The 72,089-nt window shown below is 34.6% G+C and overlaps 2 pseudogenes; one reads left to right on the forward strand and one right to left on the reverse strand.

Annotated features, from left to right (window-relative positions):
* The first annotated feature begins 8,395 nt into the window (after positions 1–8,395).
* Positions 8,396–33,493, forward strand: LOC109373365 (brachyury protein pseudogene; annotated as a pseudogene).
* Positions 33,494–33,583: 90 nt separating this feature from the next.
* LOC109373366 (proteasome subunit beta type-1 pseudogene) lies at positions 33,584–40,352 on the reverse strand (annotated as a pseudogene).
* Positions 40,353–72,089: the final 31,737 nt, after the last annotated feature.

Genomic DNA, 72,089 nt, shown 5'->3' on the forward strand with positions numbered 1-72,089 from the left:
GAATACTGTAGTGAAGTAAAAAACATTCTTGATTTTCTGCTTACATTACCATCTTCCCAATAACATTTATTGATATGGGATTGCATTTTTTTTAAGTTCAAGGACTAAAATAACTGAAAATATAAAAGAGCATGCCTTAATTTTTTTGTTGTTAGACAGCCTCTGCTATAGAATTATTGTTTTTGAATGATAGTCACAAAATATCATAAAAGTCAGGTATGTAAACATTATATGCATCAGAATATGTTAGCTCGAATTTAACTTCATTCTAATTTTAGGAAAGATACAGAATAGAACAGAATGTGAAAGAAGGTCAAATGAAAATTTTTCTACAGGGTATAATTTGAGATAAAAGATCCAACATTCCTACCATTCTATAGTTCATAATATTGGGTTGTCTGAAAAGTCATGACGCATTTTTGCCAAAAAACATAGAAAAAATACGTCATCACTTTTCCCAATATACAGGGCCTAGAATTTTCAACATACTATATATCTTTAGCTTAATTAATCACATACAATTAACATTAAAAAGTACAATTTTTTTCAGAAGAATTAACAATTTACAACAAAATAAAATATCAATATATGATCCAGGATTTACTAAATTAAAGCTAAATTCACTTTAGGAAGCTTAGTGATTATTGATTTGCTCAGTCAAAATATAATAAACATTTTGGGACAACAAGGCATAGTTCAGTCAAATGAATTCAATTTTTTTTTATTTTCTCTATTAAATGTAAGACAAGGACCATTCAAATATAAACTATACTGTCTTCTGCCTGTGATAATGTTTCAGACACAATCATGTTCACTGACATAATCTAAGTAGCACCATTATATTCCTAGTTTTTTGTTTGTTTGTTTTTGTTTTTATCTAGGGCTAGCAATGCAACATGGCTCCAACAATGAGGTATAAAAAAGTCAATGAGTTGAGTTTTTAGGAATATTTTTAAAAATGGCCAAACTTCATGGGCTTTTGCACATAGATACTTGATGTTTTTTTCCTATCTCTTCCCCTTCTTTATGCTTGGAGCTTGGAATATTAAAAGGTTACCAGAAGTTTATCAACTCTTTTATGAACAGGAGAATGGAATTTGCATGCTAAAGGTTGCAGAGCAGGAAGACAGAATGCACCTGGGCCTTTGATGTTGTCAACCAAAAAAGAAAAAAAAAAAGGTTTAAGCTGTAATTAAGAATAAAAAGCATTTATTTATTTGAGCAGAGGATTAATTGCAATATGGGAGGCACAGATACAGGCAGCAATCTAAAAACATGCTCCAGGGAAAGAAAGCAGAGGCAGGAATTTATAAAGGTAAAGGACAGAAACATTCCAGCGAGGTTACATAGATTTTTTTTGTTGTTGGTGCTGTTGGTTTCTGTTTTAGTTTTAGTTTTAGTTTTTTTAAGATTTGTGATTTGTGCTGAAATTGTCACAGTTACACTAATTTATACCTGATTGTTTGCTAAGGCTAGTGCTTGGGCTAGTGCCGAGCAGCAAGTCCATGTATGTCCATTTTGGTGTGTAGCAGACCTCCATCCAAGATGTTCATAGCTTTGCAAACAGGTCAGCAGCTGAACCGCAGCTCTGAGAGCTGAGACAATGACACGTGCATAGGTCTCTCTTCTTCAGTGTCCTCCTGACTCCATTATGAGCCACTTTCTTAATTCTTACTCCACTTTATTTTCTCTCTTATCAGTGGTATTAGTCAGGAGCTGTATTTTAAATAAAAAATTACAACAACACCACCAACAAAATACCGAAGAGATCGGGGGAATGACAGAAAGGGACTCATAATTATGTCCATTTTTCTTTTCTTCCTTTACACTCTTGCTTTGAGAGCGAGCACCATTGTATGATAATGTGCTCAAAAATGCTCAATATTTATAACTAATTTATCTGATGTGCTTCCCATAACAAGAAAAAACAATGTGTGATGTGGTTGACAGAATCATAGAAATGTCTCCCTGAGATTTTCTGTTCCCTGGTTATTCAAGAAAGCACTAATAAGATTCTGCAAAGATGGATTATCTGAGAGGCTCCTTTATAATTATATGAGTGCTTAAAAATCAAAGAGGAAGACTACACGGTCAGTCAGAAATATGTCTCACGGACACCAGAGAGATTTGAGAGATGAAAAGGCCTCGATCTACTCTCACTGGTCTGAAGATGGACAAGTGGGGCCAGGAGCCAGGGAGTGCTAGCAGCCTCTAGAAGGATCCTGATTGGCCAGGAGCCAACAAGAAAATGGGTCTTGCTTTGCTTTACAACTACAAGAAACTGAATTGTACCAACTTGCATAAACTTGAAAATGGATCTCCCCTAGAGCCTTCCAAAAGGACATCCCTGCTGACAGTCACCTGGATTCTGTCCTGAGACCCAGGCAAGCTAGACTTCAGACCTGCTGAATGGTGAATTAATGTCTGAGTTGTTCTAAGCCTCCAAATTTGTGGTCACTTGTTATGGCAACATTATAAAACTAATAATCATGGTATATAAGAGCGCCTGTTTGGGGAATTTGCAGAAAATATCCCAACATATTGGTCCTTCAAAAATTATTTTCATCAAATGATAATGCAGAGGTCAGAGATCAGCCCTCTGAAAAATTACTGCTAATGACTCTTTTAATGGAAGAAGGAAAAGTAAGGGTCATATGATACAATCAGAGTGGACAGTGTGTGGCACCGTCTATAGTTCTTGGTGAGGTGGTGCCTCATCTGAAGTATGAAATAAATCCATAAATCTCTACTATTTCAGTTTTCACTAGTGTCAGTTTCTCAAAAAACCTTATATAAATTAATATAATTTTGACAAAACCTTAATATTATTAACATTTAGTTTGTTGTAACTCTCATTTGAACTATAATAATATGGTTTGCTGGGAAATATAGAAAATTTATGATTATGTATTTTTAAGCTTTTTTTCATATAAAAAACGTGGATCCAGACTATGTAATCCAATCTAGTCACTGTTTTTACTGTTGTAGTGCCATTCTTTAAAAAAAAAAGTGCAGTGCAATGTGAAATGAAAGGATTAAGTATTATACATTATTCATTCATATTAATAAGGTGCTCAATACAAAAGTATAAGTATTATGTTCACTGACTTTTATACATAAATTTACCTACATTGCCACAACACGATAGATATTTGAATGTATTCAAATTATTTTACAAACACACACACACACACACACAGACTCACACACAAAATAAGACTAAGACATGGTTACTAAATTTTACTTCCAATTTTATTAGGTGATTCAAAAGTAAGTAGTGCAGAGTATAGCTAATAGTACCAACTACTATTTCATCATCCACTCATAATATAAAAATATATTAAATAGTCAGTGTTTTATTCTCCAAGTTCCCTAAGAAACTAACCTAATATATAGGCACATAAAAATTCTGTTTCAGTGACTTGTATATTAATGCTTACGGAATTTAAGCAAGAACATGATTGAGGATAATTGTTTAACTGGATAATTATGTTCTGTCATTTTGATGAAAATTTTCAAAATAACACTGAAAACTCCTAATTAAGTCTTATTCTTAATCATTTGACATATTTCATTCTCTAAACATATAATACATTAGCACTTGCCATGTAGCAAGTGTTGTTCATGACACTTAGGGTATGGAAATTAACAAATAGAGTGTCTGACTTTAAGAATCTCCAGGACACATTAGAACATCTTCCAAGACAATATCTGAAGATGCCCATTAGAGATTTATTCAAAGGGCAGAGGAGGAAGTCCTTAATTCAAGGTAAGCACTTCATTTTTAGCTTCAAGCTTGCTGGGGAAAAATCAGTGAAATTGGCTGAGAGCAAGAGTCATGCGATAATATTGTTTAATTATTCTGAAATTGGAAATGAAAGAGAATTTAATATGGATACATTAAATTATTTTATGTGAACAAATTAAATGTTTTTGCATTGAGGTTTTTTTTTAATGAGGATGTAATTGTGTTAATTATGAACTGTAGAAAACACTATAAGTGGAAAAAGAAGAATTAGTGGTATTTTTTGGTATTGAGTTGGGGAAACTATGTTTCTGGCAATGGCAACAGATGCCGCTTGAAAGGCTGTGAAAATTCATGGAATCTTTGCACAACGACAATAGTTCAATACAGCTTGAGCAGTGCATTTTTGTTGAGAGTAGTGACAAGGGCTGAGTCTAAGAAACAAGCAGGGGGCAAGATCACAGAAGGCCTCAAATATATTACCAGGAAGTATTTTACTTCAAAATATGCTAAGGGAAGACCATGACAGAGGTAAACTGCAGAGGCAGGACCGTATTTACATTTCAGAACAACCGCACTGGCAGCAATATGGAGGATGGTCACAAAGGTGGTCAGAATGGGGGAACCCAAACGCAGAGATAATGCACACAAACATTAGCCCAGTGCCCGTAGAGACAGGGTGCAGGAGGGGGGCTTGAAGGAGGATTTAAGACAAAGTCAGCAAGGTTTTCTGATTGACTTGAAACAAAGGGGAGGGACAACCAAAGGGAGATTCAGAAACCACCCCAATTTACTGGCTATTGAAACAAGTCATCACACATACGTACAATAACTATGACTTAAAATGAAGGAAATCTTATTTACAGTTAGATTTTCAAAATTAACCTAAACATTTCCTAATACAGTTTGCCTATAAATTATGGTTATTTCTTTCTTATTTTCCTAGTACTCAAAAAACAGTAATTTGACTTTTCATGTAATCATGATATATATAAGTACCTAAGAAGTATTAATTGCAGAATATTTCCTTCATTAAGCCTTTCTCACATATGTTGGGATATTTCAAAGCATAATTTGTGATATTAAATAAAAAATAAAAAAGATATAGTTAATTCTAAAAGACACTGAAATGTAAATATGCAATCAATACAATCTAATTAAGAAAGCATAAAAAGTAGTATTTGTCCACATACATTACCCATTGATTTGTATGAGTACTCATGAGAAAGAAAATTTTCTTAGGAGGTAATAACAAAGGAAATAATACCATTAGAAGACAGGAAGTCAAATTCGAAACACTCTTGCAAGATCAACATTCATGATAGTTTAGTACCGTTTTCTCAATATATTTTAAAATGAATATGAGTTTAGGACACACCTAAATGTTGTTATTTTTAGAAAATTATGATATATTTCACCATGTTCTCAGGAGCAACTGAAATTCAAAGTGAACATGGGACCATTCCCTCAATTGTAATAGTGAGTTCTAGTAATGTGTGTATTTTGAGCCTTTATTTTATCTACTTCATGGAACAATTAGCAATATTTGCCTTATTTGTGAAGCTGGTTTAAACCTTTGCTGAGGAAGAGCAAATCTGTGATCTTGAGTCACAATCAGAATCAAGTAACTTTGAGGAGAGTGACTTAAAATCCCTGACTTATCGGTGACTAGGAAGAGTCGCAATAAGTGAATGAAAAGAACATGCTTCAAGTGACTGCTAAAGAAATATACATTCTCTTTCCTCTTCCATTGCATCTGTTAGGCTCAATTCATGCTTGGGTCCTGTATATTAAAGTGTTTATTTGTCACATAATGTTATTTGTTTAGAAACTTCTCATCATTATTCAATTAAATCCAGTGAACGTTAATTGAGCTCTTTCTAAGTGACAAGCAACATGCTGGGTGTGGAATATAACAAAGATAAAGAAACCTTTTATATCTTCAATAAAACGAGAGTTAAGTGATGAATACTTATACAAAAACAAATGGTTTTGTGTAAGAAAAGATAAATGCTAAGATATAAATTTTCACTAAGGTATGCATTAGGAATTTAAAATGAATGTATTTGTCACCCCTTTGAGGTTCAATTAGTGTACACCTAAACTATATTGTGAATGTAAATAAAAATTAATAAGATAAACAAATACCTGAAGTCAAAATATGAAGCATCAGTCCACAGATATAGAAGGCAATGTGTATATGGCAATGATTCTATAGAATTATATTGATGTGCAAGAAAAAAAAATAATAATAAGGTAAGACATGGAGCTGTAGCTGGGGGATAATCCCATCCATTCCTGCACAGAGGTTCTGAGACTGGATGCAGACTCTGGGGTTAACCTGCCTGCTTGGAAACTTGACTTTACTAAATTACCTGGGTGCTCTTGGCCAAAGTGTGCCTGACATGTGATACAGGCTCAAATGAGATGAGGTATGCCAGCACTGGTCCTCTCTGGACCCCCCAAAAAATAATCTGCTATTATTTCACTGAATCAATTATTCATAGATATTTTTATTATTCAACTAATGTTTACTTGTTCATGCTATGCTTCAATTAATATTTAAAACAAGTGCCCTTTGGCAGCAACTCAAGTGGCCATTTTTGCCCCTTGTTATTATCAATGTTTACCTTTTTATATCATGGTAAATTAAACACCCTCTTAAGAGTTTCCAACTCTAAAGTTCATTTGGGTCTAATGAACTATGTATGGTTCAACACTTATAAACTAGATTATATATTTTTAATGAACTTTGTTTCAACGCTTACAGACTTGCTACAATATATATTTATAATTTATAATTTTTTAATCACTTAACGTTCAGCGTTACTGGAATATTCCAAGACAAAACTCATTAATGAGACTAGGTTTAACGTGTATTATTTCTCAAGGTTTAGAGAAGTACAGGCAGTTAGAGAACACTAACAAATTTTAGTCTTTAGCATAAAAAGTCCTTAGGGTACACCATTGTCAGGAGGGAACAATTTTCCCCTCTAGCCTTTTTGAGTTGTCATGACTGCACTAATAGGAAAATTGGACACAAACCAGAATAACAGGAGAAAACTAATTGAATATCTGCATGCAGGAGATCATAAAGGATGCTTTAAGAAATGATGAACCATCCAGCTTTTCATAATTTTAAACAAAGAAGCAATACATTTGTGAAGAATTGACAGGACATGGACACATAGGTTGGGTGCTCATCAGTGAGGAATCTAAACCAAGCTTGAGCTTGGGTGGTAAATGACTAAAGGGGTAACAACATTTGTTTAGGCAAGCTTTTCAGCCCTGAATTTCTTAACTCTAGTGATAAGAATGTCTGTTCCTTAGCCCCCCTAAAGCAAAAAGGGTACCTTTCCCAGGGGAGATTTATCTTCTGGGAGACAAGGCAGGTCTATGTGCCCTTCTTGCACCAGCTGCTTGACAAGCAACTTTATTCAAGGTAATCAATATTTGGGGTAGGCCACTCTGGACCCTGCTGACATGATTGCGATTTTCTTGGCTGAGAATAAAAGATGGAGGGAGACAGATCATTTCTAATCTAAAGAGCTCCTCAGAGCAGAAAGACATTGCATGGGGACAGAGGCATGTTTGGGAGGCTGAAATCCCTCCCACACTCTGTGGTTGAGTAACAAAGTTTGCTATAATCCATGGTAAGGATACCTTTACCATTCAGTCACCCACTGGGTGAGGGTATACACATGGAAGTGGCTGCCATGAACAAAGAGAAGGAAAGGTTTACTGAGCAACTGGAAAGGACTCTCTCATAGAGGCATGATTTCTGGGGCTCCATGCATCCACAATACAGGAGATTTAACAAATCACACAGTTGGTTCACTCGCAATGCTACCATAATTAACAATATCACAAAATATAAAATGCCTAGCTTCTCCAAACCAAGCCTTAGCATGAATCGGGAGCAGAACAAGTAACAAGTCTCAACTAAGATAGAAAGGGGCACTCAAAGCAAATTAAAGGTAATGTGATAACAAATGGAAGATGTTTAGCCAAGGAGAAAAGAAATCACCTCCCAACCATAGAAAATCCTTATTTAAGTTTTTCTTTTGAGAACACTAGAGTGAAAAACACAGAAAAGAACCAAATTTTAGAGAAAATTGAATTCATGGTATAGAAGACATTTTCCCATTGAGATTTAATGATAAAATAAATTCCATAAACAGGAACTCAAAATTGAGAAGGGAAATTATAGAAGCACATGGAGAATAAAGCAAACTTCACACAGAACTAATAAATGATTAGGCCTGGCAAGGAAGAGAATGGATGCCTCTGAAAATGGAATCACTGACAAAAAGAAAAGCAAAAACTTACAAAATGTTACAGTTTGAGGAAATTAGGAAGAGGGTAACAGATAATGAGGACCAAAAAAAAAATCATCCAATTTAAATATAATTGGTATTTGTAGACACTTTAACAGTGAAAAGAAAAAGGTTTTGAAATTGCATGTTTTTCTAAAGAGAAATTTATAAAAGTAATAACTGAATTTGAAGCCTCAAGAGCACACTGGGAAGTGATGATACAGATAATTGACACCGAGACATAGGTTTTTTAAATTTCTGAACTTCAAGAGTAAAAAAAAAAGAATTTATGCAACCAGGCAGAAAGAAGCAATTCTGTCTCATGGGGTGGAATATGATAGAAGCTGGCCCCAGATCTCCTGAGAGTGCCAATCAGTGCCAGCAGGTAAAGAAGCCATCAGCACATTTCTCAAGTAAATAAAATGGGATCCTATGCTATGCCTAACTAAGATGTTGTTCAACTATAAAAACAACATACACAATGTCAAACCTGAAAGGTGAAAAAAAAGTCAAAACTCTAACACCCATTGGTCTTCCCTGAAGACAAAATCCAGCCAAACAAAACACTCATAGAGAAGCAAGCAGAGGACCACGGTGATATTTCTTCACAGAAGACACAGGAGCCATATCTGAAAAGTTCCGAGGGAAGGTGTGTGTGAACTTAAAATTTTGTACCCAGCCTTTCTTGTTTTTCTTTTTTCTTTTTTTCCCTCTAACTGAATAAAGGCAACACTCAGGCAATTCACAAACATGCAGACCCCCAGACACCAGCAAATTGCTTTCACATTTATTAAAAACAAAGCAAAACACCAAACTATACAATTAAATTAAATTAAAACAATAAATGTGACAAAGTAACTCGTGACTGGAGAAGCTTTAGCAAAGAAACTGGTGGCCATGCTGAACTACTGAGAGGATTCAAACTATCAGGGAAAACTAAGAAACATGAAGACTTGGATACATTTGAATCGCTGTCGAGGTAGGAATGGGAAATATCAGGACAATTCTGACATTTTTTATACTTATTATAAATGTTGAAATAATTTTTAAATCAGGTATGGATGAAATGCTAATGTAAATCCTGCGGCAATCTCATTCTGGCCTTATATGGTGAAAGGACTTTAATCTATTTTAAAATATAATTTACATTAAACAACTGTAAAATGTAAGGCTATAGCAGAAAAATTTAAGTAACAGAAATGATGAAAATTGGGAGATAATAGGTGGAGATGTGGTAGGAAATTTAAATGAACTAATTCCCTGATCTTTCAAAGAAAGTTTCAATCCCAATTCAAATTATGTATCATTTTATATTAAAACAAGATAATGCTCCAAACGCTTACTTTTTTTCATAATCTACTTTCTTCTAACTTTAGAAGAATATTTCAGGAGCATTTCAACTGAATAATATAAATTTGTATCTGCAACTCACCATGCCTTTCAGTATTATTTTCACTTGTTTTAGTACTTCAAATCCAAGTATAAGTATATTTTATTAATATAAAATGCATTTGATAACAACCTAAATAAAGGCATATTTACTTGGGGGGATGATCTCAGGGAACAGTTGTGAAGAATAATGGGAGAGAAACAGAACTAGACGGAGGGCCAAAGCGAAAAGATAGGAGTGATATTCCCACCACTGTGGGCTATTGGGTACGTGATTCCAAGGGACTGCTGAGAAGCAGTGTGAAGTGTACGTCAGGACCAGGGAGCACAAGAAGAATGCATTGATCCATCAGCTCCCATTCTATAGTTTCCAAAGATTCACTTCATAAACCACTAATTTCTGTTCACTTGGGTTGCATGTGTGAGGCAGCCAGGTTGTATTTATTGTGATTAACTGTCCTGATTTTTCTGGGGTTCCTGAGATACTTTTGGGGCTAAAAACAGGAAAGGCCTGGGAATACTAAAATGAGTTGGTCTGGTGACCTTAGTTATATTCTAGCCCATTCCTAGTGTCAATAAAGAAGAGGCATGGTAAAGGCAAGATTTATTGATATGAACTTGAGGTGAGATTGTGTTATCTTGAATAACTGGTCATTCATTGGTGGTGGAATAAGAGAGTAGAACAGAGAACATCTGAAGTGGTGAACAGAAACAGTGGTGTATGGTAACATTAAGATATTGTATTTCTCCATTAGTTCTAGCTCTCATGTTCCAAAATAGGTATTATGAACTTCAAAGCTGCTAAAGGACTAGATATTATTTGTTCTCACCACAAAAAAGGAAATAATAATTATGTGATATGATGGAGTTGCTAGCTAACACTAGGGTAGCAATCATTTTGCTGTGTATAAATGCAACAAATCAACTCATTGTACACCTTAAACTTATACAATGTTGCATGTCAACTGTATCTCGATTAAAAAAATAGCAGTGGCTGGTTATCAGAATGGGTGCATGTGTCATTTCACAGGCTTAACATTAAGCTCTGGCCTCCTTCTAATGTAAACTCCAGAATTCAACTGTACAGCAGTAAATTGGGAAACAGTGTTTTGAAAAGTCCTGCACATAAAACCCACGTAGATACATATAGCACATATACATGTACACACACACACACACACACACACACACACGTTGTCGTCATCATCATCATCATCCTCTGTACATATATTTTAATTAGAAAATGGAATAAGCAGATGAATACAGTTGACCCTTGAACCACACAGGATGGAACTGCATGGGTCCCCTTATACGCAGATTTTTAAAAAAACAAATCTGCAGTGATTTGGGAATCCACAGGTTTGGAGGGCCAATTGCATGCATTGTTCTATGCCATTTCATATAAGGGACTTGAGCATCCTTGGATTTTGGTACCCACAGGAGATCCTGAAACCAAAGCCCTGTGAATATCAAGGGATGACTACAGTTAAGTTTTTGGGGAGTCAAAGATTATATATGGATTTTCGACTGCAAGGGAGGTCAGCACCCCAACCTCCACATTGTCCAAGGGTCAATTGTAGTTTCAAAGGTGATGATTTATTAATTGTTGGAAATTTTGAGGTAATCTTAGTCAATTTGATATGAAAATCTGTATGCTATATGTTAGTTGCTATTGACCTAAAATTTGACCATACCTACCAGTTCTGTGCTACTACTAATATCAAGTATGGTTGTGGGCTAAATTGTGACCCCTTTCCTCCCAAAAAAGATATATGAAGTCCTAAACCCTGCTGTCCGTGAATGTGAGCTTATTTGAAAATGGGGTCTCTGCAGACTTAATCAAGTTAAAGTGAGATCGCATTAGCTTAGAGTGGGTCCTAAATTCAGCAACTGGTATTGTTATAAGGAGAGAGACACACAGAGACAGACATCAGGGGAAAGGGCCATGTGACAATGAAGACAGAGATTGGAGTGATGCAACTACAAGTCAAGGTATGCCAAGCATTTGTCAGGAACCATCAGAGCTGGGAAGAAACAAAGAAGGGCTCCTCCCAAGAGTCTCCAAAGGGTGTAAGGGCTTACTGATACCTCATTTTCAGACCTCTAGCCCCCAGACTTTGAGAGAATAAATTTCTGTTGCTTTAAGCCATATGCTTGTAATACTTTCTTATAGCAGCCCTAGGATATTAATAGAAATACTATCATTAGTACATTGGCAAGTGATATGAAGCCTGGCAATTAAGTTCTCAAACTCATCCTAGAAAACGTGCTACATACCTCATTGCTGAATATCACTATGGTCACCTTTGAAGTACTCCCCTTGGGAAGCTATGCACTGATGCCAGTGCCTAGTCCACCCTTCAAAGCGATTTTGGAACTCCTCATCTAGAATGACCATCAGAGCTGTCATTGTACTACCCTTGATGTCCTGAATGTCATTAAAATGTCTTTCTTTCAATATTTCCTTTATCTTTGAGTAAAGAAAGAAGTCATTGGGAGCCAGATCAAATGAGTAGGGAGGGTGTTCCAATACAGTTATTTGTTTACTAGCTACAAACTCCCTCACAGACAACAGTGCCATGTGAGCTGGTGCATTGTCATGATATAAGAGGCATGAATTGTTGGAGAAAAGCTCAGGCCATCTAACTTTTTCACTCAGCCTTTTTAGTACTTCCAAATAGTAAACTTGGTTAACTGTTTGTCCAATTGGTACAAATTCATAGTGAATAATCCCTCTGATATCAAAAAAGTTTAGCAATATCCTTGTAACAAGTTCGCGAACTTAATTGTCAGACCTCATATTTCATTTGGACACACTATGTTTTGACATGTTCTTATATGTATGGGCCTTTGCCATACCTTTAGGATTTGTGATGTATGGTTTGCTTCTGTGACCAGATGCATGACATGAGCTTCACAACAGCAAGAACAAAAGTGGTGGATAAACTAACAGTGTTGTTCCTCATGAGAGACCATTAGAAACTGGTCTTAGACATGGCTAGAACTAAATAATACAAAGCTTCTATAAAAAAAAAAGTAGTGGACTAAAAGCATTTTACTTCAATCTCATCTTTTTCAACTCATGGTTAATGCCCACCCCCCAAAAAATATAGAGTAGAAAATTTGAGCTTTAATAAAATATTTTAAAATTCATAATTTCAAGTACAAACTGAAGCATATTATCCAAAATTGTGAAATATTAATCTAAACAAGACTGTACAATGTTTAGCTCCACAAACTTCCTCAGTCCCCAAGATTTATATACATTTCCATGAAATTGTCTTATCCTATATAATCTCTACAAATTAAATCTAAAATATCAAGAATTATATAGAAAGGCAGCTGGTACAGTGGAAGATTCCTGTTTGGACCCAGATGTTTGCAAGAGAAAAACAGATAACTAAAATAAAAACAAGCTAATGAACCATTTCTATCTTTTTTTTATCATAGACTGATATTTGCTCCAATGAAAGCAGAATAAATTAGAGAAGGAGAGGTATTGCCAGAGATTGAATGTGTCTTTTCCAGATTCTAATGTTAAAACCTAATTCCCAGTCTGATAATATTTGGAGGTGGGGCCTTTGGGAAATAACTAAGTCATCAGGGCAGAGCCCTTGTGAATGCGATTAACTCCCTTATAAAAGAGACCCAGAAAAATCCCTCCTCCCTCTGCCATGTGAAGACAAAGCGAAAAGACACCTGCCTATGAACCAGAAAGTAGGATTTCCCCAGACACCAAATCTGTGGGCACCTTGATATTGAACTTCCCAGTCTTCTGAATGGTGAGAAATAAGTTTCTGACATTTATGTGTCACCCAGTCTATGTATTTTGTTACAGCAACCAGGACAGACTAAGACAAGAATAAAAAGAGACAATCTTGACTTTATGAATTGAGGGTACGCTGAAGAGTGTCTACGAGATCTCAATACTACTCTTTTTTTGCCCCTGTATTTTCTTTTGACCTCTGGGTTGCAAACCTGCAAATCACATTTTTCAGACACCCTTGCTAGCTGGATTTCTCTTGGTTTTTGCCAGCAAAATATACAAAAGATACTGGATAGAATTTGGAAGGAAGAAAGAAGAAAAATAGTATTAATTTGCTGTTTCTTTCAGCTTCTGTAAGTATCTGAGTCTGTGACGGTAGCAGGACCATAAGGGCAAGAGAACGTGTCTTGCCCATGGTCTTCTTGGCCTGGAACCTCCACCCAAAGGAAAGGTATTCAGGGGTGGTAGGCAGAGGAAGGAAGACCAGCTCTGCAAATATAAAATTAATTGAATCAAATGCTTAAAATGGGTAAATTTTATAACAAATAACCTGTATTTCACAAAACTCTTTTTTTTTTTTTAAGTGATTTCAAGCAGCAATCCATGTCAGTTACTTTGAAAGTAGTTTAGCAGCAGTGGGAGGGTGGTCTCCTGGCTTTTGCCTAACCAAAAAAAACCAAAAAAAAAAAACCACAAAAAACATTTCTAACAGTAGCAGATGCAGAGAGAGTGCAAGCACCTCAAACTGACAGCATCTCTGGGACCAAAATGGTCTTGTGAGTTGCAGCCTAAAGGCAGTGACCATTTCTTGATCTATGAGGAACAATTCTCCTATTTCCTTACCACCTTCAGCCATCCATCATTCTTCTAACCAGTGGTTGACGATACATTTCTCCATTCATAATGCTGAACCATTTCTGTTTATTGGAATGGACAGTGGCTGAATCATGCAAGGGACTTGGGTGATGAATCACATAGACTATAGGTATGCCGAATACCAAAAGATTTTTCTGTTGACTAATTTATTGAGGAACACTTTGGAAGCATCTTAGAATGCAAGCCCCAGAGAGCGGTAGTTACCAGTTGCCAAAATCTCTCACAAATAGAGAAAGAAATAAAAAAATGGGTCATAATTATAAAGAAAATGATATGGATTTTATGCTGTGGTATTGTGATTTATAGTAAGAAATGTATATTCAGTCTTCATCCACAGTTCTTGGCTCACAGTTCCCCAAACCCTTGAAAGCTTCTAAGTGTTGAGAGCGATAAGGGTGTCTTTTGCTATGTTAATGAGGTGACTTTTAGGAAGCCCGGGTGGGGGTGGGGGGAGGTCAGTTGCAGTGGAGCCAAGCATATGATTAGAAGATTGGAACATTCAGTTCTAACCCTGTCTTGGGGAGGGGGGTGGATTTGGTGGTTGACTCAATCCTTAATGACTATTGATTTAATCAATCGTGCTTATGTGATGAAGGCTCCATCAAAACACAAAAAGAAAAGGATCAGAGAAATTTCAGGAGAATTGGCGAACATTCGAGATTCGGAGAGAGGGACAAACCTGTAGAGAGCATAGAAGCTTTGCACGCTTTCCTCATACCCTGCCCTATGCATCTCTTCCATCTGTTCCTGAGTTACATCCTTTTAAATAAACCAGTGATCTAGTAAGTGAAATGTTTCTCTGAGTTCTGTGAGCCACTCTAGCAAATTAATCAAACCAAAGAGGAGATTGTGGGAACCTCTGATTTATGGTCACCTGGTCAGATATACAGGTAACAGCCCAGACTTGTGATTGGCACCCTAAATTGGAGGGTGTCTTTGGAACCTCCAACCTATTAGCTGGTCTGTTAGAAGTACAGGTGATAACTTGGGCTTCCAACTGGGGTCTGAACCTGGGGGAGCTGTTTTGTAGGACTGAATCCTTCACCTGTGGAATACAGGTGGGTAGTGTCAGAATTGAAGTAAATTACAGGACACCCAGCTGGTGTTGCAGAATTGTTTTTTGAATGTGTGGGAAACCTCTTCCCCCACAAATTTTGGAATTGGGTCTAGAACCCTTAATATATGCATAACTTTTTCTTTAAATCAGTAAATGGATATTTCTGATGAAAGTATGGTCACAGAAAAACAAAGGAAAAATAAAGAAAATGGTTCTCCATATTTTTATAGAATTTATAGATAACATCATCTTTATAAAAAATAAATGAAATGAACAATGAGAAACAAGTGGTCCAAGAAGAGTTTATATGATGCCCAATGACTAAGAAAGTGAGTTGGAAATTGTCAGAACATGACAAAAAATAAAGAGCCACTGCAGAAAATAAATGTCCATTATAGGTGGAAAAAGTTAGGTGTTCATAAGTAGTTATAAGGGTGCTTATCACAGTGAAAGAGAAAGAGGGAGAAGGAACAGGAGAAAGAAAGAGGAATCTAAATTGATCGTCAAAAAAATGATAGACTTAAAAAATAAGCTATACCAAATAGGCATTATTGGTGTTTTTAAGAACTAAGCAAATGAAACATTTAAAATGTAGGAAGAATCAAAAGTGTGATTGTCAAAAACTTTTTTGAAATGAAGACAAATAGAGTATACAGGCTGAAGGGGCTCATAGATTTTCAAAAAATAATGATACCCAACATTCATATCTCGCATTCCAAATCAAAGCATATTCTGGTCAAGATGTTACAATTCAAATACAAAGAAAGAATCTTAGAATTAGGCAGGGGAGAAAAATCATGTTTCCTACTAGTGTGAAATATGAAGTTGGATTTGACTCTTCACAGAAATATTCAATGCACGAAGACAGTTTGATCAGTATCTAAAATACACTTGAAAGGAAGAAAATGTGATGGAAGAATTTTATAATCAGCCAAGTTATCTTTTGATTATAAAGAAAATGTTTGAATATATAAAGGTAAAGTATAAACTTATTCCACTTATGAATAACAAGGTTTGAATCTCCTGAGGGAGGAAGCTACGGAGATGGGGATAAAGTAAGAAAAAGGGAAGAATGGAACTGAAATCAACTAATTAGGTAATGAGAATTAAGCAATAGTTTTTGAATTAACAAAAGTAAACACCCATGTCTACCTACCCCCACTCATGCCCAAATGTGTTAAAATTAATTTTTATCATGAAAGTCCCAGAAATGTAAGTGTAGTGACCACAATGATCAGAGCAGGAGCCGCGGGAGTATTCAGCCGGCTTCCTTTGTTTCCCAGAGTTCCTCACTTTGACTTAGTCCCCAGGTGAGGAGTCTTTTCAATGAGCAAAGCTCAGTTCTTTCTATGCTTACAGCTTTTTCAGACCCGACTCATCCAACACCATTCAGAAAGAACTTTAAACAGCATCAGTGTCATTCCTGTGAACTATTCATAGACAATTTACATTCTGGTTATCCAGTCGAGCCCATGAAAATCTAGTCCACACTGTCTCCTGCGGACACAATGATGGAAATGGGAAACCTGTTTACCCTCAGCCCACATCTATCTAACAAATCCATTTTTTGCATGTTGTGTTACTCATATTAGTTCATTTGATTTCCCCAGTGATACTAATAGTTGCCATCATGATTCCCATTTTACAGACACAGAAACGTCCACTCTATGAGGTTAAACACATGTTCTATTAAACACAGAAATTCAGTTTTGCAGATGCTGTTAGAACCACGTTGCTGTGGTTCTTTCGCACTGCTCCTCACTGCAATCACGAACGTGCTTATTGGCAGTTATATAAGAAACATGATCATATGAATTCAGAGAATAAGTGTCAAGTGTTAAAATTAAAAAAAATATAGCTTTTATAGGTTCCTACCTCCATATCTTCACTGACAGAAATCACAGATCTTGTTCCTGAGAATCACAATGTTTTTTGAAGCAAAATGGTAGGCTCTTTGAGATGTTTATTTCTATTGCTATAGTTATATGATGCCCTACATAAAATAACTCATACAGATATCAATGTTGCCTGGCCTAATATCATATAAAGTTTAACTTGGAAAAACTACTTTTTATACACTAAGATGCCTCATCACCAATTAATATACCATAGTAAGGGAGAATGGTAAAGTTCTATTTCCATAGGCCTTAATAAATATCTGACTATCTAGTCCAAGGGCTCACAAACTTTGATAATGCTCACCAAGGTAAGCATATTCATATGCAGAGCTCATTTATCCTACCCATTCATACTTTCCAGGAGAAAAACAGTGGCATGATAATAATAAAATGTTAAAATAAAATTGTGTTTTAGGAGGCATGATTTATTCTTCTGTATTAACTTTAAAGACATTAATTATTTATATTGAGCAATGAATATAAATATTTATTTAGATTATTATTCATTGAATGAACTTTGAGTCACACTAATTCTTTTCAAGGACTTACAGAAAACATTATAGTTCAAGTACAATATTTTTATAACTACATAATATATAGAGTAATTAAATGATATAATAAGTGAGATAAGCAAGAGTAATTTATATAACTACAATAAAAACATCATTAATTAATATAATAAACTAAAGATATCACTGTCAGTGACATGGAGATACATATCCTTCTGAAAAGTCTATACATATACATATATACTATAAATGTGCAGTGGGAGGAAATTTGTGAAGTAGTCAAACATTTATGTCAGTATTCTCAAAACTTCTACCACTGAAATGAACACAATTAGTAGGTTCCTAGCAAAAAAACGTTGATATTTATAAAAATGAGAGTCTATCAACTTGTATTTGATTTCACTGTAAAACACTATAAAACGGACATTCATTTCTGGAAAAGCTCACTGTTCAAGAGACACAGTATGCCTACATCCACACTTTGAGACACACTGGCCTAGATAATGAATACATTCCATCTGACAGTGCAAGAGAGATGCAGGCTGCTCCTTCAAGAAAGAAGAGAGAGGACAACATGTGTTCCTTGATTGTTGAATCATTGGGGTGAGTTAGCTTGTCACTGAACAAATAAATATTTCCAAAACAAATCACATCTTAGAGAATGACTCCATGATAGATAGGCACTATCCTGAATATTGAATTCAAACATGGTAAACACTCAATACATGTATATTAAATGAAGGAATGAATCCTCCATAGATGAGACTATCTGTGATTAGGTTCTGAATGTGTCATATTAAATATACATAATTATAGCTATTTAGATCAATAACTAATAACCTTTGAAAATATTCTAAAACACCTAACATATATAACAGCTATATTATTTCAACTCAGAGATAATAATCACAATAGTATAATGCTATTGATATAGGAATGGAGAAAAGTATGAATAATAAACAAATCAAGAACAATGTGAAAGAAACTGGAAAATATATTTAGGAGCTTCTTGGTAACTAATTTTTATTCCAAAATTAAACGTAACATTTAACATATTACATCCATGGAAATCATTGTTAGCAAACACATTTTTTTCCACATTAAAATTTATACTTCACATCTTTGTTAATTTCATTGTAATCCTATTTTTCAGTCTAATGTTGAATGGTTTTCATTTTTTAATCTATTTTTGCTCTCATAAATGGAATTTTTAATCTATGCCAGATTATGGAAAATATAAAATATCAGATACCTAAAATTATTTAGTTTTCTGAGTACATAGATTGCTTCAAATCATTCATCTCATTTTAGTTCTATTAAGTAATATGTTACAGCAAATAAAAGAAAAGGATTTTTATAAAGGAAGGGTTTTTATTTCTTTCCTTTTTAATGGAATAAAAATATTGATTTCTTTCTTAAATAAGAGAAATAGTATGTATGATGTATATTTATTTGGGGGGATTTAAAAAAGGTGAACCTACTGCCTAGTTTCTACAACAGAAATAAAATCTTGGTGTTTCTCACTAAAGAAATCATAAGTCATATTGGAAATATGCTTTTTTTCTTGTTTCTAAACAGCACTTTTGGACAAAAGCATAGAATTATAAAAAAGAATAAGGCATCAAAAAGTTGGCAATTTTGTGATAATGATTGATAGAGAAAGAGGAAACGTGATAGACTAATGCTCAAGGGTAGAGACAGTGGAAGCCCATCTTCCTGTTGTTACTGCAATGAGAGTCTCTGCTCAGAGTTAGGAGGAACAGAGGAAAGTGAAATATGAAAACAAAACAAAACAAAACAAAATTATTAAAGACTTTTTTTATGAGACAACTGCATTAGTCATCTAAGGAGTACACGTCCCACCAACCTGCTGATGCAGTAAGAATGGAAGCATCAGGCATTTTTCCCAAAGCAAAACATTAGAATGCTTACCCTTAAAGCAACACTGTCAAACAGATATTTTAGAAATGATATAATGGTTCTGTTACATACTCTGTTTAATATGGAAACTACTGGTCACATGTGATTACTTTAAGTATAGCTAATGTGGCCATGGGTTTACATTTTTAATTTTACATAAATGTAAATTTTAATATTTAATTTTAATCCATTTAAATTAATTTACATTTAAAATTTGGGCTTCTAAGAAGATGGTGTTAATGTACTGCTCTCTATTCCTCTCACGAAGTACAACTAAAAGCTCTGGGTATTATATATAAAATAAAAACAAAAAGATTGAAAGATGAAGAGAAGAAGACATTATTTAAGGAATTTGTTACCAAAGAACAATATAGTGGTGAGCTCCTTGGGTTTTATTTTTGCTTAATATATCTCATAACTGGCACTAAAGAACTTAAAAACCTGGAAATGCCAACTGGCCCAGACAATGAAAGCCTTGCCAAATGCCTGCTCTCTTCAGCCAACAAACCAAGAAAGAACAGCCTAGCAAGACAGAAAATTTTTAGACAATAAATGCTCCACTCCAGGAAACCAAATCCTTCCACTGAAGAAGAGAAAAACAAAGGGCATGCAGAAAAAGTACTTGAAAAAATAATGGCTGAAACATCATGAATTTGGTAAAAGACATAAACATACGAATTCAGGAAAGTGAACAAATCCCATAAAGTTTAAATAAAAAGAAATTCACCCTGAGATACATCATACTAAAACTTCTGGGGGGGTAAAAAAAATTCTGATAGAAGTGAATAGGAAAAAAAAAAAAGACAGCTTATCTAAAAAGGGAAAACAGAAAAATAATGGAAATGAAAGCCATTTTTTCATAAACAACAATTGAGGCAAGAAGAAATTCATACAATTTTTTAAAGCTGAAAAAAAGAACTGTCAATGTGGAATCTTATATCCAATGAAAACATCCTTTAGGAATAATGAGAAAATCTTCTCAGATGAAAGAAAACTAAAACAAAAAATTGTTGCTAACAGATTTACTCCAACATTTTTCAAAATTAAAAAAATTTACCACACAGAAAGGAAATAATAAAAGCAGAAAACTTGGAAGCAGAACTTGGAAGGAAGAAAGAACATGGGAAGTAAACCCCCCAAATTCTATGTACAACAGAGTTTCCTTTTTCTATTGAGTCTTATAAGTTACTATTAATGGTTGAAGCAATCATTACATCATTATTTAATGTGTTTCTAAATACATGTAGAAGAAATATTTAAAATAATTATAAATTGGGGAGTGTAAAGTGACTGAATGGGAGGTATGATTTCTAGGGTTAATTAAAACTAGTAAAAGAATGACACCAGTGGACTTTGCTATATTATGTATATATAGTATAATATCTAGGACCACTACAAAAGTATACTAAGAGATACACTCAGAAAATACTAACTAAATCAAAATGGAATTCTAAAAGAAATGTTCATTCAGGTAATTCACAAGAAGGCAGAAAAAAGAAAAACAGAACACACAGAAAATGAGGAGAATAAAAGGGTAGATTTAAGCTTAAATATATCAATAATTACATAAAATCTAAATTATATAACACACTACTTCAGAGAGATTGGCATAGAGAATTAAAAAAAAATCCAGCTATATACTGCCTATAAGAAATGCTTCAAATATCACAATATAAGCATGTTGAATTAAATATTAAGATGGAAAATTCATCTTTACGTAAAAAATATAAGTCATGATATTGGTATCATTAAAAAAAGACTTCAGAGCAAACAAAATTATCAGATACAGATAGGGAATTTTATTATGATTAAATGGACCAATACACCTATATGACATAGCAATCTTAAATGTGTATCTAGCAAATAACAGTTCTGCAAAACCCATGATGCAAGAACTGACAGGAACTATAAACAGATCTACAGATATAGCTGGTGACTTCAGCACCTCTCTCTCAACAATTGATAGAACTAGGCAGAAAATCTTCAAAAATAAAGAAGAACTAAAAAACATCAAAACCAAGAGGCTAATATTGTCATTTACAGATTAGTCCACCCAATGAAAGCAGAAGACATGTGCTTTTTTAAGCACCCATGGCACATACACCAAGACAGGTCATATCTTGAGCCATAAAGCATAGTTCAAAACATTTGAGTTGAATTCGTACACAGCAAGTTCTACAGCCACCTGAAAATGAAACCAGAAATCAATAACAGAAGGACAATAGGGCTATCTTTAAACACTTGGAAACCAGACAAGACACTTCTAAATAATCCATGGGTCAAAGAGGAAGTCTCAAGAAAAACACTTTATTGAACTGCATGGAAATGAAATACAATATATCAAATCTTATGGAACATTGTTAAAACAATAACAACAGAAGAATTAATACAGCAATGGTATACATTAGAATAGAGGAAACAGACTTACAAAACAAGCCTGAAGCCAGTAGAATAAAAGATGATAAAATAAAATAAAATGAGATAAGATAGTAAGAACAGTAATCAGTGAAGCTTAAAAATAGAAAAACAATTGAGAAAATTATGAAACAAAAAGCTGGTTCTTTGAAAAAAATTAATAAATATGACCAACTTTGAGCAAATCTGACAAAAGGATGATTCATGAATATCAAAGTAAGAGGGAATATCACTATAGAATCCTCAGACTTCAAAAAGATACTAAAATATATACTATAAACAACGCTACCAACCTAAATATAACATATTAAATTATATGGAGCAATCCCTTAATACACTTACCCACTATGAAATAGATCACTTGTGTAGTTCTATAACAAATGAATTGAATTTGTAATAATAATAATAAACAAAAGCAAGTCTTCAATTGCTTGTGGTTTCATTTCAGAATTCTGTCAAATATTTAGGAAAAAACTAAGATCATTTTTTCAAAATCTCTTCAGAAAACAGAAGAGAAACACTTTCCATTTTATTTTATGAGGGTATTATTACAGTAATATCAAAATAAGAAAAAACATGCACAAAAAGAAAACTACAGATCAATATCCATCATGAAATTAAGTGCAGAAATTCTTACCAAAATATTCATGAGTAGAACAATATATAAAAATAATTATACACCATTACCAATTGATACTTATTCTTGTCATGCAAGGCTGTTTCAATATTTCAATAATATTGGTGTAATCCACCCATTAATATCCTAAAGAAGAAAAATCATATGTTGCATGGGAGTATTATTCAATACAGAAAAACTTCACATCCCATTCAGGATTTAAAAAAAAAAGAAGAAGAAAAAGAAAAGAAAAATGGGAATAAACGATGATGTGGGCCAAGAGAATAACCTCCCCCCCTCACCCCCCTACTGGACAACTTTAAAGTTTTCCTATAGAAGTTTTAAGTCTCCTCTTCCTTAGTTTCTTAGCCCCTGGCTTTGATTACCCTTTTAATCAGTTTCTGAATCCTAGACTAAAGATTGCCCCTAGACTGAATCACAGAATATCTCTCACTCACCCAGGCTTTAGATAAGTACTTAAAGCATGTGACTTCCCAACATTCCCCAAGCCACTCCGGACCTAACTCTTGGGTAATCCCATCCCAGAGACTAAATAGGTTTTAACATTTTCCCAGGCCAGTGTATTTGTTGATTGTGAAGCCGAATGTTGTTTCCAAACCTGTAGCCACCCTACAGCAATAGCTTTGAGCTCTGCTCTTTAAGAAATTTATTAATTAAAATCTATTTTTCCTCATTCAGGGACCTTGGGGATACAGAGGATACCCCAACAAGATTGCCAGTCACAACCAAAGGAGCCAACAGGGTCTTCCATGCAGAGCTCCAGACCTATTCCTCTCATCTGAGACAAACTAGGGTGAGAGTTCCATAAATCCCTCCATAGGCAGGGACAACGCTACACCCCTGCCCAGCAGGAGGCAGATACAGAAGAAAAGACCTCCTGTCCCTCAGCCTCCCACAGAGATTTTATGGGGATCACATCTCTCAAGGGGAAAACAAGGCAGGCAGTTAGAGGCAGGCTTTGGGTGTCTGCATTCCTGCATGTCCCACAGAATGCACCACCCAAAAGACCTCTCCTCTCCACCCAAAACTTCTCTTTTCTTCCAATAAACTCCTTTTCTGGAGAGATGAGATCAATCAGGTGGTCCCACACCCAGAGAGGAACAACCCACTCTATAGGAAGAAGGGATAAAAACTCCAAGTCCTGCCCAAACAAGGTCTTTTTGAGCTTCCTTTGCTCAGCCTGCTCTAAACTCTTTGGAGTGTACATTCTTTTCTAATAATGGCCCTTGAGCCGTTCTCTACTGCTCGGGCCCGCTTTTGCTTCTTTGAAATGTCTTCTTTTCTCCTAATAAACTCCTTTTCTGCAACTTTACCTCTCTGGTCTGTGTCTCCACTCTTTGGTTCCACGAGACCAAGACCCAGCACAAGAAATATCCTACATCAATGGGGACATTTTTTATTTGATAAAGAGCATCTATCAAAATCAAAACCAAAAATCCTATAGTTAACATATTTAATGGTGAAAGATCAAATTGTTTCCCCCTTTAGATCAGGAACAAGGCAAAGATTTATTCTCACCACTCTAATGACATGGGAAGTTCCAGAAAGTGTAATTAGGTTGAAAAAAAAGTAATTAAAGAATAGACACATGGGAAAGGAAGAAATAAATTGTCTCTATTTGCAGATGACATGATTACATACAAAGACAAGTCTAGTAGTTTACATACACACACTCAAAAATTACTCACAGAATTAATAAGTTCAGCAAAGTTATAGAACACAAGATAAGCATAAAATTTAATTGTATTTCTATGTTACTGGAAATAACAAATGGACACTAAAATTAAAAATTTAATGTCATTTATAATCACTAAAGAAATGAAATGCATGAAAAATAACCAAATACAAGACTTGCATTACAAAATTGTAAAAATACTAATGAAATAAAAAAGACTAAATAAATGGGTAGATATGCAGTGTTGTAGATTGAAAGATTCAACTTTGTTAGTGCATTAGTTTGCTATGGCTGTCATAACAAAGTATCATGAACTAGGTAGCATAAATAACAGAAATATATTTTCTCACAATCCTGGATGCTAAGTTCAAGATCAAGGTATCGGTAGGGTTGTATTTTTTCCTAAGGCCCCTCTTCTTGGCTTCTTGATGGCCATCTTCTCTCTTTGCCTTCAGCTGTCTTCCTCTGAGCCTGTCTGTCCTAACTGCCACCCATATTGGATTAGAGCCTACCCTACTGACCTCATTTTAACTTAATTACCTCTTTAATCACCCTATCTCCAAATATAGCCACATTCTCAGATTGTTAAGCCTGGGGTTAAGAATGCAATACTCCCCAATGTATTTTGGGGAGGCACAATTCAGCTCAAAGCAGTAAGAATGCCAATCCTGTCAAGATTTATATGTAAGTTTAAAGCACTTTCCATCAAGACACCAGCAAGAATTTTTATATAGACAGGGTTATTTTGAAATACATATGGAAAACAGCAAAGGAACTAGATCTAAAAGAATTTTGAAAATGAAGAATATAGTGGGAAGACTCAGTCTACTCAACTTTAAGACTTATTATATTATCTATAGTAATCAAGACTACATGGTATTGGTGGAATATGCACATGGGTCAATGAAAGAGAACATAGAATTCAGAAACAGAACTACAAATATGCCCAAATAATACATGGATGGATCTTGAGATTATTATGCTGAGCAACATAAATCAGAGAGAAAAAGTCAAGAACCATATGATTTCACTGATATGTAGTATATAAAACTGAAAAGACAACAAAAGAACAAGACAAACAAATAAAGAAGCAAAAACTCGTAGACATAGACAATAGTTTAGTGGTTACCAGAGGGTAAGCGGGGAGGGGGTGGTGGATGAGGGCAAAGTGGGTCCAATATATGGTGATGGAAGGAGAACTGACTCTGGGTGGTGAGCACACAATGTGATACATAGATGATGTATTACAGAATTGTATACCTGAAATCTATGTAACTTTACTAACAATTGTCACCCCAATAAACTTTAATTAAAAAAAAAAAAGAAAAGTGAAAAAAAAAAACACAAACAATTCATGGGGGAAAGATAGTCTTTTTTCTTTTTCTTTTTTTTTTTTTTTAGCTGAGCCATCCTGCTACCTATTGGCAGCTCAGCGGCTGCTCAGCTCGGGCTGGACTCGAACCGCTGTTGCTCAGAGCTCAAACTCTTGAGTGAGCTCTTAACCAACTGAGCCACTCGGCCGGCCCCAAGATACCCTTTTTTAACCAATGGAACTACAGCAATGTGATAGGCAAGAAAATTGATCTTTTACCTAAGCCACAAGTCTTACACAAAACTTAACTCAAAATAGATTATAGAGTTAAATATAAAATGTAAAATATAAACCTTTTAGTCAAAAACTTTGGAAGTCTTTGGAATTCTGAATGTTCTTGGACTTTGACACACAAAGTGCAATTCATAAAAAGAAAATTTGATAAATAGGCCTCCCTAGGATTTAAAAACGTTTTGCTCTGCGAAAGACCTGTTGTAAATAGCATAAGGCAAGTTGCAGAGTGGGCAAAATATTTATAAACTACAAGAGCGACAAAGGACAAGTATGTGGAATGTATAAAAACTCTCAAAACTCAATGATAATAAATAAATCAGTAAACAAAGAAGCAGCACAATTAGAAATTAGGCAAAAATACATGAAAAGAAATTTCACCTAAGAGAATATACAGATGGCAAATAAGCACATGAAAAGTTGTTCAGAGACATGAGCCATTAAGGAAATGCTAATTAAAACTACAATGAGATACGATTATATACATAGAATAATGAGGAAAATAATGTCACTATAGTGACACCATCAGATGCTGGCAAAGGTGTAGAGAAACCGAATCTCTTATATATTGCTGGTGGGAATTCAAATTGGTACAGCCACTATGGAAATTGGTTCGGCAGTCCCTTAAGAAAAAAACAATAACATCCAATTATGATATCATCCAGCAATTGCACCCCTGAGCATTTATCCCAAAGAAATTAAAATTTATATTCACACAAAACCCATATACAAATGTTTACAGCAATTCTATTTGTTACTCAAAACTAAAAATGACCCAGATGTTCTTTGATGGGTGAATGGTTAACTCATGGAATATTACTCATCAATAAGCAGGAAGGGACTATTGATAAACACAACTTGGATGAATCTCCAGAGAATTATGCTGAGGAAAAAAAAGCACAGTGACAAAGCTAAGTGAAAAAACCCTACAATATGTAAATCCTATACTATAGGATTCCATGTACTTAACAACCTTTAAATGACAAAATGATAGAAATGGAGAACAGATTTGTGTTTGCCAAGAGTTAATGAAGAGGTACCTGTGTCCTTAAAAAGACAACAGGAGAGATCCTTGGGATGACGGAATTCTTTTCTGTCTTGATTGTAACAATGCCAATAGCTAGTTTTTAAGATCTAATCATTGAGAGAAACTGAGTAATGAGTACATGAGAATCCTCTCTATTGTTTCTTACCATGGCTGGTGAATCTATAATTACCTCAAAATGAACATTTTATTTAAATTAAATAATTATATATAAACCCTAAATAGTAATAGTAGTCTCATTTTTGATATCATAGAGTAAAGCCTTTATCAGTTTGGCACTTGTGTTTTCATGACCTAGGCAGACTCCTATGACTAGGTCAAAAGAAAAGATTACTCTGTGCATCCTCTCATCCTGCAATACTCACATGATTACAGACCCAACTCCAAGACAGAGCTTACAAATCAGCATATTATCGAATTTCTAAATAAATAAAAATAATCAATATGTGTGTGTATGTGTTACATGTTAATTTCATAGTTTAGAAAGATTTTTTGTAAGATTAAGAAAAGAAAAAATCCTAATATGCAAATTAAGCAAATAAAAGTTATAGTAAGAGAAAAAAGAAAGTAAAAACCCAATAGAGCAGGTAATGAAATTCCAGTAAGGACCATTACTAGTACTTTAAAAAAAAAAAAAAGGTATTAGAGCACAATGATGAGCATGATTTAAAACTAGAAAAATATTGAGGACAAAAGCAGTACGTGTGATTTTTAAAAAGGTAAATATACACTCCAAAAATGACAGAAACAGGATAAAAAATTATTTTCCAAACATGATTTAAACCTATTTTTTACCAACTGAGGAAATCCTTTCAGCCTAACATTTCCCCTCAAGTGCAATGCGGATTGTGACTTTGAACTCCTGGAGATGGAAAGCTAGTATTTCATTACTTAATATGGTCACAACCATTATGATGCAAATACTGTTTACTGAGTTTAAATTTTGAGAATCAATTATCAATTTTCAGGTCAAGAAAAGATGTTATGCTTAAAGCATGCTATGAAAATTGAAGACCTGTGAAAATGTAAAAGTGTAACTAATACAAAGCAGATTGTGGAGAAAATTTGGTAGAGAAGGAAGGGCATTAATATTGACATTAAAGTATGGAAACTAAATATAAATATAGAAAAATGAATTGAGACTTAATTATATTGTTTATATTATGATAATTGGTAGAAAACCCAAAACAGTAGAATTGTTGTGATTTATAGAAATGGAAGAGAGGACTTCAGCAAGGTAAATATTTGTTCTTGATATTGGGGTCATAGTAAATATTCTCTGATATTAATAAATTCAGAAAATAACATATATAGGCATAGATATAGATGTAGCAATAGATTATATATATATTGTATATCTATCTATATATCTATATATATCTCTATATATCTATATTTATAGATATATAAACTTATATATGTAGATAGATAGATCTTATTTTGGAAGGAAAATAATCCAAATATAAACAATTTTAAAGAAGTCCTCTGCAGAGTAGATCTAGAAGTGAAGAAGTGGTATGAGACTGACAATTTTCATTATAAGACATTCTTTAATATGAATTTTTAATGTGGAAGTATGCCTTGATAGAAATAAATATTTTAAAAGTATAAAGCTATTTATTTTTAATTGATAGTGATTTATGATCTAAGGATCCTTATTTTTTAATTAATATGAAAAAAACTAGGATGAAAACAATTTACCAGGCTGCAATAATGCCTATGAACATTTTTTCTAGCACTTTTTGTATGTAAAATATGTTATTTTCCTTGCTTCATATTGCCGAGTTTGAAATATCACTCACCCAGGGCTCTTTGTTTCTTCCTAGTTACTTGGCTAGGAGCTGCTTCTGTTTACAAGCATATATCATATGAATTACAAGCAAATAAAATAATTGGCTTTCAATTAGACTAAATTTTTACCAAGTGGATTCTTGTGGCCTGATTATGCCTTCGTAGTCTAAATAGCCACATTCACAACACAAATGGGCTCTTAATTTAATTAATTACACTTTTTAGTAAGGAAGTTCTTGTTTTGTATAAAATGTGATATCATTAAAATGGCTACAAGAAAAATAAAAATTGCCTTTTATTGGGAATATAAAATTAATAGGAAGATTTAACTACCTAGCCAGAAAAGTATAATAATGTTTATTTATAATTTTAACGTTAAGAATCTTAAAATCTTTCTGGTTTTACTTTCAAAAAAAGTCATCATCAATATTTAAAAATGTATGCTTCTGGATTAAATCATCCAATTATTTTATTTCTCTGTTTAAATATCCCAAGATCTTCTGGCAATAGAGTATAAGTCACTACTGCTTTGTTCTCAATAGAGAGTTGCTGGTACCTCCAATGTTATCCCAGAAACCCAGAAATATATTGTCTATACTAATTATCCAGTTTTTTTGTTTTTGGTTTTTTAATTTACCTATGATGTCACTTATTTTCTCAACTGTGCACCATATCACACACATTACAAATAAATTCATTACAATTTAAAGGATATAATTTTCCTTCTCTGTTTCACTAGTTTTCTACCATTTCTTTCTCCCAATAATGAATATAACTTAAAATAATCATTGACTGTTTGTTTTAATTTGTCAGCAGAAATTATTATTTCCTGATAGGGACATCTTTGTTAAAAACAGGTAACTATTTTTAAGAAGGTCAAAATAATCAAGATAATAAAAGCCTTGAAATACTTTCCTTTCTGAATTTAGAAATTAAGCTATGACAGAACACATTTTTTTAAAACATCTACAAAAATAATAGCAAATTTTCAAATAGTTAACTTTGTTATCAAATAAGTATCATGAAAATTAAGTAATTTAATGAGAGAATATATTTCATGATTCAAGAGGATAATCAGCTTTATCAATATTCACAAGCCTTATGTATAGATTTATAACGCAAATATATGCATAATGTATTTTAAAAGTTTTCAGTAAGTTCAGGAATGAGGAGCACTTAACATTTATAATATCAAAGTATTTATACCATTTTTCTTTTATTCTTTAATTATATGTATACAATACTTAAAAGTTATATTCTATTTCATTATTGTATTTATGAATTAAAATTTTTATTAGTTTGCTTAAATCCCTCCATTAGCAAGAAAATGAAAATTGAGTGATATATTTCCATTTATATATTAATTTCAACTTTTATAAAAAATTTTACTGTATTTCTCAAATATGAATAACTATAATTATAAGGTTTCAAAAAATGATAGAGAAGATATATTTCATGAATTTGCATTAATGATACCTAAGTGTACTTAATATTTATTGTAAATTTGAACTAAAAACTACCAAATGAGACAAAGGACATTATATAATGACAAAAGAGTTAATCCATCAGGAAAACATAACAGTTATAAATATATATGTACCCAACATCAGTAATCTAAATATGGAAAGAAAACATTGACAGAACTGACAGGAAAAATAGATAGCAATGCAGTAATAATAGGTGGCTTCAATATCCCATTTCCAATAATAGAGAGAACATGCAGACAGAAGATTAGTAAGGAAAAATGGACTTGAATAACACCACAGACTAAATCACCCTAACAGATTATCTATCTATCTATCTATCTATCTATCTATCTATCTATCTATCTATCTATAACATTCTACCAAACATCAGCAGAATATACATTCTTTTCAACTGCATGTGCTTTTCCCGAGGATAGATCACATGCTAGTTTACAAAACAAATTTAAGAAGATTGAAATCATACCAAGAAGTTTCTTCTACCACAATGGAACAAAACTAGAAGTCAATAGTATAAACAAAACTGGAAATTTCACAAATATGTGGAAATTAAACCGTCTTAAGAAGAAAAAAGGTAGAGCTATTGCACTTCTTGATTTCAAAATATAGTGCAAAGTTACAGTAATCACAATAGTATGGTAACAGCAGGAAGACAGACATATAAACCAATGAAACAAAATATAGAACCCAGAAATAAATTTACATATATACGGTCAACTGATCTTTAACCAGGTTGCCAAAAATACACAAAGAGGAAAGGATAGTCTTTTCAACAAATGGTGTTAGGAAAACTAGATATCCACATGGAAAAGAATGAAATTGATATCTTATATCATGGCACACCCAAAAATCAACGCAAAATGGATTAAAGACTGAAACGTAAGACCTGAAACTGTAAAGCTTTTAAAAGAAAATTGGAAAAAAGCTTTATGTTATAGCTTTTGGCAATATTTTTTTGGATATAACACAAAAAGCACAGGCAACAAAATAAAAAATAAACAAGTGGGGTTACATCCAACTATAAAGCTTCTGCACAGGTATGGGAACAGTCAACAGAGTGAAAGGTGACCAATGAATTGGGGAAAGTATTTGTAAACCATATAGTCGATAAGGGCATAATGTCAAACATATATAAGAAACTCCTATATTTAATAGTAAAAAGAAAAACCCTAATGACCCAATTAAAAAATGGCCTAAGGAGTTGAATAGACATTTTTCCAAAGAAAATATAAAAATGGCCAACAAGTATATTCAAACAAATGCTCAATGTCACTAATCATTAGGAAATGCAAATCAAAACCACAATGAGATACCACCTCTCACCTGTCTAGATGGCTACTATAAGAATAAAAAAAATAGTACAAATGTGGCTTGAAATAGGTGTCTTAGTTTGAAGTCTGTACCATAGGTACTGTGTTAAAAACCACTACATACAGTTATTAGTGGTAAAAGTTGGGCCACATTTCAGCAGTAAACCATTCATGCATAACCTCTGAAAGAGATTGATGTCTCTTGTTAATACATATTTTGTCCATTTATGCTAGGTAGGAGCTACAGATTAATATTTTATCCTCTAATTTTTTATTGCCTTTAACACAGTAACAGCAGGGACATTACACAACAAACTAATAAGAAGTGAAGCCTGTGTTAGCTCTTTGATCAAATGTGTTTCATACAAACTGGCTAGGAACATCAAAACAATTAGTCAGACCTGAAATTCAATCTGAGCTAGCATTCATATTCAAAGGTTTGCATTCAGATAAGTTCAGAGACCAAATATTATATTTTGATTTGTTTTGAAGTGGCCATCTGCCCATATCAAAAAGCTACTACAACAGTTTGGCAGGCAGATTAAAGAACTAAAATAACTGCTTTGTGTAGGTCAGGTTCACAAGCACCCTGGTGTTGCTTGGAACACACAAAAACTAATGTTCACAGCTTGTGGTACTTTACCCACAAGTGACTGTAACTTCTAAATTGTCAACAATTGAAGCATTCATAAGAATCCTTTATAGAAACTATATAAATAGATATCAAACTTCAAATATCCATGGCCAATATATTATAAAACAGCATAAAAATCTAATAAAATATTATAGAAAATTGCATGCTATAATAATCCTGATGTACTCATGATTTATATCTTGACACATTTAAAATGCTCCTTTTGATTCAAAAGGGGTTTTAACTATATTGATAGTTTTATTTGTACATTAAATATTTATGTGCTGGTCAATAGTCTGATTTTTAATTGGTTAAAGCAAACTCAGTGCCACAAAGACTTACTTTAGTCGCACCTTCCCGGGATTTAAGTGGAACAGCCTTTATCTTCATCCCCTCTGCCCCTCCCCACTCCCTTCTAAATTCCTGTCCTCACCATCTTCTCAAGTCTATGCCCGGGAACTCCAGGCTTTTGCAGTTGCTTTGCTTAAAAGACGAGCCATTGAAAGGAGTTAAAGATCACTCTCAGGTAGCAAGTTGCAGCTAGGGGTACTGTGAGGACAGGTGGGCAGAAAGACAAGCTCCCTTGGTAACCAGAGCTTAGAGAAGAGCCTTTAGTACAGAGTGGACCACCAGCTGAGCTCTATGGAGTGAGAGCTGCAGGCTGGCAGTGAGAAGGGCAACCGCAATGTAGGCCTAGAAAAGGTAGGTTTGACGGCACTTCACAGAGCTCACCAGCCAGATGATGGTCACCAAGAACAGCAGGACAATGTTTCCAGTACTGAAGATGAACATCTCTGGCCTGGACACCAAAGCCAGGCATTCTTTCCTCCTGGACTTCCTGGTGCTAGGCAACCCCTGCTGGAAGTACACAAACAGGGAGTGGGTGCCCAGGGGTCATTCTGGGCTATTGGTGCCCAGCTGTGTTTACATCCACCCTGACTCTCTGAACTTGAGAGCCCAATGGATGAATGTTCCTATACCCTTCTGCAAAGTCAACAAGCTCAACAGAGGGTGTCAGATCATACTGAACTCCTTACATAAATGTAAACTTCAAATTCACATAGTAAGAGTTGGGGGTCTACAGGACATGATTCTCAGCCATTGCATTCCCAAGACTCAGTGCATACCTGTGATGGCTTATCAGAATGAGGAGACCGCAGCTCTTCAAACTACATATAATCTACTTACAGAGGCTTTCCTTGACGCAGAGAAGCAGGGATCACAGAGACGGAAGAATCTGAAGAGAAGCAATCTCGGTATTCTTAATGGAATGGCTTATTCCTGGAATGAATACTTTTTGTCCACTGCCAAACCATACCATCAGTTGGGAGGTCCTCTCTCACTGTTCTTCACACGTGGCTGGGACAGATTCTCTCTCTGTCTTAAAGAGCCACAGTTTATCCTCTTCACTCTCAGCCCTTAAACTCATTGGAACAATTCATAATCCAGGACAGGTTTATTTTATTTTTTACTTCAGGTTTTATTTTTAATAAAACAAATGAGTCTGACAATTTCAACCGATTAGCAGTAACAGTACACAAATCAAGCCTTCCTCTGGGGACTGCCTCCTCCTTGATGTCTCTTTGGTTACACTGTGGATCCTGAGTGGGTCCCCAGTGTACAAGTCCCTCAGGGACACAGAGATGCAGACAACTTTCCCAGGCTGCATGGCTCCATCCAAAGACAGTGGGGTATGCGCCACGTTCTGCATGATCGTAAAACCAATCTGGTTGTCAGCAGTGTTGGTAGCATGGCACTTGCTAAGCCTCCAGCCTTGAAGGAGTCTCTCTGGTAGGAACTTACTGGGTCAAAGCTGTACACAGCTCCCTTCCCGTCTTTAAGTCCTCGGATGATGTTGTAAACATAGATGGAAAGAAGCACTTTGAATAGAAGATCATTTGCCTGCATTCCAGAAGTCACCCATGTAGTCACTGCCTTATTATTGAAATGCTTACACATCTTTAGTTTGGCTTCAAGAATCTCTGTCAGGATAAGACAGTCTCCACGAATACCATTGAATCCAATGACTATTTTGGAAAATTAAACACTATAGCAAGTTTTTAGTTTTCTGCCTAATTCTTTCAAATTCTAGTCTTCTGTTAAATTGAATGTGCATCTAGAAATATTTATTTTGGAAAAAAAATGAGCAAGCTCCTTTTCACAGAATGAAAATCTTTAAAATTTAAGCTGGATTATACAAAAGAACACATGCTTTTCTTTTCAAAGGAAAGTGATTTAAAAGCTCATAATGTCTGAGCAAAGGTTTTCTGAAGCTCAAATGCTTCTTAAATGCCCCGTCTTTTGAGTGATAATTTCTAAATTGGAAGCATGCAGAGTGATACAAAATTGATGATAAAAAAATCAACTTTAAATTATTTTAACTGGCTCTTTAAGTTTTACATTAAGAAATCTCAGTTCATGATATAACTTAAAATTTTCTGGTGAATTATGAGATTAAGTTCATCCAAAGAGGAGATAATGCATTTCTACACTCATTTGTGACAACTGGAACAATGGCTGTATTAGACTAAAAAGTGGTATTTTGACAGTATGAAGGTGCAAATGTATGTGAAAGTAACATTTTGCCAAAGCTGAGCAGATGTGTTTTTATACTAGTGCTGATTTAGGGCTTTTTCACAGGATATTTCTTTTGATTGAAAATGACTTTCCCCATGTCATTGTCTGACTTCTTCAATTTCATCTCTCATGGAGGCCATACCTGACCACTCCACATCAACTGCTTTAATACACCCTGAAGACACCTTGATTTCTTAGATTATTTTTCAGAATTTATCAACTTTTAATCTACTATGTTATTTACTTGATTATGTTCAGTATTGTTTATTGATTGCCTCCCCTGCCCCAGCCAGAATTTAAGTTCCTCAATTGCAGGGATTTTTTTTTTTTTTGTCTTGTTAAGACAAAAATCTATCCCCAGGACCTAGAACCATTGTGGGCACATAGCCAAAGCTCAGTACACGTGTGTCAAATAAAAGAATCAGTGATCTAAGAGAACTTCCCAGAGATCTTCTTCTGTCATAATCATATAAAAATATGTAATATCTGTGAAACAGCAATAACTAATCACATGTGAAGAACAAGCTGAAATTAAAGGTAATAGTAAAACTAAAAAATGGGTTTTGATGAGACTAAGAAAAATACTGTTAAGGAAGTAAAAACACAACCTAAAATTAATAGCCGTAATAAAGGCCTTAAAGCAAAAAAACAACATAATTGTAAATGCCATAGCAATAACCATTTTTTGGTTAAAATCCTGAATCAAAGACAAAGTATAAAGTCTGAGGTTCAAAAGTTCTATAAAATGGAGACAGTTTAAAACAAGATTACCCAAATATCTGACAAAAAAAAAGTTAAGTATAAATAGTTATTTAAAAGGAAGAATATTTAAATAGTAATAAAGAATAAAGGAAATGTCAAACGGTATTGTCAAACGTTCCAGTCTAAAATAAAGATATGATTAGGCTGGAACCACTGAATTTCAGAAATGATTATTAAGTGTACAAAGAGAAATTATATATATATATATATATATATATATATATATATATACATATATATATATATATATATGAAATAGAGGTAATTGAATTATTTAACTGTAGACTGATCTTTTTATATATCTATGTTACCATATGATCTACCTTTCTATCTCCTATTTTTCCAACATACTTTTGATATTTTCAAGAGAATCACAACACATTTTGAAAATGTATTAATAATGATATTTAAGTGACATTTTCTTACAAAAATCTTATAAAACTATTAATAACAGAATTTGATAAAGTAAATAAATATTATAAAGTTAAAACATACATTTCTGAATGTTTGTGTAAATAAGAAAATCAAGCTTGAACTTTTAGGTTTCTTATAAATACCAAAAACTATTACACACTTTAAAACTTAAGCATAACATCAGTTCAGAAAACTATTTGCATTATCTATGAAAGCTGAACTTACATATTTCCGAATTCATCCGTTCCACTCCTATGTATATATATGAACCCAATATTAATTGAATGTAAGTAAATTTGAGTCCCACCCTGCCAGTCCCTCTATAACACTCCTAGCTTTTGCGATATTATGAGACATGTTCACTAAAGGTAGGAGATGATTTCAGGTCCTATATCTATTTGCCATCCTCTGATGTACATGGAATTCTCCAAAGGGAGCCAACCCTCTTTTGCTGCATTTTGTAAACAGATCTGAAACCCAGTACCTGATAGGACAACCAAGCTCATTTCTTTGGCAGGCCATGTTTTTGTCACCCTACTCACAACATTGCTCAGTGTGTCCTATTTTCTATGTACCAGAAATCTGTTCCTCCATCTCCATTTGTAAAGATATTTATTTCTGTTCCTTCAGTATTACCAAATCATCAACGTTTAGACTGATTATTTTCTGTGTGATTTTACATGTCAAAGGCAATCGTTATCAATCGAACGCCCCAGCAGCCTAGATCTGTGCCCTTATCACCATCTCCACTGTAGAACATACAGAGCAGTGTCCTAAATGTCATTCTTCTCAAAAGCCCAATTGCCTCAGATGATGTTCCCTACTATTTTTTGCAACCTCTGAGACTGAACCTCGGAGCTGAATTCAGTTCTTCTTTTCACTTATACTGACTAGATCCATAGAAGGGGGCTTATGAACTTACGGATTTATAAAATTATCTCAAATCCTAGGACATTAGCTCCCCCTGTATATCATGCCCTACAAGCATGGTTGTTTCCTTGTGACCTGGGTCTGGGCAGGAATCCCCTCCCCCTTCTTTGTCAGGAAGTGAAGTCCTATCTTTGTGCTTGATTTTGTTAAATTTCTCCTCTTAAATTGGCTCACACTACATTTGGAAAGGCTGTTTTGATTATTCTACATTTCTGACTTTCAATTTGTGAGCATGTCTAACTTATTGTGTGCAAACCTTTCAAGGATTCAGGAGTAAATCATTACCTCTCTGTTCTAAGAAGAACAAATGGTGCAGTCACTATCCAAAGGAAGATTATTTTTAGTAGATCTGTCCAATTTTTCTGAAAAGATGCAATTAAAATGTAGACCACAAATGTATGTATTTATACTGCACTGTGTAATAAAACAAAAACACAGGTAAATAAAAGTAAAGCTTTCTTCAGGATTTCACAGTTCACCAAATAGCACTATAAAATGTCTTTGTAAAAGAAGATAATAGGCCTGTTGTTGGTTTCAAAACAGTTCTAGGAGGGTAAGTGTCTTGAACTGTCACCAAATGTGGCATCCATCTTATCTATTAACAGTCTAGGGAAGACCATTTTCAGAATGCAAAAGTTTAAAACTGAAATTCACTTCTTGGGGTTAGAGCTTTTAATGGACTGACTGTCACTGATAAGGAAGTGATGGAGAACACAGCGTTTCTTCAATCTCATTAGTTGGATGTATAGTGTGAAGTTGAATTTCCCAATCTCCAGAATACTAACATATACTACTTGCTGAAGAGAAAAGAGGAAAGCAATTCAAAGTTCTATATTTAACTTTTATTCTTTTGAATACAGCATGAAACGCACTGTTTCCATGGCATTGCATTTCCTTATTCTTTTAGTGGATAAAAAGATAAATCTCTTATTATTTTATCATAATATCACCTTTCAAAATGAAATCGATTTTGGATCTCTCAAGTGGTTAGGGAGCTCCCCTTAGTTCAAATAAAGTTGGCAACTATAGTGCTTTCTTTATTAGAAAGAGACAGGGAATATATTGAATCATCAGTGTCACAGGGGTCCTTTATATAAGTGTTTGCTTCAAACTTTTAATGCTGGGCAAATGTGACATTTAAGATATATTTATTTTGGAGAAACAAAAATAAATTTGATGACCCTTATTTGTAATGCCCATGAAATATGATTTTCTATTGGTCATTTATATTAACTGTCAATGTGTGAAATTAGATCTCAAAATACAGAAACATCTGGATGTGAACACAAACTATGTCAATCATGCAGTATTGGTTGACAGGTACCCAAATGTTTGGCACATGGTAGCTTAACTAACAAAACACGTTTCTTTATAAAAATAATGGGTTTCTCTTGCCAATGTGTTTTTTTCCTTCTAATTTAATGGATAAAATCTATTAATTAAGGCATTTACATTTTTCATATGTATTTTTTCAACTGAAATTCATTCAGATAGAAATGTATAGGGTCAGCCGAGTGGCTCAATTGGTTAAGAGCACAAGCTCTGAGCAACAGTATTACCAGTTCAATTCTCACATGGGCCAGTGAGCTGTGCCTGAGCTGAGCTGCCGCTGAGTTGCCAACAGGTGGCAGGATGGCTCAGCTGGTGAGAGCATGTGCTCCTAACAAGGTTGGTGGATGGACTCCTGCATGGGATGGTGGGCTATGTGTGCCCCACCTCCCCAACTAAGATTGAACACGGCACCTTGAGCTGAGTGGTTGCGAGCTGCCACCCGGCAGCCAGATGGCGACTGCACTTGGAGCTGAGCTAAGTGTGTCCTTCACAACTGAGATTGAGGGACAACAACTTGACTCTTCTTCTTCCTCAATTTCCCGACACTGTTCCCCTTCCCCAATTCCCCAACAACAACAAAACAAAATAAAAGAAATGTATAATTAAAGAAAAAAACCCCACTCATTTAGTTCCAGCTCCACTACTCTTTTATTTCTTTGTTCCGAGCAAATGAATTTCTGAGTTCTGTGTGTCCACTGTGTCTAATAACTACATAATTGTCAAAGCCACTTATCCTTTCATGGTAGTTTTAAAAAGATCAGAGAGGGAGTAGGGTAATCTCCAACATGAAATATATATATATATGCAGCAGTGAATAAAAATACTATTTTTCTCCAAGAAGGTGATTGCTATAAACATGTGAAGTTTCAATTGGGAGGAGACTGTATCTTGTGATACCTATAGCAGTATGACCATGTAAACCAGAAAAAAAATAGTGGCTTCAAAGGATATACTAATAAGTAAAATGTCTGGAACACTTTTCTATTTTTCAGCTGTTATGCTGATGACTTTAAAGATTTTCTTACAAAATTCTCAGAAACAAGCCTATAAACTAGATTTTATAAGACCATGATTTTTCAGATGAAGAAACAGATTCAGGGAATTTGGGTAATACACACAAGGCGGAATAGTAAGCACTAGAACTGGATTCAGAATCTGAGGGTCTGGCAATGGAGCTGATCTAATTTACCCATGATTACAGCCTCAAATTTGGAATTAAAAATGTATGAGAATTTCTTTAGAGGTTTAAAAGAGATAGAAAGAGAACATATATTTTAGGCAAACTGCATTGAAATCAAGTTTTCTTTGTTTCAAAAAATATGAGTACTACCGTGGTTAACGAACTCAGGTTTGGCTGCTTGACGCTCATGAGCCAACGATCGAGAGATGAGAGTTGGCAGAAAGAAAAGTAGGTTTATTCAAAATGCTGGCATTCTGGGAAGATGGCAGACTACCATCACAAAGGCCATCTTACTCATTCCTAGAATGGTCAAGGGGTTTTATAGGTACACAAAAAGAGGCAGAGCAAAGGAACGAGGGAGTTAGTCAGGTGACTTCTTAGTGCTGACATCCAGGAGAACGTCTCCTGAGGCCCTGTTTGTTCTACAATGGTTATCTTAAACTTTGTTGTAGGAGTGATTCATAGGTCACCTGATAGAAAATTGAACTCTGGTTGACAGCATCAAGATGGCTGAGCATTGAATCAGCTTTTTTCAAGTCAGCATTCTGCTGATTACTCAGATTAGTGAGGTATGCATGTAGCCTCAAGGAAACATAGTTATTAAATCAGGTAGGCGGGAAAGAAAAAAGAAAAAGGAAAATAAACTAAATTTTGTAAATCTTGGAAAGTACACCCTCACCCTTAAACAGTGATTTTTAAAAATAATGTTTTCAATATTCTTCCTCCTTTTCAAATAAGAAATGCTTACTTGATTATTAGGAAATGTATAAACAATCTTATTTATGTTACTATATGATTAAAGTTTCTTCATTTTTAACCAATTGCTTTTGGCAGGAAATGCTTTTAAGGACTTCAATTAAAATGGCTAGGATGAGGTAGGTCCAAGGTCAAGTGTTGCTTTTTCTGTTCGCTTAATAAGGAGGAGCTTTCCAGCTTATTTTCTTCAGCTCACAAGGACATTTTTGGTATTGTTAACATCAACATTCAAAATTGAGAAATCTTGCATTAAAATATGAGTCTCTGTCTTTTTCACAAACATTAGAATATCTGCCAAACCTGGTTCTGATTCCATGTGGCAAGAGTCCATGGTTGCTGGATAGCAGCTGCCACCTTTAGGCAGGCCATGCACTTTGCATTGTCTCCAAGCCACCAGGGGAGCCTGTTTCACTCATTTACATTTGCAATCTGGCATAAAAAAAAATAATTTAAGAAATTTGCATCTTCTCTTTAATGCAATCGTTTAATATTTTTTCCCCTTCCCAGTACTCATTAGGCTCTTGTGAAATGCCCTGAGTCCAAATCAGTGAATAATTTTATAGCCAGTAGAAAGAAGGATGGATTAATTTGATTAATTTCCTCTACATGCTTTGAAGTAAAGCATCAAAGAATCACTGTTTACCTCTTGCAATGCTCAGATTTGATGCTAGAATAAAGAAAATAGGATTCAACTTTCATTCAAAGGACAATTGCAGAGTATTGGAACTTTGTGCTTAAACAAAGACTTATCACAGTTGATTTTTTTCTTTTCTTAAAAGATATGTATTTAGCATTAATATTATTTACCCCCTGGCATATATCAGTAAGTTTCCCCTTAATATGATTTTTGAATGTAGATTTCTAATTAAAAAATGCATTTGCACTATAAAAGAAGCTTTCATCCAAGAAGAAAATCTGACACTATTTTAATATACTCAAATCTGTGCTTTTCGAAAAACTTCCTGAGGTATTGCATTACAATTAGTTCCCATAAAGTAACATAGTCCACGAAGTTCTGGAAAGAACCTTGCATGCTAGCCCTATAATTATACGTGCATTATCTCAGCTAATTGAAAAAAACAATAAATTTTAATAAATTTATGAAATTATAAATTATATGTATCATTTAGAGCATCATTTATATTTTTTAGAAAGCATTTTGTATTTTGATTCTTACATAGCTAAAAATTAAAAATGAGATACAGTTTTGCTGTCTTCTGTCTTTACGATCCTTTCTATCTGTCTCTGTCTCTCCAGCTCTCACAAACTCGCACACGCACACACACGCACACGGATTGGTGATTTCTTTGCTTCTTGAAGTCTAAAAGACAATATTTAAATGATGTTTTAGAACATAAAAAAAGAAAAATTAATACTATGACATACTCTCCTAATAATAGTCTGTAGTGTACTGACATATGCTTGCTGATGGTTAAAACGGAAAATATTTTTAAATGATACACAAGGCATCAATTTTCCAAGAGCTTTCTTTAGTAATCCATGCCCTTTGACTTAACAATTCACTTTCTACAAAGAGTTTACATCAACTTTATACATAGAACTGTTTATCGTGGTGCCACAAAATTGTTAGGTGAATGTAGGCATGAGCTACAGGAGGGGTGGATAATGAAGTAACTGGTCCTTTGCACTGCTCAGGTCCACTCCCCAAGGACTAATTTTGTGCTTAGAACATCCTGATAAGAGGGAAATAAAATCCATCCAGAATTATTGTTTTTTTTTAAGGCCTGTACAGAATGTTAAACTTACCCTTGATTTAACCGTCGCCTCATTATAGTATGATAGTTACAATAATTAGCATTGAGGTTTTAACCACTCCCCCGCACCCTTTTGGATTTTTCTGTGTGCATTATGAGTAAGGGCATATGCAGAAAGGAATAGGATATATATATATATATATATATATATATATATATATATATATATATATAAAACCTACACATGTTAATCAAATGACCCATGTCTGTAAGTCACATGCAGAGCTGGCCCAGAGCCAACAATATAAGCTCAAGCCCCAAACCGTTTGGGGCCATTGTCTCTCTTGACTTGGCCTCTTCTTCTCTTAGAACTTATCCTAGTAAACTTTCCTTCCTCTATACTTTCATGTTTGCCGATCTGTAATTCTTTACTGCATAGACAAAAGGGTTGAGCAGTTACTCTGGTAACAAAATGAAAACCTGTAAAGAGAATTTTAAATCTAGGAAATTATTTTTCTTTTATCACAAAGTATATTATTCTAATACTAATTAAAATGATATATATGAAATGGGTGAAAAAGAAACAAAGGTCATCAAATATATTCTAATGTTAAATGACGAAAGAGTGCCAGAAGTTGCAAAATTCAATTTTGTGTGTGTGTGTGTGTGTGTGTGTGTGTGTGTGTAATTATTTCTTCTATTCTGTGGCTTGCCTGTAAAATCCCTTAGTAGTATATTTTGAATGACAAAATTTCTTTATTTGAATATACTCTAAGTCACCAGTATTTTTATTTTTGCCTTATGCCTTACATGTACTGTTTAAAAACATTGCCTAAAATAGGGTCAGAAAATTATTTTCCAGGATTACCTTCAGAAGGCTTCATTATTTTACCTTTCATATTCAGATATGCAGTCGCCCTGGAATATAATTTTGTAGATGGTGTGAGACTGGAACAGAGTTTTACATCGTTTGTATGGATACGTAATTTGCCCAACCATATTCATTTTAAATATCTTTCTTTCCTCTTAGCTCTGCAGTGCTACATTTAAAAATGACTTTGATTTCCTCAACAGTATGTTTGTTTTCTTTTCAGTAAGGCTGGTTCTCTTTTACTTTCTTTGACTTTAATCTGCTGATATTTTTATGACCTTTTGAGACTAACATTTTGGCTAAAGATTTTCAACCTCTTTATGTGTTTAAGATCATGAGTTTCTCTCCATTGTCTTCATGATACCATACAAACTTCCAAACTACAATAGTCCCCCCTTATCCACAGGGATATACATATTCCAAGACCCCCTGCGGATGCCTGAAACTGTGAACAGTACCAAATTCTACAATATACTCTGTTTTTTCCCATACATACCTACGATAAAGTTTAATTTATAAATTAGGCGCGTAAGAGATGAACAATAATAACTAATAATAAAATAGAACAATTATAACAATATATTGCAAAAAAAGTTAAGTAAACTAAGGGTTACTTGAACACCAGCACTAAGTAAGATACCCTGATGGTTGATCTGATAACTGACACAGCTACTGAGTGACTAAGGGGCAGGTAGCAGTATATTGGAAGCACTGGATGAAGGGATGGTTAACATCTCTGGGAGGGATGGAGCTGAACTTCCAAGTTTTCATCACAGCTCAGAATGGCACACAATTGAAAACTTATGAATTGTTTATGTCTGAAATTTTCCATTTAATGTTTTCAGACCCTTGATGGACCACAGGTGACTGAAACCAAGAAACGCGAGACCTCGGATAAGGGAGGGCTCCCGTAGTTAGGACGGTGCACTAAACCCTGAATTATCTTTTTGTATTAATCCCGAATGATAATTCATTGCCAGCTTGAAGGATACTAAGGTTTGCCACTGAAGGGCACTGTTGGGACACTGCTGGAGAAAGGGGCTTCTTTATTTCCTCCTGCCTTTTTTGCTTCTCGCTACTGAGGGTGTTCAGCCCACGTTCAGGACACTGAAGAGCCTCAGTATGTCCTGCCGGCCCTTTCCCAGCCAGCTCTGTGGGACCTCAGTTTAGCAGCAACCCAATGGGTACTCCAGCCAACTTCCCTGCTAGTTCAACAGACCCCACCCACTCCAAATGTAGCTTCACGAGTTTCCCTTATACACAAGGAGGCAAATTCCTGCTTGCCAGCATCTTCCCGTGGAACATCCTTGAATTTGTACAAACTCTGGTGGGCTATAGCTACACCCACCCCAGGTAGGTGTGAGCCTCAGCTTTGGGGCGCAGGTGTGTTAAGTAGGTAGAAGTGGGAGAAGAGTTTCATACTATATACAAAAGCAGTAGTGGCTATATTTGGTATTGCTGCCTTCTTTACTCCATTCACCTGTCACTAGGTAGTAATCTTTTAATTAACTGCCCTCATTCCAATTGATGCATGATTTATCCCCTGACTGGACCCTGACAGAAAAAAAAAAAAGCATTATTTAAAGAAGAAGAAAACATGAAGGGCCGGCCAAGTGGCTCAGTTGGTTAAGGGCTCGCTCAAGAGTGCAAGCTCTGGGCCGGCTGAATGGCGCAATGGTTAAGAACTGGCTTGGGACACCAGAGGACCCCGGTTTGGATCCCACATATGAGGGCCAGAGACACTGCCCTCTACAGCTAGATGATGAACAACAGCTCAACCTGGAGCTGCGCTACTGTGAGTCGCTGGCGACGGTGTAGGCTGCAGCCCCTGTGGCAGTGGGTTGCCATGGGCTACCGTGTGTAGCCAGCAGCCATCGTGAGCGGCAGCAGCTGCAGTGAGCTGCCATCAGTCCAGAAGCCGGCGACTGATCTGCCTCACCCAGGAAGAGCGCAATGATGGTGCCAACTTGGGCCAGTGAAGCAATGTCCTCCACAACTAGATTGAGGAACAAAAGGACAGCAACTTGTCTGTTCCCCTTCCCCCAATTCCCCAATTAAAAAAAAAAGAGTGCGAGCTCTAAGCAACAGCGGTTCGAGTCCCGGCCGGGCTGAGCTGCCGCTGAGCTGCCAACAGGCAGCAGGATGGCTCAGCTAAAGAAAAAAAAAAAAAAGAAAAAAAAAAGGAAGACATGTAAAAAAATCCACCTGATAAAATGTAAGGGCAATATTTAGGTCAAATGTAAGACACACTTGAAAATACTCTTTGTAAATAGAACCTTCCTCATTTGAGAAGAAAAAAGAGGGAAAAATATGACTATGGATCTACTAACTAATCTTATAAAGAGGGAGGAAAAAACTTCTCTTACCAAACTTATTTTACAAATCATTGCAACAGTGAGCATAAATGCAGTTTTGTGAACTACACCCCATACATGATAGATTGGTCCAACATAAAAAAAAAAAAAATTTGAATGCCATATAAATGGAACTTAACAGAAGTAAAAATAGTAACCAATATAGAGTTAGGATAAAATGGTTGAAATGCCACCTCCAGTTCCTGCATCATGGATTACCAACGTGATTAATGCTCTGGCAGTGAGCCCTCGTGTGCATTTTCTCAACAACCTACAGGTTCCAACTGCTTCCCCAAACACCCCTCCCTGAGGCCCTCAGCAGGCGTGCTCCACTCCTCGCCACCACCTGTCCCTTGGTCTACGGAACAACCAACATGCTGTCCTGTACGGGACTGAAATTGCCTCACCGCATGTGGAATTTTAATATAAAAAGTAATCATTATAATCCAGAAGCCATTTTATGCAATCTATGAAAAGGTGGAATTTATGGTTGACAATAAGTCTGTGAGTTTATTAGGTCTTCAGAGGAATCAAAAAGAAGAGGGGAAGTGAGTTCTCAAACTATTCTATCTATAATGCAAATTTTCAAAATTTTTGTGTGTGTGTCCTTCTGAGTCAGTAAAATAAACAAACTGGATTTTCCTTTTTCGCTTGTGAAATCTCTTCCTCAGAATGTTGACATCATGAATGAATTAATTTAATGAATTCTCAAAGCAATGAGAAGGTTTTCATTTAAATCCTTTAAAGCAGAACTCAAATGTAAAAATTCCGTGGATCTCTAGGAAACAAGTAAGCTTTTGAGTTAAACACTCCTAGATCTATACCCTAGTACAATGAATTACATATTATTTGTTTGTATATATTCTCTATACAACATCACAAAAGAAATTTGAAATGTGGCTTCCATATTTCCCTTGTGTTATTTTATCTTTCCACAGTTTCATGTTTTTTCCCTGACTGAGTGTGGCACTCTGAATGCTAAATAAATGTTATTGAAAAAATAATTTTTAAAATAATTTAGAAAGAATCATTCATGCATCTGCTACTCCCAATTATACAAATAAAAAGTTTTCTCTCATTTGATTCAAAAAACATAATAATGTTTCTAAAGTTTTCTTTCAAATCTACTCCATGTGCAAATTTATACATACATATACACAATGTATGACAATTAAGTTTGCAAACTCATCCTAGAAAAAGTGCTACATACCTCATTGCTGAATATCACTATGGTCACCTTCGAAGTACTCTCCTTGGGAAGCTATGTACTGTCGCCAGTGCTTAGTCCACCCATCAAAGCAATTTTGGAGCTCTTTTTATGGAATGGCCATCAGAGCTGTTGTTATATTCCCTTCAGGTCCTGAATGTCATCAAAATGTCTTCCTTTCAGTATTTCCTTTATCTTCAGGTAAAGCAAGAAGTCATTGGGGGCCAGATCAGGTGAGTAGAGAGAGTGTTCCAATACAGTTATTTGTTTACTGGGTAAAAACTCCCTCACAGACAGTGCCCTGTGAGTTGGTGTGTTGTTGTGATGCAAGAGCCATGGATTGTTGGTGAGAAGTTCAGGTCATTTAACTTTTTTCAAGAAGCCTTTTCAGCACTTCCAAATAGTAAACTTAGTGAACTGTTTGTCCAGTTGGTACAAATTCATAATGAATAATCCCTCTGATATCAAGAATGGTTAGTGACATAGTTGCAACAAGTTCGCAAACTTAATTGCCAGACCTCGTATATAATCTAAATATTCTTATTTTTAAAAAGTGTTCATAAAAAAACCCACCACTCAAATAGATGACAGTTTTATAAGTCACTTCTTTTTCTTTTTCTTTTTTTTTTTGACAGCCTATTTATCCTACTATATAAAATTCTCAAAGGAAGGCTTACAGTAAATGATATTGTATTTCATAGGTCATGTAATTTGCAATTTGTCACTCTTCATTTTGCAGGAAATGGTACATGATGTCAACAACACATCAGCAATATATTAACATTTTTGTTGTCTCTCAGTATGAATAGATTTTTGTTTTTAATTTTCATGACAGTCAAAGCAAAATATAAAATGTTCTGGTCAGTTATGGATTGTATAAAAATGTATGCATTAAGCTGGGTATGATGCTGTTTCTCAGTGATGTGTCTAATTGATGTACCTTTCTTTTTTGGTGGAGGTGTTCTATAAACTTGTAGAAAGGAACATACATACATTTTTTCATTCATTCTTTTAAATAATCACTGACTCTGTCAACATGCTTTGATCAAATGCCTTATGAATTCAAGAAGAACATCATTGAGGTAAAACATGATGAAAACTGGAATAGTATCTGCTCTTATGAATCTCATGGAAAAGCAAGAGAAACAAAAAAGCAACCATGTATTTTCTAATGTGAGCTTTCGGTGTATGTGCCCATGTTTGCTGCCTGGATGCCTACTTGCCAAACACTCTTCTGTTACCATGTATGTGGCACTGACAAAGGAGGTTCCCTTTGTCCGTTGTATATTTCTCACCTAATACCTCTTATAGAAAAGTGGGAGAGAGCAGCTACTTTATTTATGGTCTGTGGTCAGACATGTGACTCAAGCTTAACCAATAGCACATTTCAATGTGACCTTTCAAAGTGGATTGTTTGGCTGAAGTGTTGGGAGAATTTGGGGTTGTTGGGTCATCACAAGGTGGCAGCAGTAATTGCCCTGATAGCTCTAGCAATGGCAGCTGTGAAGGTGGCCCTGGCAGAGGTGCTGCTGGTGACACCCTGAATAGATTGAAGTTATTATGTGTTCTTACCCATGACCTCTGCTTCCAGCATCCACTGACATGAGCTTTGATATAATTCTAGGATTGCTGTCTCTCAATGATTCCATGAGGCTTTTATTTACAACTACTTCCAATGTACCCACTCTTCCCAAAACAAAACAAAAACAAAAATATATGTATAGTTAGGGTCAGAAAGATCAGCTAAAATGACCTTCATAACTTAAAATAAAACTTATGGTCAATAGTTTATGTCCCAAAAGAGTAAAATTATGATTAAAAGAATAGAATTACATTCTATGTGGACATAACAGTTCTTATGTGCTTTAATTTCACATATATATGAGATAAATAAATAAATAAATAAATATATATATATAAATATATATATAAATATATATATATTTGTTGTTGTTTGTTTGTTTGTTTTTTTCCATTTAGTATTTTTCCCCCCTCATTCATTAAAACATGGAAACCACTCAGAATAGGGCTTGGTGAGTAGTAAATGTGTTGTCAGTATGAGCTATTTTATTATCTTTCAGGGGTAAAGCATAGAGATTAAGAGTACAGATGCTAGTCCTACACTGATTTCATTCATAAACTAGCACTTCCATTGACACAGCTGTGTGACTTTGGGAAGTTACTTAACATCACTGTGCCTGAATTTTTTCATACCTGTAATGGGGCCAACAATCATATCATTCAAGACTGAAATTAATAATTCTTGTAATATTTGTAGCACAGCATTGACATATAATAAGCTGTCATTGAATGTTATTTATTTCTAGCTTTATCTAATTTTCTGTCCTTTTTCTCCAATAAATGAATTCAAATTTAATAATTAAGCTGATATATACATATTTACTCTCTCCTTAATGATGAAAGAATTTATAGCTTTTCATGTTTTCTTTGAGTAAAGCTTTAAGTATATTTTATACAATTTGTTATGTTGGGTTCTGCCAGTCCTTAATTTCTAAACAGTCTGTTGTAATTTTGATTTCCTTTTAGAGAAATTAGAGTTATGTAGATGAGTCTATATTATAATTTCCTACTAGTTATTTTGGTCTTAGGCTTATTAATTTCTTAGCACTGAGGCCAGAAACTGTGATCTTTTTTATTTTTAATAATTGATTAAAGTATATTAATTACTTTGAGAACATAAATTTTGAATGTTTCCTAGACTATGGAAACTCTTTATATGTCTATTTGATCCAATTTTAAATTTTTACATAAACTTTATAACTCAGACTTGTTATTCATGTTCTTCAAAATCTATACCATTTCTGAGTTTTCCATGGACTTGCTTGATATCATTTTGAGGAATGAGTTAAAGATATCCACTTACATGGTAACACTGAATTAATCATGTTCTCATTATTCTAAAAGTGTTTGCTGTTCGCACTATTATATATTCTTTGTGGATAATGCATTTATCATTATGAAACAATCCTCTTTGTACTCAATGTAATTTCCCCTTGAATTTTTCCAATTTAATATTGATATTACTCCTTTTTTTTTCCTTTTTTGCTGTTATTTATTTGTCTGCTTTTATCAAGTCAAAAATGGTCTCTTCACTACTATTCCTGTGAGAATATTTTTAGCAGAGCCAGTCTAAAATTAGAAAGGAATGAAAAGCAAGGGCACAGGTTTAGTCTTTGTTTCCAAGAACAGCCATGTTCTCTCCAACTGTCCCTGAAGCGAATGGTTCATGTAAGTCACGTGGCCAGCGGTTATGCTCAGCCAGTCTCTCCTTGACCCAGACATGACAGTTTTCCACATTGATGTCACACATTTGCTGCTATATATGCTATATGTACTCAGGACTGGCTATAGAATTTGCAAGGCACAGTGCAAAATGAAAATGCAGCTCCTCTTGTTTAGAAATCCTTCAGAACTTCAAAATGGCAACAGCAGAGCTATTTGAGAATGCATCAATATGCCTTCCTTTTCTTACCTGTGATATTGTTCTATTTTTACTCTCAACATTATCTTACAATGCTTTTTTCTTTGTTGGATAATTACATTTTTAAAAATTTTAGTAGTGCTGTGATATTCCTAAATGTTATTGATTTGTGTTTTATTACAAAATTGTTTCATTGATGAAGATAATAACTGATGATTGAGGGCCTCGATGTACATTATCTGTGAATTGTTTACATTGAGATTACATACATGTAAGAATCAATGGACTTTAAGTCTCAGTTATAAAGTTCATAAATTAATCATGTTTCCATTTACTCATTCTATTATTTTTGTTGATATGATTTTACTCTAACCCAGTGACAAATGTGTCTTTTGCTATTTCAAGGCTAGAAACAATTTAGTACCACTTCTTCTCAATTTAAGTGTGTTACTTAATTTTGGAATTAAATGCATCATAATTCAAAGTTAATTGCAGAGACTTTTGGTTAAATTATTGCAATTTATCCTTCTCTTTGTATTTATAAGCTCTTTAACCTTGTATATATTCAAGATATCAAAGTAGCCTTGAAAGCTTATTAGAAATGAAAGCTTTTTCTCTTAGATTAATCTGCTACTATGATACAAAGGGTGTTTTATTAAATATTCATTTTCTTCTATCAGCCCTGATATTAGTAATTTAAGTTTGGCCATAGAGTAATCAATTAAAGTAAGGCATGCTGTGTGAACACTCAACCTAACACATTAATTTAATCTCTTTTGGCTACTCCTGCTGTCTCACAAATCATTTCTATGGTTACAACACATTTGTCAAAGTTTCTAATAGAAAAACATCCTATGATAGCAATGCCTCTACTAAATAAATATAAGATCTATGGATAATGATAATATTTAGATTTAATTTCTACAAATCAGGTGACATTCCTCTAATATCACAGAACACGTAAAATAAAACTGAGCTAAATACATGGAAGTCTTTTAAAAATTATTGCAGGTAAAAATAACTGTAGTAGGTTGATCATAGAAATTGCACAGATGATTATGGAAGAAAAGCATAGAATTTGATTAACTCAATAGTAAATCAAGGATCATGAACAAGCAAGCCGCACCTGAAAACTGGCAGATAAGTGGGATTATGTCCAAACATCACCTTTTCTTTGGGGCTGGATCTTTCTCCATATTCCCAGTAAACATTTGTTAATATTACCGGAGAATCAAAGAACAAGAAACTTTACAAACAATATTGCCTGAAACCTTAGAAATCACTATTGCAAATCTTTAAAATTATACCATAGTGTGGCCATAGGTAAATGTACTTGTGTTGTAAGGAATTTCACTTTACCCTAAAAGAGGCCTTGCTTTCCCCTGGGCTTCAGGGAGAGAATCTCCTTTGAACTGGTTTGTCTGACAGGGGTGTCTGTGCAGGGGCCTGGCCACCCCAGGCTAGGGAGGGGCTGACCAGGATAGAAAGACCAACAATGTAATGGAGGGTAAGGCTTTGGGTCACACATATTTGAAATTGAGGCTAAGATGAACCATGGGGCAAGTGGAACGCTAGTAACAACTGAATAGTGAAGCTAAAGACTGAGCTGAGCTGCCTCAGTTGGCAAAGTGGAAAACTTAGCATATTCATATGAAGGAAGAAGCAACGCCTCTGACTCCACATGCAGAGGACAATGGAAACTCTGCATTTAGTGTTTCTCCAGACTCCACGCTATGTGCTTCTTTCCTTTGTTGATTTCTGTCTTATTCATTCACTATCATAAGTCAAAAGCAGCCTGTAGGGAGTTCTTTGAGTCCTACTAGCAAATGGGTGTTGCAAGGGTTGTTTTGTTGAGGGCTGTGTTTCCTTTCATTTTGTAGTTGGCCTGAACTCACAAAACTACATATTGCATTTTCAGAAATTCTTTTTTAAATGTAACTTTTCTGGCCCTTGACAAATAGAGCCTTAATATCTACTAATAGAAAATAGTCCATGAAAATCGGACAAAGAATTATATGCTTAAAAGTAAGTGGAATATTGAATGAAACAAATGTCTCCAATGCTTTTCATCATGACACCTAAAAACTATTTATACCTGTATACCCACTGCTGGAAAACTAGGAGGCTGGGTTTTAAAACTTTTGACATGTTATTGGATATTTTAATGTCTCTGTGTATGACAATTATCATGCTTTCGACTCATAGTTCTTGGTTTCCTTTATATGTGTTTTTCATTAAACTTCTGTAAACTTTAGCTGAACTCTCTAAGGCCAACTCATGAACCTACTCCAGAATTGCTATTAATGTGTCACTTTCAACTATAGTCACGGGTCTTTCAATTGCATTGTAGTCTCACTAGTTTTTGAATGGCTAGAACTTAGAGTCTTTGTGCAGCTCACAGCAAATTTTGTTCCCTGCCATAATTACATTACGCATATGGTGAATAATTTAGTTGATATTTTTGTTAGCATTCTCAATTCTCTTGTTCCTTCATCCTTTGACCCAGCATAAAAATCCCTTATAACTGAATGCATAGTTCTAGAAATCTCCTTCTGCTTTCTTAATTTAAGCCTATTGTTCTTTAAACTAGACGGTGTAATTGTTCATGTGCTTTGTTTTGAGTGCTGTGTTAGGCACTGGAGAAACGATGCTAAGCATGATGGATATAAACTCTGCTTTCAGCAGAAGTCATTTGGGGGGAACAAACAAGAGATTACAGAGGCTTGTAAAAAGTCCTATGATGAGTTAAATAGAGAGAATTATCAGAATGATCCAGCCAAATCAAGGACATGGAAGTCAGCGATTACTTCCCAGAGAAAGTGCTAAACAACATTCATCAGCGGCCTGTAAAATCCAGTTATAAAACACAGTCCTAGTCAGTTAGCTAAGTTTTGAGTAATGTTTGCCTTTACTCTTGTACCTATGATTTCCTGATTCCATATTTCCATTCTGAGAGTGTCCATAACAGGCTATATTCATTTTTTGCTCCCATTCACTTCCCAAACAATTACAGCCTTGTTTCTCCATTCCAATGTACCACTGAAACTACTTTGGTAAAGGTAATGCTATATTTTCCATCCTCTGACTATATTAGTTCTTAGAAATATTTTTAGGTATGTGTTTATTTTTTCAGATTTTTAATCTAGAGATAAATATATAGTGTTTTAATAAAAATGATTTAAAGTTGGCCTTTGAGTCCTACTGTTCTTGAAAACATACTTATTCTTGACTTCTTAAAAACATTTAATACTGATTTCCACATGAGTGCCTTCCTAATTCTTCTATGTTTAATGAAGTTTATCCTTATTTTTAATTATAGTAAAGTACACATAACAAAATTTACCTTCTTAACCATTTTTTAAGTGTCTAGTTTAGGAGTATTACGTGTATTCACACTGTTGTGAAGCAATCTCCAGAACTCTTCATCTTACAAAATTGAAATTCTATAACAGTTAAGCGACTATTTCCATTGCCTAGTAACCAACAGTCTACCTTCTGTCTATACAAAATGGACTAGTCTAGGTACTTTATGTAAGTGCAATCGTGCAATATTTGTTTGTGTGTGTGACTGGTTTATTTCACTTAGCATAATGTCTTTAATGATCATCCATGTTGTAGCATGAGTCAGAATTTCCTTTTCAAGACTGAGTAGTATTTCATATAGATATACATTTTGTTTATCCATTCATCTATTTATTAATAATTGGGTTGTTTCCACCTTTTAGCTGTTGTAAAGAATGTTGCTATGGCTATGGGTGTAGTCCCTACTATTTGAGTCCCAACTTTCAATTATTTTGGATATATATCCAGAGGCGGTTACCAGATTATATGGTAATGTTATTTTCAAATTTTGAGGAACCACCATGCTATTTTCCATAGCAGCTGCATCATTTTACATTGTCATTAACAGTGTACAAGGGTTCCTATTTCTACACATCCTTGGCAACACCTGTTATTTTCTGTTTTTATGATAGTAGCAATCCTAAAGGGTGTGAGGTGGCATTTCATTGTGTTTTTAGTTTTCATTTTCTTAACAATTAGTGATGTTGAGCATTTTTTCATGGAGATTTTGGCCATTTGTACACCTTTTTTGGAGAAATACCTACTCAAGTCCTTTGCCCATTTTTAAGTTAATTTCTGTTTGTTTTGGTCTTGAGTTTTTAGGAATTCTTTATATGGTCTGGATAGTAACCTCACTATCTGTATGATTTGCAAATATTTTCTCCAAAGGTTTCTTTTTCATTCTATTGACTGTCTTTCTTGCACATGTTTTAAATTTTCATGTTGTCCAATTTATCTATCTGTACATTTGTTGCCTATGTTTTTGGTGTCTGATCCAAGAAATCATTGCCAAATCCAATGTCTAGAAGCTTTTTCTTTAAGTTTCCTTCTAAGAGTTTTGTAGTGTTAGTTCTTACGTTTAGGTTTTTGATCCATTTTGAATTGATTTGTTTTTATATGGTGTGAAATAAGGTTTCAAGTTCATTATTTTTTGCATGTGGCTATATTCTTGGGGTTCCTTGATATTCTCTATGAATTTTGGGATTTTTAAGAAAGATTTCTCCAGTTCAATTCCTGGCCTGAGCTGAGCTGCCGCTGAGCTGCCAACAAGTGGCAGGATGGCTCAGCTAAAAAAAAAAAAAAAAAAAAAAAAAATTTCTGTAAAAAAAACACATCACTGGGATTTTGATTGGGATTATATTGAATCTGTAGCTAGAGATCACTTTGGGTAATATTGACATCTTAACAAAACTAGTTCATCCAATCCATCAACAAAGAATGTCTTTCTATTAATTTGTGTCATCTTTAATTACTTTCAACAATGTTTTGTAGTTTTCAGGGTGTAATCATTTTGTCTTCTTGGTTAACTTTATTCCTGTGTTTTAATGCTGTTATAAATATAATTATTTTTTTTCCTTTTTAGATCACTCATTATTAATTTATAAAAACACAACTGATTTTGTGCATTGATTTTGTATCTTGAAAATTTTTGCTGAATTCATTTATTAGTTCTAACAGAATTTTGTGGAATCTTTATTAAGTTTTCTACATATAAAGTCATGTCACCTGTGAACAGACATGATTTTCCTTCTTCCTTTCCAATTTGAATACAATGCCCTAAGTCTTTTAATTCACTGACCCCTTAGCTTCCTTTCCTTCCTTTTTCTTCTTTAATATTGCTCTTTCCCACTTCTGACTTTAGTCCTCCACTGTTTTTATTCTAAACAAGCAGGGCTTTGAACCACCTATTTTTATGATATTGAATTCCTCTTCAGTACCTCTAACCCTGGCTTTGTTCCAGCCCTGTATTTCCCATTGCCTCCTAGATTTTTTTCAGCTTTATGTTTGCTAGAAATCACACATTTAACATGATGAAAACCTAATATGCTGAGTAGAGCAACCCTAAACTCACCACTGGACACTTAGCTCTGGTCCTAGAAATGTGATCGCTATACCTATGCAGCATATGTCTATAGACTTATCCAATACCTTCCATTCACATCCCCACTCCAGTAGCAGGGTGTGCATGGTCTCCCAGGTTCCCCTTCAGGTTCTGACTTATCTACAAATACCGGTGTTTCAGAAGTCTTGTTACTGATTTTCCCCCATGATTCTGCAAATTTCCCAGCTTTTGACACAGTTATAGAAGATTTTTATAGTAAATCCCTTATTCCATAATATGGAACTTTCATGAATGAACCCTATCTGATACAGATGTTATTACTAGAGTAGTGGTGTTGCTTTAAAAAAAAAACTAAGACATTTTACATTGCATTGGCTATGAAAAAGCGGATGTTGGAGAGACAAACAAGAATATTGTCTCTGGAGGGCGAAAATAAGGTGGATCATCATATTTTTTTTATGGATGAATGTTTGCAATGCTGTTTATTTAATGTGGAAGATGGAAAATAAATCTAACCCAGTATTTGTGATGTTGGAAAGTAAAACTATTTCTCACATTCACCCTTGCTAGCAGGAGCAGAAAAAAAAAAAATCTCAAAGTAAAGGAAAGCCTCAGGAAAATAAAAGATCAAACCCAGGCACTGCCAGCAACACATCAAGGTAAACTCAGTGGTATAGATTGTGGAACCTTCATTAAGTAACTTATTAAAAAATAAAATTAAAGTATTACATTACAGATGTAGTTCACTATTCAAAGTGGTTCGGAGACTATAAATGGCATGTAACACAGCAGCCTGACCCACAGCCCAGAGTAGATGGGGGCCTGTCTCAAAAAAGACTTGACGGTATGGCTTCTGTCTAATGGAGACAATGACAATAAGGTTTATAAGAAATTCACACAGTGTTTAGAATTGTATAGACAGAAGTACTAACCATTGTTGGATTAAAAAACACAGGGACACTTTTAAATGAAACGGAGCCTCAGGGCCTCCAAAGGATGAGAAAACACCAGCCTGAAGAATGGGCTTTTTCCTTTGTTGGAAAAAAATGGATACTAAGTTAGACCCAAGAGCCTAGAGCACAGGTTGAACAAAGTGCCTGGAACAGCTATTCCAAAGATCAGAACAATGTCCTGGTCAATGTTTACTACCTTCCTTCAAAGCAGGGGGGATTGGTAACATGAGCCCAGCTAGATTTTAAAATTACTACAAAACAGTGCCTGCTATGTGCCTTCTAAGTCCCATTTTTTTCAAAATAAGAGTGTCTACTGCAGATATCCCTTTTCTACCTTCAGCGGGCTGAACAGTGATCCCCTAAAAGGTAGATCTACGTTCTAATCCCCAGACTTAGAATATCATCTTATATGGCAAAGAGTATTATTTGCCTTTAATGGCAAGAGGTATTGTTAAGTTAAGGGTTTTGAGAGGAGGAGCTTATCCTGGACTATCTGAGTACTTGTAAATGCCATCACATAGAGGGTTCTCTATTATGGGAATAAGAGAGAGACAAGGAGAGATGAAGAAGAGACACGGGAGGGAAAGACAATAAAAACTCAGGCAGAAAGAGATGCAGACAAAGGCAAGGAATGCTAGCGGCCATCCAAAGATGGAAAAGAGACAAGGACCAAGTTCTTTTTCAGAGAACGTGAGTGGAGCACAGCCCTGTCATAATTCAGACTTCTGGCCTCCACAACTGTGAAAGAATAAATTTCAATTCTTTTCAGCCACCCAATTTATGGAATTTATTACAGCAGTCATAGGAAACTAATTTACTGTCTCAAATTGTATATTGTGTGAGGGCTGTTTTCAGATAAGTTGACGTTTTAGACCACAGGCCTCTGTCCCTGAATATCTGTGTCCAAAGACTCAGTCATAAAGGCTGATTTTAGATCATTTGATCTTGTGTCTGGAGCCTGATCTTGTGCTATGGTTGGATGTGAGTTTTGAGCTCTAGGTTATAATTTGCATATGGAATTATATAAATAATTTTAGCCAGAGGACATTTTGAAATAAAGGGAGCCCCAAATTCTTTGTCATTAGAATTGGAGTCAATTTTCTCTTGAACTATAACATTGTCACTAGAATTGCTGGTCTCCTATAAAATGGTTCTATTGCTTGTTACCTAACTTCATGATGTTCAAGAATTAAACATCATGAAATTGATACTGCCTTTCCTATTTAACTTCTCTGTTGAGAGAATCGAATTAAGGAAAATAAAAATGCTGAATTTGCATGATCACACACACACACACACACACACACAGGGAAATGACAAATGTGATATGTGAAAGATGGTACCTGATACCATAAAACCATACAATAAAGGGATTGAACCTGATTATGGGGATCAGGAAGTTTTTATTGTTTTTGTTTTTATTGAGGCTGTGACCCTTTGGTTAATGACTCAAACTTGTCTTCATAGAAATGAGAGAAAAAAATTATCTAAAAAGGATGCATATGTAGAGAGGCCAAGGGGAAAATGGATTCAAGAATCTGAAAGAGGATGTCTTAGCTAGAACTAAGAAAAGAAGGATAACATGGTCTAGACAGAAAGAAGTATGTATGGCCCGGACACAGTGACCTTTGGAGGACATGTTAAAAATAATTGTTTTCAAGTTAAGAGCAATGGGTAACTGTGAATTGGTTTTAAATTAAAAGTGAAGCACAGAATAAGATTTGCTTTATGGAATGATATATATTTTTTATCTTGGTGAAGTAATATTTAAAACAAACCAAAGTCAACCGGTTTAAAAAGCTATTTCTATTAGATTAGGAGAAAGCTGATGGCAGTTTAGGCTACAATGTTAGATACAGAAAGGAGTTCAGATTCTAGAAATATTTAAATGCTAAGAGGGAATACTTACTCATAACATTTCAATAGTATTTGAGGAAGATTAAAATCACAAGGATATTTTGGTACAGTTAGTAACCTGACAAAATTAATACCACTTAATTGAAACAGCCAGAATATATTGCCACAATGTATGAATTGATTTTATACTTTTAACTCAGTCACTTAATAGATGTATAACTCTTAATATATATATATATATATATATATATATATACATCTATATCTATATATCTATCTATAATCTATCATCTATCTATATTTAACCAACTAAAACAATACTATAAAAATAAAAATAACATGATAATTTAAAAATATGCATTAAAATTAAACATTTAATTCAGGGTAAACAGAAAAATATAATTTATTAAACTGAAAATATTCTTAAATTTCACCATATAATGTTATTCCAGCAGTAACCAGAATAAATGTTAAATAAGTAAAATTTTGGAAAATTTTTATTGCCTATCTTAACATGAGTGCTTAAAATATGAATGCATTCATGATTATACTATAAATCCTAGTGATATTTTAAGCATATTAATGATAATAATTGATTCAGTCTCAATTTTCTCTTACTTTAGTGAAGATATAAATTTAGTCTCCTAGATCTTCTAAGGGCAAAACTATTAAAAGCACAGAGACACTATGTGACAGTGCTTACGAATTTAACCCATCTTACATTTTGTGTATAAATGACTCTTTCTCTACTTGTTACAAAATCAAACTTAAACACCACACATTTAAGAAAATTTGAAAATCTATCAAAACGGCTGAATAGAGAGGTGTCCACTTGAAATTGTCACATAAAATGTTTCCAGAGGTTAACTTCTGCCCTCATGCTGCTGTTTTAGGCTATCTACCTGGAAAAGACAGAACAAATTACTGAAGAAAATATTATGTGACTGAACTTTTTTAATCATTAAAAATGGAGACGCTTAACAAAACCTAGTATCCCAGGCTGTTTTTTAAAGTTTCACTCTCTGTGCCCACAAACAATGCTGAACTCTAAATATGACTTTCTTCAGCTATTTTCTTGGCACACTGTGTGTAAATCTTATATGAATGAACAAATAATTCCAATTTTTATCACATGAAGAATGAGGCTCAGATTTGTCCAAACTCATTCACTGTCTTATTCATAGTAAAAAATCTGTATATGTTTATACTAAAAACTAAATAATTTTAGTTTTCCACATAGATACAATCACCATATCACATACACACAACATACAAAATAAGCCTACTCTTAAGTAAAAGATTTGCTTTTTACATAAAAAAGCAATCATTAACATGATTACCCATAAGTAAATATATAATTATGAATTGAGACATGGAAGCTATTAAACATTGTATCTTAAAGGGTTATATATAAAATTAATTTATATACATATAGATATAATTTGGTTGATCAAAGATGTTTTAAATAAAATATTGGGATACAATTAAGGGATTAATTTGATGGGAAAAATAATTCAAGTTTATTTTTTCTCCAATTATTTTGTATGGATATTATACAACTCTATTTTGTATATTTTGTAATAAGAATGCACTTTGACTGCTAGGTTATATTAATCAATTATGAATGAAAAGTTTGAGAAGTTCTTCATATTTTTGTTTAGTAATATTAAAAATAAAAAAAGAGGGCCAGCTGAGTGGCTCAGTTGGTTAAGCACATGAGCTCTGTGCAACAGGGTTGCTGGTTCAATTCCCACATGGGCCAGTGAGCTGCCCCCGAGCTGAGCTGCTGCTGAGCTGCCAAGAGGTGGCAGGATAACTTAGCTGGTGAGAACACGTGCTCCTAATTGCAAGGTTGCTGGCTCGACTCCCACATGGGATGGTGGGCTACGCTTACTTCTAACTAAGATTGAATATGGCACCTTGAGCTGAGCTGCCCTGAGCTGCCAATGGGTCGCTGGATGGCTCTGTGGTTAGAGCGTGCACTCTTAGGAAAAAGTTTGCCAGTTCGACTCCTGCATGGGATGATGGGCTGTGCCCCCCACAACTAAGATTGAAGGACAACAACTTGGCTGTTCCCTTTCCCCAATTCCTCAATAAAATTTTGAAAAAATAAATAAATCAAAGGAAAAATGAAATCTGATACCATACCATGTTTTAAAATGTGAGGCTTCTCTATAATACCATGTATTGTTATTATAATAATTTTTATTTAATCTAGTGATAATTAGAGTGAGAAAGTAGAGAAAATCTAAAAACAAATTCCATTTAGCCATTGTCATTACAACAAATTTAAAATATATTGCCACATTGTCCCTAAAAAGTAAGCAACTTAAAATTTATGTTAAGCACAATGAAATATTTCTATAATGGGCTTGTGGCTATAGCACATTTATGAAAAAGTAAACAGTAATTATTAAAATATTTATATATAAATATATTTATTAGTTTATAATTGTAGAACATCTCACTTGTTTTTTTTTTTAATTTCATAAGCTGTTGCACCATTTTTAAATGAGGGAAATGCAACTCCCTTGGTGCTCCCTTACTTGTTGTATATTAGTGTCAGAATCATTGCAATCAACCCAGTTCACCCACAGGAGCAAGTTTCCCACTGGTAATGGTGAGTCCGCTGGAACTGCAGCCTGGCATGCTGACTGGGTGGCCTGCCCATATCTACGGATACGTCTTCTCACTTATTTACTCCACTATCGGAAATTTGGGAGGAAAAATAAAAAAAGGCCATTATTGATAGTTTTTCACTTTCCTGGGAAAACCAATATACACTTATTCTCAGTTAATGCCCTTGCCCTCTTTTTTTTTTGAAATTATGAGTTAATTGTAATTCAGAACTAAAAGAAAGCACTCTTTGGAAGAGTTTTAATTATTTCCAAATGCCTCTCTAGCATGTAAATGCTAAACCGTGTGACTTTCCCCATTTATGGGCTGTAAGAAATAAACAGCTGGGATAAACAGCAGGCATTTCAAGATATTTTATTTATTTCTCAGCAGAAGTTTAAGCATATGTCATAATGATGGCATTTACATCATAATATATGTTGCTTCATACAGCTCTGCAAACCCATCAAAATCTGCACAAATGACTATGGAATCATAGAATGAGAAGAGTCTATCAAACACACTTCCATCTGCTTCGTTTCCAAAAGTTCAACTTTTATTATAAACTAAGCAACTGAAAATCAAAGTTCTGAAAACTTAATTGCCTTCCTTAAATTTTAGTTTAACTTTTAGGATGATCCAATATGCCATGGAATAGGCATTTGCATTTTGTTGTATTTTTCCTTTCCTCAAAATCCTGCAGCCTCGGCTTCCTGATATGTAATTAATGTCATTTATCACTTTACAGAGAAACAATATACTATTTAAGATCAAATAGCCAATATTCTGTTAACTCCAGAATGAAACTATTCTTTTGAGAATTTGAATGGGTAAGAAACGAAAAAGAGATTTTTTAATAATTGTAGCTTTTGTTAGCATGTGGAGAACATGTCTTGGAGAATTGATCATGTAATTATATTTTATTAGACCATAAGCCAGAGAGAGTGTAGGGTAGGATGTGACAGTCATTATATTTTGTCAAAGAGGAAGACAAAAATGGAAAACTTGTCCTTTCCGGTTCAAAGAATTAAAGGAAGGAAGAAACTGATAATGTTTTTTGCAGACATTTGAAGTGTGTGACCTGGTTGCCCCAAGCTGGACAAAAATTTTGTAAAGATTAAAGCATGGCGTTAGCTGCATGTGACTCCAATGCAGAGGGGCTTTGCCACATTCTGTTTGGGCCCCTAGAATACTGCCAGAAGGTAGGATGGTCCTGAGGCATCCAGCAGTGACAGAGGATGTGACAGTGGGACAGGGGTTCCGAGCAGCACCTCTCCTGCCTCTCCATGAACTTTGCACACTGTGGAAGAAACCCACTTTTCACGTACCTGGAGGCCAGTGTTCAGAAAAACAAGCCATGTGTAATGTTGGGAGCATTCTAAACATGGTCATTGCAGTGGGGTTAAGAGGCCCTTTTAAAAAAGGAATTCTGGGCAGTTTGCCTGGATGGAAACCAAATGAGAGTCACAGTCAAAACATGTAACTCTAGAGAGCCAAATTGGGGTTAAGTCACCAGGGGCAGTATGGACAGTCCTGGAATCATCAAAAGCAAAGATCCTAACTTCCCTTGTCATTGAATTCATCAGTAGATGACAGGAAAAAGCCAAACCAACTCCACGGCAGAAATTAACAACTCCCAACTATCTCCAAAATTGCTATTCTGGAACAAACATGAGTGCTATTTACTTCAAGAACAGAATATGTAAATACTAAGATATTAAAATCAATCATTTTTTTTCTAGAGCACATTACATCAATTTTACCAACTGTTGTTCATGGCTGTTTAATCTCACTGTTCATCTTTCTCTCCTAGTATGTGTCTTCTAAAGATAATACTCTGATAATTTACCAATGATATTCTATTCTTGACTATATGAGTTTAGAACCTTGCCCTCCCTATTACTAACTGTGTCGCTTGGCTAATTACTTAACTGCTCTCTGTCCCATTTATCTCCTCTGCAATATGGAGAGTATAAGTGCACCCTGCAGAAGAAGGGGGTTGTGAGGAGCAGACTGGCATATTGTAGATACTAGCTAAGTTTAGACAATAAATTATAAGCTCCATGACGGGTGGAATTGTGTTCTTTTTCTTCACTGATATACTCCAATGCCTAGAAAATGATTAGCATATAATGCATAGTAAATTAGTACTCACTGATTGTGTGAACAAATAAAATATAGAAGAAAATAGTAAAATTTTATTTTATAATAGCTATGCAATATCTTTTTTTGTTGTTCTTAACTGTTAGTTTTTATGGAACTAGCATCTAAGACTTTATAAACATAATGTGTATGTGACTTCACAAACAGGCAGGCTTATTGGAAAAAAAACCTGATGTAAGAAAAACATGTTCGTTGCTACTCTTTTAGCTCCCTTTATTATGGTCTTTGAACTCAGTACCCATGTGAGGTGTACAGACAGCATTTCCACCTGCAACACCATAGACACCTTTACTGCCCTACACACAAACCACATTCTTTACCTATTGTCCTCACATTCTCATTAGATTAATTTACTGCATATTACCTATTATATATTTTTATTTTACAATGTAATGTAAAATCACTTGTAGAGATTCATAGATGTGGAGAGTTCTGCAGAGATATTGGGGCCAGAGTACCCAGGGAAGATAAAGGATTTAATTAGGGGCAGGGGCAGAAGATATGAGAGAATTCTATAAAAAAAGCCATTATTTCCTCTATGTCTTTGTAAACATGTTGTATTCAGTGGTAAAATGCTCAGTTTCAGTTAAATATGCAGCAAATGCAATAGCAAGATATATTTTATATTTATTCAAAAGATAATTTGAGTGCAGACCATCAAGACTATATTTTGCATGAAAATTTGCCCAATTTTGATCAGATATTTTCTGAGAGAATATATTAAATCATAAAGGTCCAGTGTTGCTGACTATAGCTTTCACAATCCTCAAGGTCATTTTTAGCAATATGTATCCAGATGGCATTGCAAGAAATCAACAATATAGCAATCCAGTGTCTCAAAATATTTAATGATCTAAATATTTAAAATCCATGTTAACATGATTTTTTTTTGAAATCCTATGACAATGTTTATATAGACTAAATATTTCCCTTCATCCACAAAATGGCCTAAGGAATAGATGTTAGTTCTAATGCTATTACCCAGGAGATCTTGCAGTAGGGGAGGATCTGATATTTGCATATCTTTAATGCATAAAGTTACAATATTTTTAAGGTAACCTTATTTGCCCAGGACCTAAGCAAAGTAGTAGGGCATATTTTTAGTGGTTTATTATTAATATTTAAGTACTCACTGTTTGCTAGAACAGAGCTTCTCATCTATAATGTGCATAGGAATTCCTTGTTAGAATGCTGATTCTGATTAAGCTTGTTTGGCTTGCAAATTGAGACTCTACAGTTTTAATAAAACCCTACGTGACGCTGAGACTGCTCTGAGGACCACATTTTAAGTGACAAGATGTAAAACATTATACTAAATACTGAGATGCTACAGGAGTTGATACAACCTGTGGTCTAATTTCAGAAAATTCATAAACTAGAAGGAAATGAGACATCACTAGTTATGCTACTTTCTCTGAAACTTGAATCGCCAAAATGTTAAGTACAAAATAATCTCAATGATGGGAAATGCAGTACAAAAGTTACTGGTATTAATTAAATTTCTACCCAGCTTAAGAACACGGTATATGTTTTCAAATCTTAAAATATATGTTCAAATAATTTATCTGTACATGTTTAAATAAAACACTTGTTTAAATATTTAACACAAACAAGCCCAGCCACATAAATCATTCGGAGGTGATGGGGAGTGGTCGTAGTTTCATTCATATAGAAGAGGCGTTGCAGGCTATGCCTGGTGGCCAAATCCAGACAACCATAGTTTTTGTGAGGACAGCAAGCTAACAATGATGATTATATTTTTTTAATGGTTGAATGCATTTAAACTTCCTGATGCATTAAAATTATGTGAAATTCAAAATTAAGTGTTCATTAATGTATTATTGACACGGTCACATCCATTAATGTAGGCACCGTCTATGGCAGCCTCCGTGCTCCTGCAGCAGAGCTGAATAGTGGCAACAAAGACGACATGGTCCACAAGGCATAAAATTCCTATTATCAGTAAATTTCATACAAGTATGGAAACCAACCAGTGAAACTATTTCTGTCTGCATTCAATTGTTTTCTAGTGTTGTCAGGTAAATGCATATCTTCTGTTTTTAAAAGAAAGCACATTTGAGTTAGGAAAAGACCACAGGACTTGAAGCCAAGAGTGTGTCTTTAAGGTCCTGAAGAATTTTCTGGAGTTCCCCAGACCAGCAGGCCCAACACTGTTAAATAAGTAGTTTATATTCCAGGCTGCTGTGGTCTTTTCCTGGCCCAATACTTACATATTAAGTATTAATACTTACATATTAAGCTTTTTTGTTTGTTTTTGTCTTAATTTATAAACTCTGCGATGTCTTAATAAAAAAAAGAATATTGGTAAGATTTAAACTGTCTCACAAATGACTTTCCTTTCTACCAACCTTGAATTTTTTTTTTATTTGAAAGTGTTTTATTCTCTTGGCTTTATAAGCTTGTTTTTCTTGCATACTTTGAGAGTTTCAAATAGGTTATTTGTGTGGTCATCTGATCTAAACTAATGAAGTTTTACTGATATAATAAAATAAGACAACACGAACTCCAAATTTTAATCAAAACCCATCTATATCCAGCTATATCCAGAAATAAAATAAAATGCAGTGTGGAGCAGAGTTATAAGTTTTACCTAAAATATATGCCAAAGTTTCATGAAGGGAACTTAAATGTATGAAGTATTGTATTTAAATAGCCGCATTAGAGATAGAATTACTCATAATTAAGGACACTATTACTCTAAAAAAATAAATAAAAATGTTTAGCAGTTTTACAAACTGCATTTTACATTTAGTATAAAAAACAACAATATGAATTCAAAGAACAGAAAAAACATCCATGTGTTACTGGAAAATTTGTATAGAAATAATTCTGTAGCGGGTTAAATAAATAATTCAATAGAATAAACATTCTCCAATAATTCCTAATCTTTAGGAAAATGTTGCATATTTTTTTATTAGACTATAATTGCCAGCACTTACTGGCAGGGTGATTTAGCCTGAAGATTTTGTCTCTTTAAGCCTCAATCTTCACATATATTGGATAATTCCCAAAATATTTCCATGTGTATTCAATTAAATAATTCATGAAATGTAGTTAGTGTTAGAGTATCGATAATAAATCCTTGATAAAAATTAGCAATTACTATCAATTTTCCGGGCACATACTTTCCAGGAAAGAAAAGAATCTGGTTTAGGAGACATTTTTTAATGTATATTTTGAATAAAATTTGTAAACATACTTTAGTAATTATAGTGCTTGATATTCTTTGATATTTCATAACATGTTCCAATGCATACAGAAACAAGCCACCCAAAATAAATATTCCTGCAAAGGACACTTCCCATTTTTAACAGCTTTATTGAGATATAATTGTATACCCCGAAAATGCATGTTTCATATATTCATGAGTTTGGGCATATGTATACACCTGTAATACCATCATCGCAATCAAGATAATAGACATGTTTAATACCCCCAAAGTGTGTTAAGAACACTTACCATGAGCTCTACTCTCTTAACAAACTTTTAAGTTTTCACAGAGTTATATGTATTTTGAACACCATAAAATGGAAGCAGAGAGTAATTAGAGGAGAGAAAATTACCAATGTGAGAAAATGGTTGATATGTAGGATAAGCAGTTACATACATGAGTTTGGAGGACAGGAGAAATATCTGGCTCCAAGACATCAACAGGAGTATCATAAACACATAAATGATAACAAACAAACAACAACTGAGACACAACACTGGACTAGAGGGGATCGTGGAGGAGAGAATCAGTCATATCAACTTCGTAAACGTTGAAGAGCAAGGACTGGAAAAGGAGACATGAGGAGCATCATAGCCTATGAGGAAGGAGAAAAGCCATTAGTGAGATTTCTAGAAGTGGTTACTGAGTTACTGTTTCTAAGAAGTGGAGAAAGATCTTGATGGTGTAGAAGTTTTGGAGATTTTGTAAATGGCGTTTGAGCAGAGAAGTGGAGTCAGAATACGAATGTTGTGAAGACAGAATTAGGAATGAGGATACGTGAAAGCAAACCTAAAGAACTGTCAAGATGCTTTACTGTGAAAGGGACAAAGAAATTGGCATTAACTGGGGAGAAATGTGGCTTAAGTGGGGCTATCTTCTGATAAGAAAGAAATATGATAGAGTTATTGATTAGCAACATAGGAATTGATGATCTTATTAAAAGATCCAGTAGCAAAGTCAGTATGGGAAGATATACTATATGTAGATGGATATATTGGTTCATGGAAATAATTCCTATGGGAGTGTTTCTATTTGTTATTATTATTTATTTATGTATTTAATTGTTCAGACCTCTGAGGTAAAAAAAAGATGAGAGCAAACACTAGGGTACATTGAAGTTTATGAAAAGTACCTGAATGATGGATACCAAAACAATGAGAAAGCATTTTTAGGATAGTTGTGAGTATGTATTTGTGATTTTTCCTCATGAATTTAATGCTAACCCAGTCTGCTTAGTTGTATGCTTTTCCAGTAAGATTCAGGCACTTGAAATAGGTGGCTTTGCACACATGTCGAAGGAAGCTCTAAGTTTTCGCGAGAGGTAGAATAAGGGAAGAGAGAGATGTAAAGAAATATAGTATTTCATCAAAAAGGGAGCCTTTAATAAAATAGAAACTATGAAATATTTCAATCAAAGACCACACTGGTGTTACAAGGCTAAATGATAAACAAACAAACAAAAATTATAATGTGATCCAGAGTGCAATAATTATAGGAAGCAGTTACTGCCCCTAAGGCTGGTAGGAAACAAAAGCCAAGTAATGTTTTCAGAACTGTGACTTCTCAAGAGGGTTTTGAGCATGGCTGGTGCTAGGAGCAGTGAGGGTGCCCACCAGGATACAGACCATTGTGTGTACCATGTGGGGCCTGCCTGGGGCTCAGATTCATTCTGGGAAACCGGAAGTGGCTTCCTTCTTCCCTTCTCCTGCTTTGCAGTCTCCCACCAGTACAATGAATTACCAGAACCTAACTGGCTGGAAGTTAGCAACGAAATTTGGGGAAAGGATTTGGCAAATACCGAACCCCAATATCAGAGCAAAAAATATATAAAGGTTTAACAGACACTTTCTGTATTTCTCTTGTGTTTAAACAGGGTTTAACTCCTGAGTATAACAGTATCCACATGTCAAAAATTTTCACAGCGTGAGCTTAATTGCTTCTTCTAAAACAAGGGAAAAAGTAAAAACAACAATACCAAGTATAATCCTTGGCTTCCCATAAGGAGGTTGAGCACTCATTTCAGTCTCTTTTACCTATAATTGAACCCTTCAGGAAAATGTTCATAGCAGAGACTAGGACTCCCAACATGTAATTGTGTTGATTCAGTGGTGATAGTAATACAACTTAAGTAAATATGGACATTTCCATCACCATGGCAAAGGATATTTGTTTTAGTAACAATTTTCTTTCTTTATTTGCCATACTGCCTATTCTTGAAAAGACCTCATGTTGATTCAGGATCAATTATAATTCAATAAAAAAACACAGGGTTGTATCATCCAAGAATACTATAAAGGACTGTATGCTACTATATACCATATATTTAATAACCTAAAAGAAATGGACAAGTTCTTAGAAACATATAACCTTCCTAGACTGAATAACAAAGAACTGGAAAATGTACATAGACTGATCAACAGTAAGGAAATTTAATCAGTTATCCAAAACCTCCCCAAAAGCAAAAGTCCAGGACCAGCTGGCTTCACTAGTGAATTCTACCAAACATTAAAAGAGGATCTAATACCTGTTCTACTCAAACTCTTCCAAACAATTGAAGAAGAGGCAATACTTCCTAATTCATTTTATGAGGCCAACATTACCCTGATAACAAAACCTGGTAAGGATAACACAGGAATAGAAAACTACAGACAACTCTCTGTGATGAATACAGGTGCAAAAAGCCTAAACAAAATTCTAGCAAATCGACTACAACAATGCATTAAAAAGATTATACATCATGATCAGTGCATTTCATCCCAGGGGCACAAGGATGGTTCAACATACACAAATCAATCAATATGATACACCACATAAACAAAACAAGGGAGAAAAATCATACAATTATATCAATAGATGCAGAAAAAGTGTTTGACAAGATACAACATCCATTTATGATTAAAACACTTAATAAAATTGGTATAGAAGGAAAGTACTTTAACATAATAAAAGCCATATGTGACAAACCCTCAGTTAATATCATAATTAATGGTGAAAAACTGAAGCCCTTTGCTCTACATTCAGGAACATGACAGGGCTGTGCCCTATCACCACTGCTTTTCAATATAGTATTGGAAGTCTTAGCCAGAGCAATTACACAAGAGAAAGAAATAAAAGACATCTGAATTGGGAATAAAGAAGTTAAACTGTCACTTTTTGCAGATGACATGATGCTTTATATAGAAAACACTAAAAACTCCACCAAAAAGCTATTAGAAACAATAAATGAATACAGTAAACTTGCCGGCTACAAAATCAATGTACAAAAGTTCATTGCATTCCTATATACTAACAATTAAATCTCAGAAAAAAAATTTAAGAAAAAAATTCCTTTTGCAATTACAATAAAAAGAATAAAATACCTAGGAATAAACTTAATCAAGGATGTGAAAGACCTATACACTAAAAACTATAAGGCATTTTTAAAAGAAATTGAAGAAGACACAAAGAAATGGAAAGATATTCTGTGTTCATGGATTGGAAGAATCAACATCATTAAAATGGCCATGTTACCCAAAGCAATATACAGATTTAATGCAATACCATCAAAATCCCAATGGCAATTTTTAAAGAAATAGAAAAAAAAATCATCAGGTTTATATGGAACCACAAAAGACCCCAAATAGCCAAAGCAATCCTGAAAAAAAAAAAAAGAATAATGCTGGAGGTATCACACTTCTTGGCTTCAGCTTGTACTACAGAGCAACAATAATCAAAACAGCATGGCATTAAAGGAAAAACAGATGCACAGGCCAATTAAATAGAGTTAAAAACCCAGAAAGAAACCCACATAAATATGGACAGATAATTTTTGACAAAGGATCTAAAAAGATACAATGGAGAAAAGACAGCTTCTTCAATAAATGGTGCTGAGAGAATTGGAAAGCCACATGCAAAAGAATGAGACTAGACTGCTATCTGTCACCATGTACCAAAATTAATTAAAAAATGGATCAAAGACCTAGACATAAGACTGAAACAATAAACTGCATAGAAGAAAGCATAGGAACTAAACTTATGGACCCTGGGTTCTAAGGGGATTTTATAGATTTGACCTCAAAGTCAAAGAAAGTAAAAGATAAAATACATGAATGGGGCTATAGTAAACTAAAAAGCTTCTGTACAGCAAAAGAAACCATCCACAAAATAAAGAGGCAACCAACCAAATTGAAGAAAATATTTGCAAACAATGTCTCAAATAAATGGCTAATATTCAAAATAAATAAGAAACTCATACAACTCAACAACAACAAAAAAACAAACAATTCAATTAAAAAATGGGCAGAAGACCTGAATAGACATGTCTCCAAAATACAGATGCTCAATAGACATATAAAAAGATGCTCAACATCACTAATCACTAGAGAAATGCAAATACCACAATGAGATATCACCCGGTTATAATAGCTATCATCACCAAGACAAATAACAAGTGTTGGAGAGGCTGTGGAGAAAAACGAACCCTCATACACTGTTGGTGGGAATGCAGATTGGTCCAGCTGCTATGAAAGGCAGTGTGGAGGTTCCTCAAAAAATTAAGAATAGAATTACCACATAACCTAGCAATCTCTCTCCTGGGTATCTACCAAAAAACCCTGAAAACATTTATCTGTATAGATATACGTGCTTTGGGCCAGCCGAGTGGTGCGTTGGTTAGGAATTGGCTTGAGACACCAGCTCTGAGCAGCAGGGCCACTGGTTCAGATCCCACATGAGGCCAGTGATGCTACGCCCTCTACAGCTAAGATGGTGAACAACAGCACGACCTGGAGCTGGGCTGCCATGAGTCGCCAGTGATGGCGTAGGCTGCAGTGGAGCTGGCCAGAAGCTGGCGTGTGCTTTCATGAGCTGCCATGAGCTGCCGTGAGTGGCTGTCCAATGGCCAGCGAGCGACTGCCTCACTTGGGAAGAGCACAATGATAATACCTACATAGGCCAGTGAAGCGATGTCCTCCACAACTAGACTGAAGAACCAAAGAACAGCAACTTGTCTGTTCCCCTTCCCTGATTCCCCAACGCTGTTTCCCTCCCCCAAACCCCCCAAAAAAAATCTTAAAAAAAATAAAAAAGATATACATGCTTTGATATTCATTGCAGCTTTATTTACGGTGGCCAAGACATGGAAACAACCAAAGTGCCCTTCTATAGATGATTGGATAAAGAAGATATGGTAAAAATTGGGAACCGTGTAATTTAATTGCTATCAGTGGGATACAAAACTGAAAGCAACAAAGGAACAAGACAAACAAATGAAGAAACAATCATAGACACAAACAATAGTTTAGTGGTGACCAGAGGGTAAGCGGGGAGGGGATAGTAGATGAGGGTAAAGGGATCAAATATATGGTGATGGAAGGAGAACTGACTCTGGGTGGTGAACAAACAATGTGATATATAGATGATGTATTATAGAATGTACACTTGAAACCTATGTAATTTTACTAACCACTGTCACCCTAATAAATTTTAATTAAAGAAAAAAAACAACACAGGGCTGTAGAGAGATTCCAATAAAACTAAGAGAGAAACTTGTACGAGTAAATAATTCCATACATATGCTTAAGGAAAGCATGTAGAGTTTAGGTGATCTGTAATACATTTTTATTGGAAATTTAAATGATCTATTGTTACTTATATGAACACATATTCATATATTTGGTTTAAATAAAGTATATTGATATGGCAGATTATGACATTCTGGTTATGTAAAAACAATGCAAAACAAAACAGATATTTCCAGAGAAGATGGAAAAATGAGCAACTCCCAGGGAACAAATATGCATTAACAAAAATGATTTAAAAATGGGGCATGAATTCACAAATATACCTTAAGAAAAATGATAAAAAGATGGGACATGAATTCATGATATCTAAACAGAAAGAGGCTTAAAAATAAAAACTTTTAGTTTTCTATTATTTGCTCAGCCATACAGTATTATTAGAATGATAAACCAGTTTATTTCCTCAGATGGTTAGAAACTAAGTTGGAATAAGCCCTGTAAAAGAGTTGAAAATATGTAAAATATATTTCAACATTTTATCAACCTGATTTCATTATCTTCTCATCTGATTTCTCAATTTCTTTTACTTGGGACTCCTAGAATCTATGAATTATTCCACTTTACAAAGTAATCTAAACTCAAGCAGTGTTTAAACAGGTTCAGATCTGTACTCTGTCAGGATTGTATTACCCTATTTTTGATTCTAAATCTTCCTGAATAAACAGTCATAGTAACTAAACCCTGGTTGTATCACTA

This window comes from Hipposideros armiger, unplaced genomic scaffold (genome assembly GCF_001890085.2).
Source record: "Hipposideros armiger isolate ML-2016 unplaced genomic scaffold, ASM189008v1 scaffold_713, whole genome shotgun sequence".
NCBI lineage: Eukaryota > Metazoa > Chordata > Mammalia > Chiroptera > Hipposideridae > Hipposideros > Hipposideros armiger.